Source organism: Protomyctophum bolini (assembly GCF_963924005.1).
Source record: "Protomyctophum bolini genome assembly, chromosome: 6".
In the NCBI taxonomy this organism is placed as follows: domain Eukaryota; kingdom Metazoa; phylum Chordata; class Actinopteri; order Myctophiformes; family Myctophidae; genus Protomyctophum; species Protomyctophum bolini.
Genome location: NC_137867.1, coordinates 49680372 through 49752460, shown reverse-complemented (window position 1 = coordinate 49752460; position 72089 = coordinate 49680372). Strand labels below are relative to the sequence as shown.

Here is a 72089-nt window from a genome sequence, read left to right as displayed (position 1 = left end):
AGGTTGATGATGTCCATGGGTGGTCCAGCACTATGGAATGCATAAAAAGTATTTAAAATATTGCTTTGATGCTTATATTAATCTTAGGAAGTATTAAGCTGTTTTTTATTAGCATATGCATTCCATAGGGCTAGACCATATGGACATGACATAATCAATTTGCAACAGGAGCAGTTCCTATTGAGTGAAAGATTTATTTATGAAAGAAATAAAATATTTATGGTGTTTAAGATTTTCGTTATAGAGGGTTAAGTATAATGTCTTAAGGCATATGTGTCTTTAACCAGAGATCCTTTAAAGAATATTTAAAAGTGCAATATCAAAATGTATTTTACCCATCCGCTTCTAGAAAGCAATTTAAAATGACAAGTAATGTCGAGTACTTTTGGAAGTCACTGAACAGCCATGTGCCATGCCTACTCAAACAGCCAAGAACCAAACTCCGCACCATGGGGGACCGGGCCTTCTGCTCAGCTGCCCCTCGGCTGTGGAACGCCCTCCCCGACCACCTGAGAGCACCACAGTCCGTGGACGTTTTTAAAAAGGGACTAAAGACTTTCCTTTTTAGTAAGGCATTTGCCCAGTCGGACTCTTAAGCTGCCCTGTTTTTAACTGTTTTATTCTTATTTTTATTTTACTTTTTTTAATCTGTAGCACTTTGAGATTTGCTTCAAATATAAAGTGCGTTATAAATAACATTTATTATTATTATTATTATTATTACCACCCATGTGAATTTTCACATAATGCATGAGGCAGCAGCATTACCCGTTAAATGAGTGCTTCCAAAAAGAAAGTAGCTCAAAGTCACTTGAGTGTATTTTTAAGTGGTGCAACCACTTCTACATCCAGCTTTGTCCACCTGTGTACCTGTGTGTGTCTTTGAGCCTGAGTATGTTACTTATTTATACCAGAAGGGGGCGCCAGAAACAGAGAGAGGGGTAGTGCTGTGTCTCTAATGAGAGAGAGAGAGAGAGAGAGAGAGGGGAGGGGGGGGGGGGGGGGGGAATTGCACCACTTGGTTCACTTGGTTTTTATGAAACAAACGCTTTGCAGATTGAAAGAGTATAATTCAAGCTTGCCCTACAGCTGCAAAGTTAGCGAGTTTAGCATTGTTCTTTAAGAGAAGGCAGAAGCAGATTGGAAATTCAATTTGGATCAATGGGCTGTCAATGGAGGGCTTGCATTGCAACTCTAGATTCACCAGTGATGCAAATTAGTCATTTGACTCAGCTGTGTGGCGTCAGTGTGTCAGTCAACACAACTAAACGGTGACTTTTTACCAACACATGAAAGGTACAAATCAAACCACACAAAACGAAATAATTAAATTCACATAACTCAAGAGCCTCAACAGTCAACTGTCAACACCACAACAATATTGCATTTTGATGTATATCAAGCCGTTTCTCCCTAAATGTTCTACAGTTCAAAAGATAGCCTACCTTTCTCAGGATTTAAATAGTTCCATTGAGTTCAAAACAACAGTTCCTGTGTCAAACCACCACGCAATAAATCCACCTCTCAAAAAAGCAGGTAAGGTTAGCACAGGGTTTAAATGGCTACAGCCAGGGGGTCCGGGTTTTGGCTGTTTGTTAAAGGTATGACATTATTTTTAACATAATTTTAACAACATTAAAAGTCTTGGCCATGGTCCTTCAAACGTGTCTAAAAAGTTTGAACTTTTTTTGAACACTCCAGTATTTCTTGCCAGGAGTTTTTGTGTGTATGTAATATGCATCCTGAGAAGGCATAGAAAAACACATTATTTTAGCCTGTAGATGTCGGTAATTCCCCCTTTCCTGTCAATCACTACTCAGCTCCGCCCCCCCCACCCCTCAAGCCCTCCATACCTCTCCGCCCCCCTCAGAGAAAGGGACTGTCCTTTTTTTTATTCCTTTACAAGTTCACAGCATCTCAGCCATAGCAACGCTGCCAGTGCCAACGCACGCAACTTCTTCTCATTTTATAACTATTTGTTTATAGTTTATATAAAATGTTATTTATAATAAGACTATCACTGCATGTATGTACTGAGGGGATGGACAACAACATGTATTCTCTGCTGCAAAAGGAGAGGAGACTGGAGCAACACGGACATTTAGAGCCTTTTATTAAGGTGCTGAGTATACAAAACGACTAACGTTTCGACCTTGCGGTCTTCATCAGAGACCGTCCGCAAGGTCGAAACGTAAAAGGCTCTAAATGTCCGTGTTGCTCCAGTCTCCTCTCCTTTTGCAACTTTGATGTCCCTGCACCTGTGAAGCACCGGATCAGCCGTTTTAGGCTCGAGGCGCGTTGGTAGACTCCCTTTGTAACATGTATTCTCTATTCAACGTCATCGTACGAGCAACAGTTGGTAAACAAATAAGGCACGTTCGGAAATACCGCACTGGAGCGCACTCGCCTATTAGTTTGCATTGCACAGTGCCAGTGGGCTCAGTGCGCTATTTCCGAACGTGCCTATGAAACTCCTGCAATATCTCACCCCACGACCACGTCGACATAAACTTGTGTAATGTCATCGTCATCGATATCATACTCAATGACTATAGCCTATCATTATTCGCCATACTTTTAACGTGGATTATATCACACGAGCGTTGGCTGCGTTGCTATTCCACTGTATCGCATTACAAGAACAATAATGAGCACATGCAATCTACAACAGCTGGTGCACGCCACGAATCAAAGATTAATAATAGTCAAACACACAGCTAATGCGGGTAGTGGCAGTGATTGACTATAAGTCCACTCAAATAGTACTGCACAACAATTTAACACAAATCATTGCAGTATAAATACTTATAGTTGGGATTGGGACACGAATGCTTGGTATTGCTCCTGGGTTCATAAAAAGTTTGGTTGCAAATCCACTCTGAACTTGTCCGAGATTTGAAAAACTTTCTGGGGTGAAATGATGTGCGCACACCAAGAGCCGCTTCTTTGACAACTTGGTTGGAACGTTACCGTCAAAAATAAAATGCATCCACCTAGAGCGTGAATCTTCATCTAGGCCAGTTGGTGGAAAGTGCAAGGACTTGTGTTGATTGACACAGCCGACAACGGAGCAGATTGCTTTTTCTCTAGAAGCCATTATTATTATTATTATACTGAAACAAAGTCGCGGTCAGAATGAGGAAGAAGAGAGGAGAGCATCAGGTGGAGGAGAGGAGAGGGGCGGGGATGAGGAGGAGGGGGGCGGGTAGTAGAATTGGTAGGCAGGGAGCAGAGGAGAGGGGGCGGGGTTTAGCGTTACATTACGTAGGCCTCCGCCGTCCAAGCCACGAGTCATATTTGCATAATTATTCACAAAAGTCCAGACAGCGGAGAATACACTGAATGTTCAAATTTGGGTTTTTTTTTGTGAAATTGATGTCAAGAAAAGCCAAAGAACACAAAATATCTACAAAAATGTGTTTTAAATGTCACAATCCCTTTAACAACCTGCATTCAACATGAATGGTGATTCTGACTTCTGAGACGCTCATCAATACTTGCAGGTTTTAGTAATCATTCAATCAAAGTGACGCGGGCAGGTCACGAGAATGCGATGTGATTGGCTGACAGGATGGATGAATGGAGTGACATGAATATTCAAGTTGGGGCCAAGGGGTGTGTTCACGGTGTTGTGACTATGTGTGTGTGTGTGTGTGTGTGTGACTGACTGTGTGTGCGTGTGTGTGTGTGTGACTGACTGTGTGTGTGTGTGTGTGTGTGTGTGTGTGTGTGTGTGTGTGTGTGTGTGTGTGTGACTGACTGTGTGCGTGTGGCCTAGAGTCCTATTTAAATAGTTTTGAGGGGAAAGAAATGCTATTTGTCCCAAAGTTACTGCAAGAGATTGCTATTGTTTTCATAAAGCATCATTATCAATATGAATACTGGAGAACTCGGGTCGCCGACTCTTCTTCATCTTTGCCGAGATTTCTTCCCCTTTCGCCGACTCTTCGTCACTTTCCGGTCCGAGTTCTGTCTGAGAACTCGGACGGAAAGTGACGAAGAGTCGGCGAAACGGGAAGAAATCTCGGCACTGGAGCGCGCATCTAGCTACTGCATGATAGACATATGAAACTAACGTTAGCTCCCATGCTAGCTAGTAGCTTCCCTCGTCAACACAACAACACCACAGATCGGGTGGAAGCTGCTGATATCACGTTGCTTGTGCCCGTGGATGGGAAATAAGATTTAAAAGGCTATGGAAGCGTGGATGAAAGGCAAAGCACAGATGTGTGCAAAGTTTTGTCGGATCTGCCTGTGCATTCCGTCTGCTGCAGTGCGTGTGTGTTCTGTCAACTTCTGTGTTACTCTTGTGAGTCTGTCACTGGCTGGCTGAATGCATAGTTAAAGAGCGTCACTCATAAGCATGCGCCCTTCCTGCGCTGGAAGATCTACAAGTTATCTACCCGCCGCATTGCACGGCATGTTGGGCTTGTACATCTGTGTTTCTCCCGCAGTTTAGTTGAATTATATCGATTCACAACTTTATTTGCCCCTTCACTTCAGCAGCACAGAGACGCCTGTATGATAGACTCACGGAGCTGCATGGCCAGACTTTTTTCACTGATCACATAACGCGGGCAACTCTCGCACAATAACTATAGCGCCGTTATGGAATGGGGAAATGTAAAGCGTTAGGTTACTGCAAATAGTAGTTACGTTATGTAACGTAATCCAGTAACCCCAGTTTGAAATGCATATCATCAGTGAGTGTTAATTTAACTTTGCTTGCTTGCAATATGTGGCAACCCTGGTTTGGGTTTGTTTTGGTTGTGTTGCTTTAGCATCGTTAGCACAGTAGCTGGCAGTAGCTAACATTCAGAAACTTGCAGCTGCTGAAAGTGCCCCGAAACGTGGAGAATATTCGGCAGAATCTGAAGAAGAGTCGTCGCGCGGCGAATCTTCTTAAGAGTCTGCCGAATATTCTCCACGGTTTGCCGACTTGTCTTGAGAAGTCGGCAAAAAGGGTAAATCCGCCGAGTGTTCTTGTTACCGATGAAGATCACCCTTGCAAAGTTCTGAGTTCTGTTCTTATTCAATGGCCTTTGTACCTCAAAGGAAAATAGGGTCTCTGACGCCCTCAAGTGGACAAAACCAGTAACAGCTCTATAACCATTTCCCCTGCTAGAGTTGAGTTGGGTTAAAATAACTATAGACCTACAATATAACAGACCACATAATGTACCGTGAAATAACTTAAAATGGATAATAATTAACCCATGAATTATAGTTAAATTAGTTCATTCCTGAAGGTTAGTTCATAGACATATAAACGCATTGTAATTTATGCTGCTTGTTTCTTGTTTCTTGTGTTTGTTGACACCAACAGAGAAAGAAGCATGTTGTTATTATTTTCTTATGAACACCAGACTCTGCACAACAAGCCATCAAAAAAAGAGAATACAGAATAAACATTTAATTCTTTAAAACTATGGATGGAGCTGAAAATATTCACCATTTCAGCAACGCCAAGGAGCACTTTGTTGTTTACAGGTGGAGAGGAACGTTGATAAGTCTGTCAGTGTAGCGAACCAGGCTGGAGAAAGAGGTTGAAGGCCGACTGATGATGTGAGGATTATTTAATGGATCAACGTGAAAACTAAAAACAAGACACAAACATATAATCAATACAGGCAGACATATCCAATAATGTGAGGCATTCATATAAACAAATAAGTTTACAAATAACCAATAAGAGTTTCATATCACACCATAATACCATATAAACAAACCAATAAAACAAGATCTCACAACAATATGACACAAACCAATAACCATAAAAATGACATTCACCTTGTTCCCTCTCCAGCTAGGTGCTAACTTGTTGATGGGTGTCCCAATACCATGATGTCACTCAACCATGTAGTTCTCCAGGAAAGTCACTAAAACCAATAAATCATAATCATATAATTAAAATCCGGCAGTTCCATTTCCATTCCATTTGTTATTTTGTTGGTCTGCACTCACTTGATCTGTTTGGTGTTCCATTTCATGCTGTTGGTTTAGGCTTGGCTTTCAAAGATCATGGTGGAGCACATGAGGAACAAACATTTTCTCCCTGACTGATGCATGCTGGGCTTTCTTTATCAGACAGTATGGCCCAATCCCAATCCACTCCCTTGCTGACTCAATGAGCCCTCACTGACTTAGCTGCGCGTTCATGTGAAGTCTGCGAGGGCTTGAGGGACGTCCCATTTGAAATCGGTAAGTCAGTGAGGGCTCAGCCCCGCCCCTTTATGTGCCCTTTGCCAAAGTCAGCGTCGATGCTGACTTTGGGCTGACTTTAGCAAAGAAATTACCCACAGTTCATAGCATTACCAGGGGAATGAGGGGGATCCTCCAAACGTCAATCATTTAAATATGCGAATTAGTTATGTATCGTGATTAGAATGTCAACAAACACAATAGTGCTTTCTCACTGTTCTTAAAAGGAGACGGAATGGAAGGATATAGGCTATAAATTTAATAACAATAATAATAATAAGGGAAACATGAAGAGAAATGACTAATGAGCAAAGTAAAAGAATATGGAAATGAAATGTATAATGAATATTATTATATATGAATATTACAACCCATATCACACAGGAAAGTGTATTTATGAAACTAATAATAATAAAACGATCAGCTTAAATACTAAAATAGACATGATAGACATGTATAAATAGGCCAAGCATGTAGGTAGGCACTGGCTGTGAATATGGAGAGTTTTTATAAAGTGTCATGGACTCATGAATGGCGGACTCATCTTCAAAGTGCTGTCCCATTTCTTTCACAACAATGTGGAGCCCTTGCAGCCTCTCACCCTCAAGCACTTACAGCTGACGTCATTAAAGTCAATGAGGGTCCAGGGCTCAGGGCTTGAGGGAGGCAATTGGGATTGGGCCTATGACTCTGGTGAGTGAGCAAACTCCTGTTTGCCCACATAGCCTTTCAAATTAAAAGCCTTTCACCCATTTAATCCCGGGGTCCGTTACAGTCAGGGACACCTATGGGTGTAGTGGTGAAATATTACACGTCACCACCAACCAGTTCATTCATTGAGCTGACTACAAGTTAAAAAAAACATTACACTAATCTACTGATGTGGTAGACAATTAGTGGACAATAAAACACTGGATAAAACTAAGATACACAATAAAACATCAGCACTCGACTGCAGTAATAAACACAGATCAAATCATTTAAGGGCAGTAGGGCAATAATAATAATAATTCCCACACATTTTTACCAATGCATTTCCAAAACATTTACAGGAATATGTAACAATAATTCAGTGCAATGATTGATTGATTGATTTTTTTTGTCATTCTTCCCAACTGTAGCAGCAGAAAAAAACGAAATTACGTTTCTCCTAGTTAAAAAGACACTAGGAGAAACGTCATTTCGTTTTTGAGTCTCTTAGTCCTATGTGCAACAATGACAGAGGGCAGTGTAGCAACAATAACCCTATCTAACCCTAACCCTAAACCAAAGACAGGCAGTGTAGCAACAATAAAGCACAGAATATAGAACGGTATAATATATTCTATTCCAAATGTTGTGCCTAATCTTTGCTACACCACCACCTATCCTAGGACATAGGATCATAGATTCTACATTTGTATAATAATAATAATATAACATAATATTAAATATTATGTCTTATCATCTTGTGTTAAACATCTTATGGTTAACAAATTTTGTTAACCATAAGATGTTTGGTTCACAAGCTGTAACAATTATACATTTCAGTTCTCAACTCTAACTTTCACTTAAGTTGCAACTGAACTAGAAATTAGTTGAATAAAAAACAGGATTCAATCTGGACACAGAATGGACATCTTCCTGAGCTGTAGCAGACTTTAAGCACCACCAAAGTGCTAATTGTTTAGGTTAGCACTGAATGAGTACGACAATTATGGCCTAAAGTTTGGCTGAATGAGTGTGACGAGTCTCACTGCATCGTCACAAATATGTGCTGCATGCTCCTATATAAAACGATTCAAATCATGCTCTGTGCTCAGGAAAATAAATAAAATAACCATGGTGGACACGTTTTGGACATTCAGCTGTCGCCGTTTTTCCGCTAGCATGGAGACAACCTGACTATCAATTCATTCTGGGCTGAGCTCTCATCTCTGGTTTGTTTGGCTCCATTCACTCTGATCGTGTCCCACTCCAATACACCTTGAACAGGAGAGAGCAGAATATTAGTTAAGAACAGATAGAACATAGTACATACTGAAATCACCCTATATTGGTCTGAAATAAAACTGTTTTTTTCCTAATGGAAATAACTGGGTCGTATTACAATCAGGGACTAGACTATTTGACATTCAATGTTCTTTTTCCTCAAATGAGTCTTGAAAAATGGGGGTCGTCTTAATCAGATTAGTTTTATATTCGGCACAATAATTCATTCCAATCTCTAGTTCTCTAGCGCGCAAGTACTAGTTCCGCCCGGGACTCGCGTACGCACCGTCCCAGCCGTCCCACCACTTTTGATGCGTATGCACCGTCCCAGCAAATTGTGCCTGATACGGCAGTGGTGCCAGATTACATGGTGTGTATATGTATAGAGCACCGAAGTCTGACGTCACTTTCAGGAGGGTGCCAGTACACAGGTTCATGTATTTTTTTAGTTGCATTATAATCCCCATAGGGGGATTTTAGATCGCTTCATATAAGAACTATGTTTGAAAAATGAACCGACCACCCCGGCCTTTTTGTCAGGGGGGTGGCTGCGTGTCGTTAATGATGTTCATTAATATTTGATACAGCCAGTTTCTGGAGAAAATGGAATTAATGTGGCCGCAAAAGCCTTGAAACTACATATGAAGGCAATGTCGCTGCTAATATACGTCACGCCCAGCTGTCAACACATTGCATTCCTGAGATTCCTCGTTGACGTAAGCTCAGCTGGTGGTGACTCGACTCGTACTAACCACGAAACATTAAATATCAATAACATAAAAATAAACGTAATTAACATTCAGTTTATGTTGTGCGACGGGCATATGCAGCCACCCGCCTACCCGGAAATGTAGTCTCTGGGTTATTTGACTCGTTTCTAATGCTTATTTTTTTTACTCTTTGGGTATATTTGTACATTTCCACCTTCAGTCGATGCTTCATATCCATATGAGTGAAAAGGCCGGGGTGATCGGTTTTTTTCCCCTATGGGGATTATAATGCAAATAAAGAATACATGAACCTGGGGACTGACGCCCTCTACCAACAGTGACGTCAGGACTTCGGTGCTCTATAACTAGCTCTCAATGATGACGTAAAAAAGATGTGGATTAAAGGACCCAATGCCAGAGTGTAATTGGTTTTCGATGGTGACATAATGAAGATATGTTTTAGTGTTGGGAGGATTAAAGGTAATGCTCCTATGTATACATGTATGTAATCTGGCACCACTGCCGTATCAGGCACAAGTAGTCATTACTGAGATTTGACAGTTTGTAGCGGTCGAAAGTACCTGCGCGCTAGTAGGCCATCTATGGCCTATGGCCTATAGTGTGCAACAAGTAAGTATGCACTCGACAGAGTGCAGTTCTAGTTGGGAAATGGTTTTGAATTAAGTGAGTGAATGCATGCTTGTCAAAGTTACTGCATTCATCACAATAACAAATATCCAATCCAAATATGCCATTCTAAGAATTTCTAACCACAAATACTGATTAATAACAACACAAAACAAGCTACAGTTATTTGGTAGCATAATTGAAACATAAACATGATCTGTTGGTGGTTGAAAACCAATACTATGGGATGTATGCAATGTATGTATTTGGTTAAAATGGGTAGGGTTTAAAAAAAAAGGCAAAAGCTTGCTCTGGTGCACTGGCCTAAAAGTGGGTCCTTAAAAACTGCTTCAACTTCTAAAATGTATGTATGTATGTGTGTATGTATTTTAAAAGGGGGGCTTTTTAGTAAAAATCCCTGCCCGCAATACCTTCATATATTTAAAAATAAGTCAAAAATAGGGTTGTGTGTGTGTGTGTGTGTGTGTGTGTGTGTGTGTGTTTGTGTGTCACACTCTGTACTGAGTGTGGGTAGAATATGCCATAGGTACTGGAATTAGTCAAAAAGTCACAGAAAAATCCCCAGGTACTCAAAAATACTCCCAAGAAATACTCAAAAATACTCAAAAATATACTCAAAATACTCCAAAGTTACTGAAACGTTTTCCACTTAGTTGGAATATATTCAAAAGTATTGACAAAGTCAGTGGTGCAATCAAATTGCTTTTATTCACCTCAATTGTGTCCAGTGAGAAAAAATGGAGGTAGTTTCCGTCAATCATTTAATAACACTGTACCTTCGAAAGGCAGCCTCTGTAGTTTAATAACACTGTACCTTGGAAAGGCAGCCTCTGTAGTTTAATAACACTGTACCTTCGACAGGCAGCCTCTGTAGTTTAATAACACTGTACCTTCGACAGGCAGCCTCTGTAGTTTAATAACACTGTACCTTCGACAGGCAGCCTCTGTAGTTTAATAACACTGTACCTTCGAAAGGCAGCCTCTGTAGTTTAATAACACTGTACCTTCGACAGGCAGCCTCTGTAGTTTAATAACACTGTACCTTCGACAGGCAGCCTCTGTAGTTTAATAACACTGTACCTTCGACAGGCAGCCTCTGTAGTTTAATAACACTGTACCTTCGAAAGGCAGCCTCTGTAGTTTAATAACACTGTACCTTCGACAGGCAGCCTCTGTAGTTTAATAACACTGTACCTTCGACAGGCAGCCTCTGTAGTTTAATAACACTGTACCTTCGACAGGCAGCCTCTGTAGTTTAATAACACTGTACCTTCGACAGGCAGCCTCTGTAGTTTAATAACACTGTACCTTCGACAGGCAGCCTCTGTAGTTTAATAACACTGTACCTTCGACAGGCAGCCTCTGTAGTTTAATAACACTGTACCTTCGACAGGCAGCCTCTGTAGTTTAATAACACTGTACCTTCGACAGGCAGCCTCTGTAGTTTAATAACACTGTACCTTCGACAGGCAGCCTCTGTAGTTTAATAACACTGTACCTTCGACAGGCAGCCTCTGTAGTTTAATAACACTGTACCTTCGACAGGCAGCCTCTGTAGTTTAATAACACTGTACCTTCGACAGGCAGCCTCTGTAGTTTAATAACACTGTACCTTCGACAGGCAGCCTCTGTAGTTTAATAACACTGTACCTTCGACAGGCAGCCTCTGTAGTTTAATAACACTGTACCTTCGACAGGCAGCCTCTGTAGACACTTTTAAAGCACAGCTCAAGACCCACTTCTACACTCTTGCTTTTAGTTGAACTTTTAAATTATTTGTTGTTATTCATGTCCTCAGTGTATTGCATTACTGCTATTATTTTCATGTCATGAAAGGTGCTATACAAATAAAGTTTTATTGCTAATATTATAGTAGTAGTAGTAGTAATTAATAACTTTATTAATCCAACGTTTCGGCAAACAGGATGCCTTCTTCATACCCTGAAGAAGGCATCCTGCTTGCAGAAACGTTGGATTAATAAAGTTTATAGCATCGTGACTATGAGCTGTGGCGGCCTCTTTCCTTTCTTAATCAAAGATGACATGATAATACCACTACACCGCAGCTGTTTGGTCTGTGAGTACCGTTAATTATGACATGATAATACCACTACACCGCAGCTGTTTGGTCTGTGAGTATCGTTAATTATGCCTCCTCTTAGTACAAGGCTCATAGGATGCATAATGCAAAACAGCTGCAGTGTAGTGGCATTATCATATAATCTGCCATGACAACTCAGAGTTAAATGAATGTACCTGAACTGGTTCTGCAGGTGGTGATGGGTCCACATGGCCTCCAGCAGCTGCTTCTCTGAGCCACACCTCTGGTTTCAGAACATCCATGGCCTTCCAGCAGCTGCTTCTCTGCGCCACACCTCTGGTTTCAGAACACCCATGGCCTCCAGCAGCTGCTTCTCTGCGCCACACCTCTGGTTTCAGAACACCCATGGCCTCCAGCAGCTGCTTCTCTGCGCCACACCTCTGCTTTCAGAACACCCATGGCCTCCAGCAGCTGCTTCTCTGCGCCACACCTCTGCTTTCAGAACACCCATGGCCTCCAGCAGCTGCTTCTCTGCGCCACACCCCTGGTTTCAGAACATCCATGGCCTCCAGCAGCTGCTTCTCTGCGCCACACCTCTGGTTTCAGAACACCCATGGCCTCAAGCAGCTGCTTCTCTGAGCCACACCTCTGCTTTCAGAACATCCATGGCCTCCAGCAGCTGCTTCTCTGCGCCACACCCCTGGTTTCAGAACATCCATGGCCTCCAGCAGCTGCTTCTCTGCGCCACACCTCTGCTTTCAGAACATCCATGGCCTCCAGCAGCTGCTTCTCTGCGCCACACCTCTGGTTTCAGAACACCCATGGCCTCCAGCAGCTGCTTCTCTGCGCCACACCTCTGGTTTCAGAACACCCATGGCCTCCAGCAGCTGCTTCTCTGCGCCACACCTCTGGTTTCAGAACACCCATGGCCTCCAGCAGCATCTGAAGAAGCACGGTGCACATACCGCTGATAAACCCATGGAGACCTGAGAGCACATTAGAGCAAAATAATGTCCTGAAAATCAATCCTGACGCTTTTCTGAAAAGAAACGTATCAGTGGTGCTCCAACTTTTTTATGTCAAGGATTCCCCCAAATTATCTGTATTTGGCCACCGACCCCCGTCTGAAAATATTGTCCACCAGAGGCAAATATTTGAGTTAAAAATGTTCGCTGTGAAAGAATATATATTCAAAGATTTGTAACCATAGTTTCATGTTCGGGTCAATGACTTATTCCCCCTCTTACAAATACTTGGGTTTTGTTTTTCATTAATTTATGAGTTTCTCTGAGGTAGTAATCAATCCATGGACGGATGTCGACATCTTTGCGTGCCGTGTGACGTCAGCCCTCCGGTCAGCCTAAATAAGAGCGAGAGAGAGAGAGAGAGAGAGAGAGAGAGAGCGTGGCGAGAGGACAGACGGCCACACAGAACACAGAACATGGACGGCGCAGATAAAGATGTGGTGGCCGCCATCCGCCACCAAGCCGCCGCCGCCGCCGCGCTGAAGACGAGGACGAGAACGACGGAGGTCGTGGCGTCCTCCTCCTCTGCAGCGGCCCCGCCCCCCCCAGCCCCTCCCCCGGAGGAGGAGGAGGAGGAGGAGGAGGAGGGCCTCGTCATGAGAACCAAGATGGAGGACGTCCTGAAGCGCCGCTTCTTCTACGACCAGGCGTTCGCCAACTACGGCGGCGCGGCCGGCCTGTACGACCTGGGCCCCGCCGGCCTGGCGCTGAAGCGCAACCTGCTGGCCGCCTGGCGGCAGCACCTGGTCCTGGCGGAGCGCGGCGTGCCCGTCCTGGAGCTGGAGTGCCCGGCGCTGACGCCCGAGGCCGTGCTGCGGGCCTCGGGCCACGCCCACGCCCTGGTCCGCCCCGCCGTGGCGGAGGCGCGCGGCGGCCGCTGGTTCCGGGCCGACGCCCTGCTCCGGGAGCACCTGGTCGGGAAGCTCCTCGCCTCCTCGTCCGACCGCAGGTGTCTCAACCCGGCGGCGGAGCGCAGGCGGGCCGAGGCGGAGGCGCTGGTGGCCCGGATGGACCGGGAGGTCCTGGACGAGGCCACGCTGGCCCGGCTGCTGCAGGAGTACGGCGTCAGGTCCCCCGTGGAGGGGAACGACCTCGCGGCGCCTGTCGTGCCCGTCGGCCTGATGTTCGGGACGTCCTTCGGGCCTTCAGGAGGGGGCGTGGTCGACCCGCCGCGGGGCTACCTGAGGCCCGAGGCCGCCCAGGGGACCTTCCTCAACTTCAAGCGCCTCCTGCTGGTCAACCAGGGGAAGCTCCCGTTCGCCGCGGCGCAGATCGGCAGCGCCTTCCGCAACCGGATCTCTCCCGACTCCTCCTCCTCCTCCGAGGCGGGGTCCCTCGTCCACGCCCGGGAGTTCACCGTGGCCGAGATCCAGCACTTCTCCGACCCGTCCGACCCGGCGGTCCACCCCGGGTTCCACACGGTGGCGCACCTGAGCGTCACGCTGTGGCCGGCCGGGGGGGCGGGGGCGGGGCCCCGTGTGGCCCGGCTGGGCGACGCCGTGGCGGGGGGCGTGGTCAGCGGCTCCGTCCTGGGATACTTCCTGGGCCGGGTCCACCTGTACCTCACCCAGGGGGCGGGGCTGGACCCGGCCCGGCTGCGGTACCGCCAGCGGCCCGCGGGCCGCCGGCACCACTACGCCCTGCGGGACTGCTGGGACGCCGAGGCGCGGACGTCCCACGGCTGGCTGGAGGTGGCGGGCGTGGCGGACCGCGGCTGCGCCGACCTGCAGCGCCACGTGGCCGCCACCAGGGTGCCGCTGGTGGCCGAGAAGCCCGTGGTGGTGGGCGTGGTCACGCTGGAGCCCAACAGGGCGGCCGGCGGGTGGAAGGCCTTCACGGCGGCCGACGCCCGGCTGGCCGGCCGCCACCTGGCTGCGCAGTCCGGCGGCGACGGGAGCGCGGCGGCTGAGACGGAGCGTCTGCTGGCGGAGAGCGGCGAGGTGGCGTTCCAGACGGAGGACGGGAGGCTCCTGCGGATCACACGGGACATGGTGTCCGTGCGGCGCTCCCAGAGGACGCTGAGCGTGGAGGCGGTGGTGCCGGAGGTGGTGGGGGCGTCGTTCGCCGTGGGCCGCATCATGTACGCCACGCTGGAGCACGCCTTCCGCCTGCGCGGCGAGGCCGGCGGCGGGGGGGACGACCAGCGCTCGTACTTCCGCTTCCCCGTGGCCGTGGCGCCGTACAAGTGCGTGGTCCTGCCGCTGAGCAAGCGGGAGGAGTTTGCGCCGTTCGTCAGCGAGCTGTCCGACGCTCTGACCCGAGGCGGCGTCTCGCACACGGTGGACGACTGCTCCTCGGGGTCCATCGGGCGGCGCTACGCCCGCATGGACGAGATCGGCGTGGCCTTCGGCGTCACCGTGGACTTCGACACGGTGAAGCGGACGCCCGTCACGGCCACGCTCCGGGAGCGGGACTCGGCGGCGACGGTCCGGGCCGAGCTGGCCAAGCTGCCCGCCATCATCGGGGAGCTGGTCAGCGGCGCCCTGACGTGGGCCGACGTCTGTCGGAACCACGCCGTGGCCCAGACGCAGCTCCGGGAGAACGGGAAGTCCTTCCGCTCCGCGCTCCAGGAGGAACTCCGGGACAAGGTCAAGGCGTTTCATTCTGCGGGGCAGGAGGAGGAGGAGGAGGAGGGGCGGGGGAGGCCGCCCACGCCCTCCAAGGCAGACGTGGAGCGGCTGAGGCGTCGGCAGCTGGAGGGACAGGTCCACGCCCTGGCCGAGGAGAACGCCAGGCTGGTCAGCGCCGTCGTCATGGCCGCCGAGAGGGAGGCGCTCGTCTTGCTTCTCTTGAAGGAGAGGGAAGCCGACACGCAGATCCACCCCGAGGCCGATACGCCGGTCGCCCCCGAGGCCGATACGCAGGCCAGCCCTGAGGCCGATACGCAGGCCAGCCCCGAGGCCGATACGCCGATCCACCCCGAGGCCGATACGCAGGCCAGCCCCGAGGCCGATACGCCGATCCACCCCGAGGCCGATACGCAGGCCAGCCCCGAGGCTGAGCGGGTGGACGTCGAGGCCGAGCGATCCTCTTCCAAAAGACGCGTGGAAGAAGAAGAAGATCCGAGGCTGAGGCGGTTAGAGGACGAGGTCGGCGCTCTGAAGGAGGAGATCGCCACCAAGGAGCTCCTGTGGGACGGCGAGAGGAGAGCCTTGGAGGAACTCCTCAGGAGACCCAAAGGAAAGGGCCGGGTGAGGACTCTGCTGGGGAACGTGTTCTCCTTCTGGAAGAGACGGCCCGTCGCTTCCTCTCTGAAGATGAAGACGATAGACAAGCTCCTAGGGGTCTGGAGGGACAGGGTGAAGAAGACCCCGGGGTCTGGAGGGACAGGGTGAAGAAGACTAGCTCCCCGGGGTCTGGAGGGACAGGATGAAGAAAACCCCGGGGTCTGGAGGGACAGGATGAAGAAGACCCCGGGGTCTGGAGGGACAGGATGAAGAAGACCCCGGGGTCTGGAGGGACAGGATGAAGAAGACCCCGGGGTCTGGAGGGACAGGATGAAGAAGACCCCGGGGTCTGGAGGGACAGGATGAAGATGACCCCGGGGTCTGGAGGGACAGGGTGAAGATGACCCCGGGGTCTGGAGGGACAGGGTGAAGAAGACCCCGGGGTCTGGAGGGACAAGGTGAAGAAGACCCCGGGGTCTGGAGGGACAGGATGAAGAAGACCCCGGGGTCTGGAGGGACAAGGTGAAGAAGACCCCGGGGTCTGGAGGGACAGGATGAAGAAGACCCCGGGGTCTGGAGGGACAGGATGAAGAAGACCCCGGGGTCTGGAGGGACAGGGTGAAGATGACCCCGGGGTCTGGAGGGACAGGGTGAAGAAGACCCCGGGGTCTGGAGGGACAACGCGCCCGGTGGAGCCCCGCCGTCCCACAACGCCCAATGACAACAAAGGAAGGAGCCAGGAACATCCAATCGGGTGCACAAGCTGCCCTGCATGCATCTGGCCTATGACAGGCCTCTATGGTCATGACATGTACACATCACTATAGCCAATTACATCGAAAACACCACGCGATCGTTATGCGATGCTTGTTATTTGCGATTGCGGGGTTATTTGCGCATTTAGAGCTCATTTACCGCCATCTTTTTTCAGCTTTTTTTTGCTGTTGGGAACTCTGTTGGAAACTCTCGAACGCTATATGTTCTATAGCCATGTGACCATAGATAGTAAAAATCACACCCGTGTGAAGTGAGGGGCGCTCTTATCATCGTATATATATACATACATGCACCGTGCATCATCTCATGTACCGGCCAATAAGAATGCCTTGTTGCCTCTGATCGGTTAGCTGAACTGCTCGTTTACATAATATATGGCGTAAACTTTCCCTTCAATGACAATGGCGTCTACATTTTAAGTTTTGACGTTTAGTTTACGTCATATTTATATAGCGAAAAGTCTGTCGTCATTTCTGCCTTCATGTCATTTGGCAAATCTTGAGACGTGTGGGAACAAAAGATGTTTAGGGGAGGGGCTATAGGGGAGGGGCTATAGGGGAGGGGCTATAGGGGAGGGGCTATAGGGGAGGGGCTATAGGGGAGGGGCTATAGGGGAGGGGCTATAGGCGAGGGGCTATAGGGGAGGGGCTATAGGGGAGGGGCTATAGGGGAGGGGCTATAGGGGAGGGGCTATAGGGGAGGGGCTATAGGGGAGGGGCTATAGGGGAGGGGCTATAGGCGAGGGGCTATAGGGGAGGGGCTATAGGGGAGGGGTTCTAGGGGAGGGGCTATAGGGGAGGGGCTATAGGCGAGGGGCTATAGGGGAGGGGCTATAGCGCCCCTCAACCCATTCTGGGCGCATTACGTCCTACTTTAGCTATTGGAAAATAGCAGATCTATACAAGCTCATAGCGCGGCAAAAAAGTAATGCCTTACATTACTTGATTACTCCCTGGAGAAAGTAACTATAGTTACACTATAGTCGTTACATTATACTTTTGCGTTTCTCCATAACATTTTGTCACATAATTTACCGCTTAACAAATCTTTATAAGGAGGACGTACAAGATCTTTCTTTATGCTCTTTACCAGGTTGTGGGCCTTTCCAAAACGGTGGTTCTCTTCACCTTGTAAAACATTTTCTATGCAAACTTCTGATCAATTATTCAATCAATCAAATCAAATATATTCAAATAAAAATAATGAGACTGAGAGAAATCAGTAGCCTATATGTTCACAGTGCTTTAGGATCCCTTTCTTTGTGATGTGGAGTTCCCTGCTCCATGCTCGTTACTAGCGCAAGCAGAGCGCGCAAGTAATAATTTCGCCCGGTCTCTTCACCGTGACAGCCGTCGCGCCATTTGATGTGTATGCAAAAAAAAGAAAACAGCAAATCTGTGCCTGGTTTGCTGGGACCAGATTACACAAATGACCATATGTCTTACGTCATCAATTAGAGCTAGTCATACGTATACTACCGTATATACATAATCAGTCAAAATAAAATAGCAAATTGTGCCTGATCTGCTGGGACCAGAGTACGTGGTGTGTATATGTATGATATTATATGTATATATACGTATGACTAGCTCTAAATTATGACGTAAGACATACGTATACATATACATATACTATATAGAGTATGTAGTTGTAAATAATAATTTCGCCCGGTCTCTTCACCGTGACAGCCAACCCGCCATTTGATGTGTATGCAAAAAAAACAGCAAATCTGTGCCTGGTTTGCTGGGACCAGATTACATAAATGACCATATGTCTTTATAGATATTTCTTTTATAGATAGAAACTTGAACCATACTTAATAATACTAGGTGTTTACATGCATAAAGTAGATAGGTAGCAAATAGTTACACCTAATAATTAGACATTTCAAACGTTCCTTCACAGAGATATTGAGATTCCACAGTTTACAGAATAATTATACTGTATAACATATTTTAATTCAGTTTATATACCTTTTTTTCCATCACATATCAATGATTTATTTTTCTTTAAAAAAACAAAAAGGGATCCAGAATATATCTACATCGATAAAACTGTAAAAAAGTAGGTAGGTAGCAAATAGTTACACCTAATGATTATACATTTCAAACGTTCCTTCACAGAGATACTGAGATTTGACAGTTTACAGCGGTCGAAAGTACTTGCGTGCTCTGCTTGCGCACTAGTTGGCCATTTATGGCCTACTAGTGTGCAACAAGAAAGTATGCACTCGACAGAGTGCAGTTCTAGTTAAATGTAGTTTTTCACGTCGGCATATTTGGTTTGTTCATCTCCGCATTAACTAACTATAGCACACATTCTACAACAAACAAACCGACCCTCCCACTGGCAGTGTTGCCACCAGGTTTTGGAAGAGAAACAAGCAGCCATGACTATGAAAACTAGCCCAAAAGAAGCCTGACTATAGGCTATTATAAAACATTATCGTTACCGACCAAAGTAGTGTGATTGCAGTAACGAAATATTCCGTTACTCGTTACACCCAACTCTGATGATGGCTACTGCTAGTTATATACTATACTATTATATAATATACTGTATACGAGATGAAATTCCTACTCCCCAGTCCCCACACAGTGACAGCACTCCATGTTTATGGCACGCACAGACACTCAGACAGACAGACAGAATATTCTGTAGGCTATAATACACTGCAGTGTTTTTATGTGTTTCCTTAAGCAATTGATTAATAATTAATTTCGATCAGGGAGGGCTTCAGTCTCCTCATTCAACCACGTCTACTATCCACGGTAAACTCTTTGCGCTATGCGTAAAATATGCCTTCTCCGTCTCCAACTGTGTTCAGCTCCTCACCCGCCTGCACACTGTTTGTGAAAATCCCCGTTTTTGCTCGGAGTAGAATGCGGTTCTTTGATACACATTAGGATTCGAATTAGCCTTAATTCACACCTGCCAAACGAAGTGCACTTTCTGACAATGCGCAGCAGGATTGGTTTTAATCGCAGCAAAGCTCTCTGGTGTGAATGTGACCTAAATGTGTTGTACCTGCCTCACTGGTCGATGCAGTTTGTTGAAGCGATATATATATATATATATATATATATATATATATATATATATATCAGTAATAAAAACTGTACTTAAGTACAATTATTTAAGTATGGATCCAAAAGTCAGAGATCTTTTTGTGCACAGCTGCATTCTGGGACCTTACCATTAGCTTTAGAAACGGGTAGATTCATTGGTACTCCTGAGGAGGACAGAGTCTGTCTAGTGTGTGATTTAAAAGAAATTGAAAATGAAATTCATCTTTTGTTTTACTGCCCATTATATGAAGAATAATTATTATTAGAATTAGAATGTATTATTTTGTAAAATGACAACCATCTGTGCTGACTTTTTCTGGTTGGAGGACTATGAAAAACTGGAATTTTGTTTAGGAAAGGTATTTTTGCTTTGGCAGACTTTTTATGCAGGGTGTGGGAAATAAGGCAGAATGTTTTGTTTGTGTAAAAGAAAAAAAAAAAAAAAAAAGGAATAACAACAAAACAAACCTGTTTCTTGTACACATTGCAATATTGAATGTAATGATATGGTGTGTCCTGTAAGTCCATGTGGGCTGGGCGCCTTTGGTGCATGACACAAAAATAAATAAATCTATCTATCTATCTATCTATTGTGAAGTATTTGTACTTTTATGGTGGTGGAAAGTCTGCTGATGCCAGCTTACTTTAATGAAGTATTTTCAAATGTCAACACATTTACTTCTACACTGCACCACATCTCTTGTACTTTTACTATAATTATTTGAAAACTTACCAATTACTTTGTAGATTTGATTATTATTATAATTATTATAATAATAATAATCATTATTATTTTTATTTATTTTTAATATATTTATTTTTATCCCACGATTTTGTAACCCATTTTTCACCCCTGTGTCAATCATCTAATGTGATCCTGGGCTCTATACACACCCTCCACCAACCTAGTCCCCATATATGGGGGACAAGGGGAGACCAACCTAGTCCCCATATATGGGGGACAAGGGGAGACCAACCTAGTCCCCATATATGGGGTACAAGGGGAGACCAACCTAGTCCCCATATATGGGGGACAAGGGGAGAGCAACGGACTTGAACTCATGCTTCCTTCATGCCTGAGTGTCCAAGTTGCTCCTTTACACCTGACAGGGGGGAGTTTCCCCTGGTTGGACGTAGCTCGTGGAAAATTATTATTATTATTACAGAACCACTTCAGACCTACTGTAATATAAATACTTTGGCCATTTGAAGACAGCCGATCTACAAGCTCACTGCTCTGCGTTTTACAATTCTATCAATTCAACGTCTGCATTATACAATTCTATCAGTCGAGCGGCTGCGTTAAGCTGTGTATAGGAGGGGCTAGCACCCCTCAAAAATAAACAGATCCTACCTGGTTGGCTGCATGTTCCCCTCCAGCTCCACATCCAGCTCCAGGACTTCTCTCTCACCGCTGGCCGGGGGCTGTTCACCGACATGGTCTCTGTCTGGGGGGGGGGGGCATTCATTATCTCATACAGACATCACCTTTGCTTTCATGTATTCATGGTTGCTATTGGTCTGTCTCTGATGATAGCTTCTTGTATTCATGTGATATGTATTGATTGATTGATTGATTGTTGTTGATTGATATGTATTAACAGTTTGCAGAATTACAGTAGATTTCAAGCACAACTCCACTTAACTGTGGACGACACCGTAAAGCATTACACTTGTTTACAACAGAGTCCACCATGTTCAATTCATCATAACATTTAGAGACGTACAATTATACACTTCTATAATGATAGCACATGCACATAATCATATCATGATATTTTAGTCGACTAAATCTACAAATAATGTCTAAAATGTATTTTGGCATTTTATATTATGCAACCAATATTGTAAAATGACTTGTACTCTTTGTCCACTATAGTCCCTTCCTAACAATTTACTCTAGTTTGTATTTGTTGACGAAATCATCAGTATATTTAGTTTAGTCTTAGTTTTAGTCATCATAGCTTAGTTTCCATTTAGTTTGTCAGTCGAACATTTTTCGTCTTTGTTTTAGTCGACGAAATCAACACTGAGGTAATATTATATAATATATATTTGATGTATTACCATGTGTTGTTCTTGCTTACTGTAAAGTCACACTGAATTAAGAGCGTCTGATAAAATGCCTAAATTGTACATTTAAAGTTATAACGTCTATGTGATATTATGTTTGGTAGTTTGGCGCCACTGTGTGGTGACAGCAACAAACGCCATGCATCAAAACCACAGTATAATGATCAAAACAAACTGGACGAATAAAATATCATCATAAACACCTAAAACAAATCAATAAACACACCTCTGTGGGTTTGTACTGATGTGGATGGATCGGGTTCCTCAAAGCAAACGAATGAAACCTCAGAACGTCCTTATTTAGACGTTTAAAACATCGGATATTAAACCTTTTTAACAACATTAAAGTTTCTGCTCGGCGCGACCTGTTCAAGGAGCGTGTGCAACCACTAAACGTGTCCACCTGACAACACACGCGCCATGACAGCAGTTCCGTATAATTCTTCTTCTTCTTCTTCTTTCCGGTTTTATGGCGGTTGGCAAACCTATCAAGGTGCATTACCGCCACCTACTGTAGGCTACTCTTGGATTTACTATTGTTCTTACTCTTAGTTCCGTATAATTATGTCATGTTCTTCTTTTTGAAGGACGGCGAGGTAACTATTTAACAACAAAATACAAATCTACTAAGATTTATACTGTGTGTCCACTGTCCACTATCATATATGGATGTAGGCCTATACCTATAATAACTATATCTCTGACAGAAACACAGTGCTTTTTATACAGTTTCACAAGATATTAATGTATTACCCAAAGTGTTAATGTAACACAGCTCTGTTTACACCTTTATTTAATTCCTATTCATTTGTTTTATCTTGATTGATTTGTTCCACTTTTGAGAGAGAGAGAGGAGAGAGAGAGAGAGAGAGAGAGAGAGAGAGAGAGAGAGAGAGAGAGAGAGATAGAGGGAGAGAGAGAGAGAGAGATAGAGATAGAGAGAGAGAGAGAGAGAGAGAGAGAGAGAGAGAGAGAGAGAGAGAGAGAGAGAGAGAGAGAGAGAGATAGAGGGAGAGAGAGAAAGAGAGAGAGAGAGAGAGAGAGAGAGAGAGACGAGAGAGAGAGGGAGAGAGAGAGATAGAGAGTTGAACTTAGGCATGGGGATATAGCCAGGGACACATTAGCCGTTGGGCCAGTGGGGCCGTGGCCCAGGGGCCCTTGGCTATCAGGGGTCCTTTGGGGAAATTGGACCATGAGGTGGTTTGATGCCCTGAAAAGGGCTTCTGGGGCCTTCATTGGCTGTTGATGTTGTTCTGAGATCAGATTCATACGAGGTTTCCACTGGACACACACTGGTCTGATGAACCCATTCTGACCTGAGATCAGATTTAAAAAAATGTCAGTCGTTCTTCGATTTTTAAAAAATAGCAGACCTACAAGCTCGCCACCGAGTGGCGCGCTACGAGCTTGTAGATCTGCTATTTTTCAATAGCTAAAGCATAACATGATGCTAACACCAACATGGGTTCCCGTTCAGAATGGGTTAAGCAACTTGTCGACTATTCAATGTTGGTACTAGTTGACTAAAGTTGATAAGAAAGCTAGAAAAAGTGCCCCTCGGGGCACAAGTCTCCACCAGGGCAGGTCAGGTTGTGGCCTCCTGGTGGCGCTATAATAAGGCAATGTGAAAAGGGTGCCATTTCTTCACACACACCACACACACACACACACACACACACACACACACACACACACACACACACACACACACAGTCCACACACACACACACACACACACACACACACACACACACACACACACACACACACACACACACACACACACACACGTTGTGAAACAGTGAGGTAACAGCTAGCTCACATGATTGAACACATGAACAGATCAGGAGCACGAGTTACCTCATTGGACGATTCACTTTAACCCATGGAGTCCTGTGAGGCCCATTCAACGAATGGCTTCTCAAACCTCCGTGGGGGGGGGGGCACTAGAGGGATAGACATCAAAGGGGGCTTCAGCCCCTGCCCTCTTACCCGTCTGTAAAACAACTGCCCTTTCCAGACCTATATACAAATGCAGCGTTTACTGATTTTTTCCCGAAGTCTCCTGAGCTTGGAACACAGCATTTTTTAATGTTGTCCTGGAGAGGGAAGTCTGGAGCACTCTGGTGGAGCTGTTGCCCCCGCGACCCGACTACGGATAAGCGGTTGAAGGATGGATGGAGATAGGATTCATTGCTAGGGGTCCTTCTGGCACGAAAGTTTGAGAACTGACTTAATGTGGCGGCCAAGTCTATGGACTTTAATGCCTCCCCATGTGGAGGCCAAGTCTATGGACTCTGAATGTCCCCCATGTGGTGGCCAAGTCTATGGACTTTAATGCCTCCCCATGTGGAGGCCAAGTCTATGGACTCTGAATGCCCCCCATGTGGAGGCCGAGTCTATGGACTCTGAATGTCCCCCAAGTGGCGGCCAAGTCTATGGACTCTGAATGCCCCCCATGTGGAGGCCAAGTCTATGGACTCTGAATGCCCCCCATGTGGAGGCCAAGTCTATGGACTCTGAATGCCCCCCATGTGGTGGCCGAGTCTATGGACTTTAATGCCCCCCATGTGGCGGCCAAGTCTATGGACTCTGAATGCCCCCCATGTGGAGGCCAAGTCTATGGACTCTAAATGCCCCCCATGTGGAGGCCAAGTCTATGGACTCTGAATGCCCCCCATGTGGAGGCCAAGTCTATGGACTTTAATGCCCCCCCATTTGGAGGCCAAGTCTATGGACTCTGAATGCCCCCCCATGTGGAGGCCAAGTCTATGGACTCTGAATGCCCCCCATGTGGAGGCCAATTCTATGGACTTTAATGCCCCCCCATTTGGAGGCCAAGTCTATGGACTCTGAATGCCCCCCATGTGGAGGCCGAGTCTATGGACTCTGAATGTCCCCCATGTGGAGGCCAAGTCTATGGACTCTGAATGCCCCCGCCCCCAAAAAAACAAAAATAAAATATTATTTTAAGTTCAAGAATCCCCAAAACTCACCATAATTAAATGGACCTCAGTTCCATATTGTGTACTCTCAACTTAAAATTCAATTATATTTTTTTTTTATTGACTTTAGATAATGCCATGTATTTATCTGTCCATCCATCTATTAATTAATTAATTCATTCATTACTTTACATAATTATGTATATATTTATTCATTTATGTATCTATTTACAGTACACAGTCATTCATTCATTATTCATTTATGTTTGTATTTATATATCTGTACATATAGAACCAGGTAGGCCGCCATGTTATTGTGTTGTTATATCTTTAAACAGAGATCCGGTTACCATGGTAACCAAGCGGCCGGCCCGGGGTTACTGTAGTTCATGGGGGCGGGGCCTGCCTGGGCTCGCTGTGACGTAAGCCAGCCAGCCAGCCAGCGCCCCTCTACACTCTCTCTCTCTCTCTCTCTCTCTCTCTCTCTCTCTCTCTCCCTTCATCACACACACACACACACACACACACACACACACTCCAAACAGAAGAAGAAGGGTTCGGTTTTAAATGCACAACATATTATTTCTACGATGACGACGACTATCAGCCAATCCAACGGATCGATGACGATAATAATGGATCAATAACAACGTCACGGATCGATCGCTCTGATCTGATCTGATCTGATCGCATCATTATTATAGTATCAGTGTAGAGAGAATAGTTTTTATATTTGTTTATGTTTTAAGTGATTTGACAGATCCGAGTGTCACAGCTGCTACCGCTGGTATAAACTACTGCTGGACCACACAACCTTCACAGCAGGTAAATAAACTGATAATTTACCCTTAATAATGAGTACAAAGTAGCCTGCTATGCTAATAATAACATTACATATGCGTGCAGTTACAGTGTTGTTGCGGGTCCATTTGGTTTAGCTGTGTTGCTAGTACAGTTAGCATCCAGTGCTGCTGGGTGCATTATTGCTTCTACTTGATTATAATTATTATTTTTACCTCCTTTTTATGATGAAATCCTGTTCAGTTCTTTGGCTATAATATATAGAAGTGCATATTTGTACGTCTCTAAATGTTTCGATGAATTGAACATGGTGGACCCTCTTGTAAACAAGTGTAATGCTTTATGGTGTCGTCCACTCACAGTTAACAGTTTTATTTGTATGGAGTTTGTGCTCGAAATGTACTGTTATGTACATAACTGTTATGTAATGCAAACTGTTAATACATATTTCAATCAATCACTCAATCAATCTATCTATTGCAGCTGGTATTAGTACTGGCATTATTGGTTCTACTTAACTAGAACTTGGAGTATAATGTGTGAAATAATGTTTAATTCAGTGGTTCCCAAACTTTAATTAAATGGTAAATGATGCATTTATATAGCAGGCGCTTTACATAGACTGTGCATTCACCCATTCACACACCTTTACATAGACTGTGCATTACATTCACCCATTCACACACCTTTACATAGACTGTGCATTACATTCACCCATTCACACACCTTTACATAGACTGTGCATTACATTCACACATCTTTACATAGACTGTGCATTACATTCACACATCTTTACATAGACTGTGCATTACATTCACCCATTCACACACCTTTACATAGACTGTGCATTACATTCACCCATTCACACACCTTTACATAGACTGTGCATTACATTCACCCATTCACACACCGATGGCGGAGGAAACCATGCAAGGCACCAACCTGCACATCGGGAGCGATCAGGGGTTCAGAGTCTTGCTCAAGGACACTTCGACACTGACTCTGGGGGAGGAGCCCACAGGGATCGAACCGGCCACTCTACCCCTGATCCACCGCCGCCCATTCATCTCAAGGACCCCCAAATTGACCCTAGTTAGCCCCGCGGACCCCCAATTGAATGGATAATGCCAGGGACCCCCAATAACAGACGATTTGTACGGCTCTAGCAGTGCTTCTCAACCGGTTTTTAATTTAAAGGGACCCCCAGTATGACATGCATTAGGCTACGGACTATCTCTGGGACCCCCAGTATGACATGCATGAGGCTATGGACTATCTCCGGGACCCCCAGTATGACATGCATGAGGCTACGGACTATCTCTGGGACCCCCAGTATGACATGCATGAGGCTATGGACTATCTCCGGGACCCCCAGTATGACATGCATGAGGCTATGGACTATCTCCGGGACCCCCAGTATGACATGCATGAGGCTATGGACTATCTCCGGGACCCCCAGTATGACATGCATGAGGCTATGGACTATCTCCGGGACCCCCAGTATGACATGCATGAGGCTATGGACTATCTCTGGGACCCCCAGTATGACATGCATTAGGCTATGGACTATCTCCGGGACCCCCAGTATGACATGCATGAGGCTATGGACTATCTCCGGGACCCCCAATTTATATTGTAAACTCAATGTAAATGTAACTCTGAGAGTGAACTAATAAGAATAATAATAATAAAACTTTATTTGTATAGCACCTTTCATGACATGAAATGCAGCTCAAAGTGCTTTACAGAAAAATGGAGAATAAAAAAAGAAAAGCAAGGCAACGATATTAAAAAACAAGCAGTAATGCAATACAGTGAGGACATGAATAACAAAAAAATAAAATGTCAATTAAAAGCAATGGTGTAGAAGTGGGTCTTGAGCTGTGCGTTAAAAATGTCTACATTCGCTGCCTGACGAAGGTACAGTGGGAGTTTGTTAAACTACAGAGGCTGCCTGTCGAAGGTACAGTGGAAGTTTTTTCCATGCCGACGGCCCGTAGAAGCAAAAAGCTGCTTCCCCGTATTTTTTAGTTGCCATTTTTTTAGGCAAAGCGAGCAGGCCAGCAGTGAAAGACCTTAGGGGGCGGTTTGGGACATATTTAGGCAGGCAGTCATGTAGGTAGGAAGGTGCGAGACCATTGAGAGCTTTATACACAAGTAAAATAATTTTAAAATCAATCCAGTGCAGTGAAGCCAAAACTGGAGTAATATGTTCTCTCATCTTAGTTCTAGTTAAAACTCTGGCTGCTGCATTTTGGACAAGTTGTAATCTGTCAGTTGTTTTCTTAGGCAGTCCTGAAAAAAGTCCATTGCAGTAATCAAGCCGAGAAAAAACAAAGGCGTGGATTAGTGTTTTTGCATCGTCCAAGGACAAATAGGCTCTGATTCGTGCAATATTTCTAAGGTGAAAAAAGGCAATCTTGGTAACATGATTAATGTGTGAATTAAAATTCAATTCAGAATCAATGATGACCCCCAGGTTCTTTACTTTACTGTTACTTTCTACAGTCAGGTTACCAAGTCTGCTTATTATTGATTCTTTCTGCTCACTAGAACCGATTATGAGAACTTCTGTCTTATCCTCATTTAGCTTGAGAAAGTTCTCACTCATCCATTCGATGCTAGACGACAGGTCAACAGCGGGTCTAAAGCACAGAGCCCATTTGGTTCCAATTTGTACACTCAGAGTTGGGACCCCCTGGAACTCCCTCAAGGACCCCTGGGCGGTCCCCGGACCCCCACTTTGGGAACCACTGTGTTTAATACGAGTTAAAAGCCAGTTATGGAGAATTAAATTTAGTACAAAATGGAGAAGTGTTTAATGAATTGGCATCAAAATGTACTTAACCCATTCTGGGCGGGAACCCCTTTTGGTGTTAGCGTTATGTTATGCTTTAGCTATTGAAACATAGCAGACCTACAAGCTCGTAGCGCGCCACTCGGTGGCGCGCTACGAGCTTGTAGGTCTGCTATTTTTGAAAAATCGAAGACACTCAGCTCAGCTCAGAATGGGTTAAAGTAGCAAAAGTACTCATTGTTTTTTTTTTGTTAAAACCATTATTGTACTCTACGAAGGTATAACTACTTAACTACATTTACTCTTACTGGTTACAAGTACACACATACTGTCTATATATGCTAATATTCTAATGTGTAATATTATGCATTCAGTTACTGTTGGAGGTCCATTTGGTTTAGTCTGTGTAGCTGCTACAGTTAGCATGCTGGTTTGATTGATTGATTGAAGTATGTATTAACAGTTTGCAGAATTACAGTACATTTCTCTCTCTCTCTCTCTCTCTCTCTCTCTCTCTCTCTCTCTACAAGCATCGTGAGCTTGTAGATCTGCTATTTGTAAAATCTGTCAATTACGACACGGCATCAAGGCCCGCCAAAATGCATTTTTAGTCGACTAAATATAAACTGTATAGATTTTGTCGACTAGAATCTTATGACATTCAGTCGACTAAAACTAGACTATAACACTAAAACATTCCCAGGTGACTAAAACCAAATATACTATTCAAAAGACTAAGACTTCAAACATAAACCACAATGTTGTACACTCTCAGAGTTAGAGCTGTAAATCTAACTAATATGTCCATTATTGTTGTACTCTCAGAGTTCCTTGCTCTTTAGCACTTCCTAACCCATTCTGAACGGGAACCCATTTTGGTGTCGGCATCATGTTATGTTTTAGCTATTGAAAAATAGCAGATCTACAAGCTCATAGCGCGCCACCGAGTGGCGCGCTACGAGCTTGTAGGTCTGCTATTTTTGAAAAATCGAAGAACGACTGCCATTTTTAGAATCTGATCTCAGGTCAGAATGGGTTAATCAGACCATTGTGTTGTCCAGTGGAAACCTCGTATGAATCTGATCTCAGGTCAGAATGGGTTAAACACAACACACATCATTGTGTGATGTGATTATGAGTGTGATGTAATTATAGCTACAGTGCAGTGATGCACTGTAAATAGGTTTTCAATGTAATATTCAGTAGTCATAGAGTCATATTATTTAGCCTTTTTTTTTTTTTTTTTTTTTTTTTACAAATTGCAGTTAAACTCCCATTTCATTTTATATGGTTATAATGTGGTTATTCTTATTCATGTAGAAAAACAGAAGAAGAAATGATTGTTGTAACTAAAGCTTTAAACCCATTCTGACCTGAGATCAGATTCTAAAAATGTTCTTCTACATCCTGACCGTTCTCTGAAAAAGCTATGTTTCTGTGTCAATCGTTCTTCGATTTTTCAAAAATAGCAGACCTACAAGTTCATATGAGCTTGTAGATCTGCTATTTTTCAATAGCTAAAGCATGACATGATTGATTAAAATATTTATTCACAGTTTGCAGAATTACAGTACATTTCAAGCAGTACAGTACATCTCAATACAAAGACTGTTAACTGTGAGTGGACGACCCAATTAAGCATTACACTTGTTCACAAGAGGGTCCACCATGTTCAATTCATCAAAACATTCAGAGACGTACAAATAGACACTTCTATATAGTCAAAGAACAGAACAGGAATTCATCATAAAGGAGGTAAAAAGGGAAAAGAAACAATACAGTGAGGAGAAAAGATTTTACGGGGCCAGTTTCGAATTGCAGCCGTCCGTATAGGTGCCCTTTGAGAGCGGTTTTGAAGGAGTCAAGGGATTCACATGTCTTAATGACTGTTGGTAGGGCGTTCCACATTATAAAAGGGCATTTCCAACTTGCATCGTTCCAAGTAGCCCAACGGGCACCGCTCTATAGTTTACTCTAAATTCATATTTTAATATATTTTGTATGTTTTTGTTTTTCAGCTATAATGTCGGACAGCCTGAGCTGGAACTCGTCTGGGTCTGATGAGGACGCGGAGCCGTTGGATTCCGCCACAGCGCCCTCTGTGGGTGTGGTGGAGTACAGCGGAGTCCTCAGCAAGGTAGACGCTGTGCTTTGATTGATTGATCGATTGACGTTTCATTTAGACCTGACACGTTTAAAAAGAATGTCTTCTAAACCCTGACCGTTTGGTGAAATACCTCACGTTTCTGTATCAGTGGTGCTCAATATTTCATGTCAAGGACCCCCCAAAACTTTATATGTAATTGGCCGCCGACCCCCTGTCTTAAGATATGTCATTCCAGGAACCTCTCAGAAGCAAAGATTTGAGTTAAAAACGTTCGCTCTGAAAGGATACACATGCAAGGATTTGAGTTAAAAACGTTCGCTCTGAAAGGATACACATGCAAAGATTTGAGTTAAAAACGTTCGCTCTGAAAGGATACACATGCAAAGATTTGAGTTAAAAACGTTCGCTCTGAAAGGATACACATGCAAAGATTTGAGTTAAAAACGTTCGCTCTGAAAGGATACACATGCAAAGATTTGAGTTAAAAACGTTCACTCTGAAAGGATACACATGCAAAGATTTGAGTTAAAAACGTTCGCTCTGAAAGGACATACATGCAAAGATTTGAGTTAAAAACGTTCGCTCTGAAAGGATACACATGCAAAGATTTGAGTTAAAAACGTTCGCTCTGAAAGGATATACATGCAAAGATTTGAGTTAAAAACGTTCGCTCTGAAAGGATACACATGCAAAGATTTGAGTTAAAAACGTTCGCTCTGAAAGGATATATATGCAAAGATTTGAGTTTAAAACGTTCGCTCTGAAAGGATACACATGCAAAGATTTGAGTTAAAAATGTTCGCCCTGAAAGGATATACATGCAAAGATTTGAGTTAAAAACGTTCGCTCTGAAAGGATACACATGCAAAGATTTGAGTTAAAAACGTTCGCTCTGAAAGGATATATATGCAAAGATTTGAGTTTAAAACGTTCGCTCTGAAAGGATACACATGCAAAGATTTGAGTTAAAAACGTTCGCTCTGAAAGGATACACATGCAAAGATTTGAGTTAAAAACGTTCGCTCTGAAAGGATACACATGCAAAGATTTGAGTTAAAAACGTTCGCTCTGAAAGGATACACATGCAAAGATTTGAGTTAAAAACGTTCACTCTGAAAGGATACACATGCAAAGATTTGAGTTAAAAACGTTCGCTCTGAAAGGACATACATGCAAAGATTTGAGTTAAAAACGTTCGCTCTGAAAGGATACACATGCAAAGATTTGAGTTAAAAACGTTCGCTCTGAAAGGATATACATGCAAAGATTTGAGTTAAAAACGTTCGCTCTGAAAGGATACACATGCAAAGATTTGAGTTAAAAACGTTCGCTCTGAAAGGATATATATGCAAAGATTTGAGTTTAAAACGTTCGCTCTGAAAGGATACACATGCAAAGATTTGAGTTAAAAACGTTCGCCCTGAAAGGATATACATGCAAAGATTTGAGTTAAAAACGTTCGCTCTGAAAGGATACACATGCAAAGATTTGAGTTAAAAACGTTCGCTCTGAAAGGATATATATGCAAAGATTTGAGTTTAAAACGTTCGCTCTGAAAGGATACACATGCAAAGATTTGAGTTAAAAACGTTCGCTCTGAAAGGATACACATGCAAAGATTTGAGTTAAAAACGTTCGCTCTGAAAGGATACACATGCAAAGATTTGCGCCACATTTTCACGATTACTCCAAAAAAGAAATGGCAGACCTACAAGCTTGTAGCTACGAGCTTGTAGATCTGCTATTTTTCAATAGCTAAATTATGGCTAAATGTCATCAAACGGTGGTTCCGTGGCTCAAATGGGTCTGAGAGGCTAAATGTCATCAAACGGTGGTTCCGTGGCTCAGATGGGTCTGAGAGGCTAAATGTCATCAAACGGTGGTTCCGTGGCTCAAATGGGTCTGAGAGGCTAAATGTCATCAAACGGTGGTTCCGTGGCTCAAATGGGTCTGAGAGGCTAAATGTCATCAAACGGTGGTTCCGTGGCTCAAATGGGTCTGAGAGGCTAAATGTCATCAAACGGTGGTTCCGTGGCTCAAATGGGTCTGAGAGGCTAAATGTCATCAAACGGTGGTTCCGTGGCTCAAATGGGTCTGAGAGGCTAAATGTCATCAAATGGTGGTCCGTGGCTCAAATGGGTCTGAGAGGCTAAATGTCATCAAACGGTGGTTCCGTGGCTCAAATGGGTCTGAGAGGCTAAATGTCATCAAACGGTGGTTCCGTGGCTCAGATGCTGAATAAATAAAGAATGGACCTTGATGTTGAAAAGCACTGAGTGACTAAGAGAGGGACTAGCATGCAGAGTCAGACATACCTCCGGTCACTCCTTCTCATACTGTTTGTATTGTTACTTAAAGGTCCGCTGACATGCCCCGAAATTAATATGGGTGGTACAGCACATCACGTGGTCTGACTGAAAACAGTTTGAAACAGTTTGAAACGGGGCTACGGCGCTAGCAACAAGTGGCTATAGGTCAGGCTAGCGTTTTTGACAGTACATTTAGCGTCATATTGGCTATAAATGTAATTGAAAAAAAATATTTTTTCGCCAGAAATGCTTAGTTTGAATGCAATTGAGGTTGGCGTGGGGTTTTTTAGGGGAACTGCAGCACAAGCGCAAATTTTGGACTGGAGTCCCATGTTCCCCCGGTCGCCAACACCCCTGTCTGCCCGCTCTGAGACCTCTCAGCCCCGCAGCGCGACAGTCGCGACTACGGACGGTCTGCTGTTGTCTGGCCGCTGTGAGAGCAGCAAGACTACTGTTCTTTTCCCCTCTCAGCCGCAGGCTGACATGTACACCCTCGCTCTCACTCTGTAATACCGTAGTTAGTTACCACAACATTGTTCAAGTGAACTATAGTGTGTTTATGTTTGTATTCATTGTAATAATAAATATCGCTATGCCGAGGCATAGTCTTGCGGACGAGATCATGAGCCTCTATGGGGGACTGGGCATGTGTGTACACACACAGCATAGCAACTTATGCTACTATTTTGGTGTCACATTTAGCTTGAATACTGGGTGAAAGTCTCATTCAAAAAATTAATTTTTCGCAACATTGTTCAGGTGAACTGTGTGTTTATGCTTGTTCATTGTAATAATCAATATCGCTATGATTATTTTATTTATCGCCGCGTCGCTCCGCATTGACAACATACAGTCTAGCCCGTCTCAGATGCAGGCTGCACACACACGGACGGACGGACGTATAGTCTCTGGTCAGGTCCCCGCATTGAACTGGGCATGTGTGTACGCACACACACACACACGCAATGGCACGGAATCTGCCTCGGGCGTCTGTAGCTCAGTTCAATGCGGGGACCTGACCAGAGACTATACGTCCGTCCGTCAGTGTGTGTGCAGCCTGCATCTGAGACGGGCTAGACTGTATGTTGTCATGCGGAGCGACGCGGCGATAAATAAAATAATCATAGCGATATTGATTATTACAATGAACAAGCATAAACACACAGTTCACCTGAACAATGTTGCGAAAAATTAATTTTTTGAATGAGACTTTCACCCAGTATTCAAGCTAAATGTGACACCAAAATAGTAGCATAAGTTGCTATGCTACCACGGCCACCAAGCCCGGCGAGCCCGCATAGAAGTCGTTGGGGAAAGCTTTCGCCACTCTGACGTCAGAATCATGATAGCATTGTTTGATAGCAGTTATTAGCTCCCGAGGGGCGTGTCAGTTCTCCTTTAAGTTAGAGTTGTCCACAATGTTAAGAATGTGATTTGAGATAGCGTGCTGTTCGGTCCACTGCTCCTCAAACAGCGGAACCTTTTCTGTGGCTCGCCAGGAAATATAGCGCACCTTTTATTTTAATTTTTGTTTCCTCATTTTCTCTTTCATTATTATTATTATTTCAAATGGTTTTTCTACATCTTTCACATTGAGTTAAAAAACAAATTTAAACGTTTTTTCAAAGTAATTATATATAGATATAGAAGTAGAGGCCTATAGTGAAAATAGCAGATTTACAAGCTCACAACAACACGTCACATCACTTGTAGGTCGGCTATTACAGATGTGGACTACAGATGTTGCATTTATAGATACGAATATTGTGTATTATTGACTGATGTGATCCTATAGTTTACTGAGACACTACACTCTCTCTCTGCATTCTATGATCCTATAGTTTACTGTCTCTCTGCATTCTATGATCCTATAGTTTACTGTCCCTCTGCATTCTATGATCCTGTAGTTTACTGTCTCTCTGCATTCTATGATCCTATAGTTTACTGTCTCTCTGCATTCTATGATCCTATAGTTTACTGTCTCTCTGCATTCTATGATCCTATAGTTTACTGTCCCTCTGCATTCTATGATCCTGTAGTTTACTGTCTCTCTGCATTCTATGATCCTATAGTTTACTGTCTCTCTGCATTCTATGATCCTATAGTTTACTGTCTCTCTGCATTCTATGATCCTATAGTTTACTGTCTCTCTGCATTCTATGATCCTATAGTTTACTGTCTCTCTGCATTCTATGATCCTATAGTTTACTGTCTCTCTGCATTCTATGATCCTATAGTTTACTGTCTCTCTGCATTCTATGATCCTATAGTTTACTGTCTCTCTGCATTATATGATCCTATAGTTTACTGTCTCTGCATTCTATGATCCTATAGTTTACTGTCTCTCTGCATTCTATGATCCTATAGTTTACTGTCTCTCTGCATTCTATGATCCTATAGTTTACTGTCTCTCTGCATTCTATGATCCTATAGTTTACTGTCTCTCTGCATTCTATGATCCTGTAGTTTACTGTCTCTCTGCATTCTATGATCCTATAGTTTACTGTCTCTCTGCATCCTATGATCCTATAGTTTACTGTCTCTCTGCATTCTGTGATCCTATAGTTTACTGTCTCTCTGCATCCTATGATCCTATAGTTTACTGTCTCTCTGCATTCTACGATCCTATAGTTTACTGTCTCTCTGCATTCTATGATCCTATAGTTTACTGTCCCTCTGCATTCTATGATCCTATAGTTTACTGTCCCTCTGCATTCTATGATCCTATAGTTTACTGTCCCTCTGCATTCTATGATCCTATAGTTTACTGTCTCTCTGCATTCTATGATCCTATAGTTTACTGTCCCTCTGCATTCTATGATCCTATAGTTTAGTCTCTCTGCATTCTATGATCCTATAGTTTACTGTCTCTCTGCATTCTATGATCCTATAGTTTACTGTCTCTCTGCATTCTATGATCCTATAGTTTACTGTCTCTCTGCATTCTATGATCCTATAGTTTACTGTCTCTCTGCATTCTATGATCCTATAGTTTACTGTCTCTCTGCATTCTATGATCCTATAGTTTACTGTCTCTCTGCATTCTATGATCCTATAGTTTACTGTCTCTCTGCATTCTATGATCCTATAGTTTACTGTCTCTCTGCATTCTATGATCCTATAGTTTACTGTCTCTCTGCATTCTATGATCCTATAGTTTACTGTCTCTCTGCATTCTAGGCATGTCATGTGTTTATTTTGCTTACTGTAAATCACTCTGGATAAAGAGTGTCTGATAAAAGGCCTACAATCGTAGCCTGGATGAGCGACTATTTCACATGTGTTGCTGTATGTGCCAACTGTGGTTGTGTTAAGAAACAAGGTGTGTGTGTGTGTGTGTGTGTGTGTGTGTACGGTGTGCAGACAGATTAGTGCAGCATATGCTGTCTGTCGCTCACTGTGTTAAGCCCCCCCCCTCCCCCCAGAAGCAGATATAATGAGTTAAAAAATAGAATAATAATATATTCAAAGATGTGCGCCGCACTTTCACGACTTTTCTAAAATAGCAGATCTACAACCTCGCAGCGCGGCACTCGGTGCAGCGCTGCCAGCTTGTGTAGATCTGCTATTTCTTTTCCCCAACAGCTGAAGTTTAAAACGAGGGTTAGAGAGAGTGCGTTAAACGCTGTGGGGCGACACAGACGCGCTCCAGGTCTTTCTGCTGCTCCAGGTCCGCTCCAGGTCTTTCTGCTGCTCCTGGTCCGCTCCAGGTCTTTCTGCTGCTCCTGGTCCGCTCCAGGTCTTTCTGCTGCTCCAGGTCCGCTCCAGGTCTTTCTGCTCCTGGGCCGCTCCAGGTCTTTCTGCTCATGGTCCGCTCCAGGTCTTTCTGCTGCTCCTGGTCCGCTCCAGGTCTTTCTGCTCAGGGTCCGCTCCAGGTCTTTCTGCTCATGGTCCGCTCCAGGTCTTTCTGCTGCTCCTGGTCCGCTCCAGGTCTTTCTGCTCATGGTCCGCTCCAGGTCTTTCTGCTCATGGTCCGCTCCAGGTCTTTCTGCTGCTTACGGTCCGCTCCAGGTCTTTCTGCTAACGGTCCGGTCCAGGTCTTTCTGCTCATGGTCCGCTCCAGGTCTTTCTGCTGCTTACGGTCCGCTCCAGGTCTTTCTGCTAACGGTCCGGTCCAGGTCTTTCTGCTCATGGTCCGCTCCAGGTCTTTCTGCTGCTCCTGGTCCGCTCCAGGTCTTTCTGCTCAGGGTCCGCTCCAGGTCTTTCTGCTCATGGTCCGCTCCAGGTCTTTCTGCTCATGGTCCGCTCCAGGTCTTTCTGCTGCTTACGGTCCGCTCCAGGTCTTTCTGCTAACGGTCCGGTCCAGGTCTTTCTGCTCATGGTCCGCTCCAGGTCTTTCTGCTGCTTACGGTCCGCTCCAGGTCTTTCTGCTAACGGTCCGGTCCAGGTCTTTCTGGGTTAACTGAATAACTCTGGGCGAGCGGATTAAGCGTCCGATACAGAACACTGGATTACAGAGAGCTGTTTGTTGTTGTTGTTACGACACAAGACGGAGGAGGAGGAGGCTGTTCATTTGGTCCACTAGAAGATTTTAGTCGACCGTATTTTTATACATTTTTATCCCACGATTTTGTAACCCATCAATTAATCTAATGTAATCTTGGGCTCTTACACTCCCTCTGACAACCAACACTGGCCGGAAACGAGCAACACTTCACCACAAAGTTCAGCCACTTGTTGCAACAACCGCTTATATTTTTTTGTCCCAGCACGCACGCACGGACACACACACACACACGCACACACACACACACACACACACGAGCATGCACACACACACACACACACACACACACACACACGTCGCAACAGGACTGTCTGCCACGTTTCCTGGCTGTGACAGCATGGTCGTCAGTTTGGTCGTAATCCTCAGCAGAGCGAACTTGGTTTCAGAGTCGAACTTTCCAGGAATTGAAAAGCTGTAGTTTTCGATTAGTTTGGAACCCCCTCCGATGATGTCACTGGTGCTACTCCCCCCCCCCCCCCCCCCCCCCCAAGTGTAAATAACTAAATCAACTGTATAGATTTTACAGTCGACTAAGAGCCCTTAATCAGTCGCCTAAAACTAGACTAACACAAACATTTCAGGTGAATTATGCCTAAAACAAAATGACGTTTTATTGCGTTTGTGTGTTTATGTTTGTGTGTCATTCTAAATTAAATGGGCGGCGGTGGCTCAGGGGTAGAGTGCCTGGATGGGAACCACAAGGTTGCCAGTTCGAACCCGGGCTCCCCCAGAGTTACTGTCGAAGTGTCCTTGAGCAAGACTCTGAACCCCTAATTGCTCCCGATGTGCTAGTTGGTGCCTTGCATGGTTTCCGCTGCCATCGGTGTATGAATGGGTGAATGTAATGCACAATCTATGTAAAGCGCCTTGGATAAAGGCGCTATATAAATGCAAAAAAAAAAAGGTCTGTGTGTGTGTGTGTGTGTGTGTGTGTGTGTGTGACGTGTGTGTGTGTGACATTCATCCATGCATGCAGCAGGTCACCAAGACCTCTGCTGCAATCTGTGTTCACACACACACACACACACACACACACACAGATTATGTAAAATTGGACAGTCCCAGCATGAGAGGCGTGTCGTTGCATTTGTGTTCTGCTTTCATTCTTTGGGTTTCATTCAAATGCGGTGTGTGTGTGTGTGTGTGTGTGTGTGTGTGTGTGTGTGGAGAAGGAACATGCAAAGGTCTACTACTGTAGGAGGGGTTACGTTAGAGTTCTGGCAGCGGTTACTCGGGCCGATACCGCCCTCAATTACTCAGAACCTCATTCCATGTATCTCCATCCCCAATGTGAGCTTGTAGATCTGCTGTTTTTGAAAAATCGTGAAAATGTGGCACAAATCTTTGAATATATATATTCTTTCAGAGCGAATGTTTTTCACTCAAATCTTTCCCTGGAACAACATATTTTCAGATGGGGGTCGGCGGCCAATTTCATATATTTTTGGGGGTCCTTGACGTGAAAATGTTTGCGAACGACTGATGTAGAAACATGAGGGTTTTTCAGAAGACTGTCAGGATTTAGAAGACATTTTGTAGAATCGTCCTCGGGTCTAAATGTTACGTAGACGGCACTAGAATTGCATTTGTATCATAGTCTATAGTCATAGCACATAACGTATGTATAGTATAGTATATTATGTATCATGATATAGATATTCCACTGTTACGTTCTTAGCTTACGCATGTTTCATGATAACTACCTTTTATGTATGTGACGTGTTGACATGTTTTTTGTCGTTGCTTAATGTAAATCGCTCTGGATTAACCCATTCTGGGCGGGAACCCCTTTTGGTGTCAGCATCATGTTATGCTTTAGCTATTGAAAAATAACAGATCTACAAGCTCGTAGCGCGCCACCGAGCGGCGCGCTACGAGCTTGTAGGTCTGCTATTTTTTGAAAAATCGAAGAACGACTGACATAGAGAAACATAGCTTTTTCAGAAAACTGTCAGGATGTAGAAGACATTTTTAGAATCTGATCTCAGGTCAGAATGGGTTAATGTAAATCGCTCTGGATTAAGAGCGTCTGGTAAACGCCTACATTGTAAATGTTATTAATAATGTTAATAATGTTCTGGTTCTTCCAGTGGACCAACTACATCCACGGCTGGCAGGACCGATGGGTGGTTCTGAAGAACAACACTCTGAGTTACTACAAGTCCCAGGATGAGACGGAGTTCGGATGTCGAGGCTCTCTGTGTCTGAGCAAGGCTGTTATCACTGTGAGTGCACGCACGCACGCACGCACTTTTAAACACATCATCAGCCATGTTTTCTGTCTGTAGTTACGCACTTTGTCTTTGTAGGGCAGAATTATATAAAAAAATATATATTCGATTAGATATTCGGACCAATTTTTACGTGCGCGCACACACTCACATGCACACTCACACGTGCACGCACGCACGCACACGCACACACTCAGAGTATGTAAAGAATGTTGCAGCCTCCTTTAAAAAAAAAAAAGAATGATGGAGCACTCCTCCTGGGAGACGTGGACTGTCTGGTACGTCATATTTCGAGAGAGAGAGAGAGAGAGAGAGACTCTATGCCAATCATTTCCTAAACTGTAAACACTGTAAATGTAAGTGCTTTTAACCCATTTTTGGGGCGGGAACCCCTTTTGGTGTTAGCGTTACGTTATGCTTTAGCTATTTAAAAATAGCAGATCTACAAGCTCATAGCGCGCCACGAGCTTGTAGGTCTGCTATTTTTGAAAAATCGAAGGACTGACATAGAAACAGCTTTTTCAGAAAACTGTCAGGATGTAGTAAAGAAGACCTTTTTTAGAATCTGATCTCAGGTCAGAATGGGTTAAAGCCCCCTTTCATGACGACCCCCCCCCCCCCCCCACCCTACCAGGAAGTAATTACCCATTAATTTACCTCATAGACATTTCAAAACGTATTTATTTAAAGACCTTTTAAGCGTCGTACGAAGCCAACTCTTGTCGTGACAAATCATGACAACACACACAATATTTTGGACCAAACGCATAATTACAAAGAAGAAAACGGCATGTTACAAAAAAACGTTACAACTCTTATTTAGTTTTTCTTCTTTGTAATTAATTATTATACACAGGCACACATAACGTGTTAAAGGGTAAGACCACTTTTTTAGAGGTTCGGGTTGTTTTCCTACCTTATTATTATGGGCAAACTATTCCATTCCATGAGTTATTCCGCTCCGTTGTGTTGTTTATTGGCAATTTAAGAAATACAAAATAGGGTCCATTGACTTCCATTGTCGCGGGGAAACAGCTCTCAAAGTCACTCTTTTAGCTCATAAACCAACGCAACAAAAGCTGATTCTGACAGTTCATGACATCAGGAAAACTCAAGCGGTTTTATTTTTAATAAAAAATGACAACTTCTGTCTTGTTTTGACTAATTTGAGTAGAAAGAAGATCCGGTAGGTATGCCTACGCCGACCGAATCACTGCTGTTGAAAAACGACCTGATTGAACCAAAACTGTACACCACTTCCTTATTGGGAACGACGGGGAAGTTAAACAAATGGATTTGTTCTCGTCCGATTGTCACTAAAAACACACACAATGGACGTGTTTGAGGGAGACACTTTATGAGACACTTTAGAAGAAGTGTGTAAAGTGTCTGTGTCTGGGATTACTTTATACATCTATCTTAAAAGACGAAAATAAAACCGCTTGAGTTTTCCTGATGTCATAAACTGTCAGAATCAGCTTTTGTTGCGTTGGTTTATGTGCTAAAAGAGTTGTACACAGTACACTAACACACCGACCATTCCATTTAAAATGACACACACACACACACACACACACACACACATGCAATAACATGTCATTTCGTTTTAGGCATATTCGTCTGAAATGTTCAGTTTTAGGCGACTAAATACCATAATACTACCTTAGTTATACAGTTGATTTAGTTGACAAAAACTTATTTTGTCTCTGTCTGTGTGTCTCTCTCTCTCTCTCTCTCTCTCTCTCTCTCTCTCTCAGATCCATGAGTTTGATGAGTGCCGTCTGGACATCACAGTGAACGACAGCGTCTGGTACCTGAGAGCCGCGGACCCCCAACACCGCAGCACCTGGATCCAATCAGTGGAGCTACACCGGGTAATGAGCACACCTTTAATTAACGCACCTGGATCCAATCAGTGGAGCTACACCGGGTAATGAACACCCCTTTAATTAACGCACCTGGATCCAATCAGTGGAGCTACACCGGGTAATGAACACACCTTTAATTAACGCACCTGGATCCAATCAGTGGAGCTACACCGGGTAATGAACACACCTTTAATTAACGCACCTGGATCCAATCAGTGGAGCTACACCGGGTAATGAACACACCTTTAATGAACGCACCTGGATCCAATCAGTGGAGCTACACCGGGTAATGAACACACCTTTAATTAACGCACCTGGATCCAATCAGTGGAGCTACACCGGGTAATGAACACACCTTTAATTAACGCACCTGGATCCAATCAGTGGAGCTACACCGGGTAATGAACACACCTTTAATTAACGCACCTGGATCCAATCAGTGGAGCTACACCGGGTAATGAACACACCTTTAATTAACGCACCTGGATCCAATCAGTGGAGCTACACCGGGTAATGAACACACCTTTAATTAACGCACCTGGATCCAATCAGTGGAGCTACACCGGGTAATGAACACACCTTTAATTAACGCACCTGGATCCAATCAGTGGAGCTACACCGGGTAATGAACACACCTTTAATTAACGCACCTGGATCCGATCAATCATCTGCGGCCCGTGTAGCGCCCCCTTGTGGCCCCTGAAAATTATTTTGGGGGGTCCCAGATATAAATGGCTTTAAATGGGGGTCAGTAGCCTCTGCATGTCAAACTGGGGGTCCTTTTCAAATGGGGTCTTTTGCCCTGAACATTAATTTCAGGGCAAGGCCTCGACCTCGCGCGTGCCGACTCGGCCCCCAGCCTGGTACCGTGTAGTCAAAATATGGCCCTTGAGGAAAATTAATTGGGGAACCCTGTTCTAGAAGCACCAAGGACCCCTGGGGGTCCACCTAGAGGACCCCTGGCGGGTCCCCGGACCCCACTTTGAGAAGCACCCTGATCGACAGTGCCTGAGGTTAACTGTATGTGTATTGATTGTGTGCATGTTGTGTTTCCACCAATCAGAGCATCCGGGAGGGCAGGAGAGAAAGGGGAGGAGTCCAGGTGTCCGTGCTGGCCCCGCCTCCACTGGTAAGGTTTTTTTTTTCTTTCTCTCAGCCAATCGTGAGTCAGGAGAGCATAAGACATAGATTAGTGCATGACTCCTATATCGTTGTAGATTAGAACACCATATCTTGTGTGTGTGTGTGTGTGTGTGTGTGTGTGTGCTCCTGCCGTGGTACCATTTGTTTGTGCAATACAGGAAGTGCGCGCGCACACACACACACACACACACACACACCGTGGTGAGGGAACATTTGACATTAATTTGTGATCATGTGCACAAACGTGCAGACCTATTGCCTACATATGCATGCCTGCGCGCACACGCACACACACACACACACACACACGCACACACACACGCACACGCACACGCACACACGCACACGCACACGCACACACACACACTCACACGCACACGCACACGCACACGCACACGCACATTCACACACACACACACACACACACACACACACACACACACACACACACACACACAGAGAGACTTTGCATCATATTTTATTGGCATTTAGACTTTATCCCCCGTCTAGACGCATAACGACACCTAATGATTACATCATCACAGAGCGACCCCACCTTTTAGAGAAGGGAGAAGAGTCTGGGACGTGTGGAGCGTTGTCCAGGGTGTTTTAGAGAAGGGAGAAGAGTCTGGGACGTGTGGAGCGTTGTCCAGGGTGTTTTAGAGAAGGGAGAAGAGTCTGGGACGTGTGGAGCGTTGTCCAGGGTGTTTTAGAGAAGGGAGGAGAGTCTGGGACGTGTGGAGCGTTGTCCAGGGTGTTTTAGAGAAGGGAGGAGAGTCTGGGACGCGTGGAGCGTTGTCCAGGGTGTTTTAGGGAAGGGAGAAGAGTCTGGGACGTGTGGAGCGTTGTCCAGGGTGTTTTAGAGAAGGGAGAAGAGTCTGGGACGTGTGGAGCATTGTCCAGGGTGTTTTAGAGAAGGGAGAAGAGTCTGGGACGTGTGGAGCGTTGTCCAGGGTGTTTTAGAGAAGGGAGAAGAGTCTGGGACGTGTGGAGCGTTGTCCAGGGTGTTTTAGAGAAGGGAGAAGAGTCTGGGACGCGTGGAGCATTGTCCAGGGTGTTTTAGAGAAGGGAGAAGAGTCTGGGACGTGTGGAGCGTTGTCCAGGGTGTTTTAGAGAAGGGAGAAGAGTCTGGGACGTGTGGAGCGTTGTCCAAGGTGTTGGTGAGAAGGGAGAAGAGTCTGGGACGTGTGGAGCGTTGTCCAGGGTGTTTTAGAGAAGGGAGGAGAGTCTGGGACGCGTGGAGCGTTGTCCAGGGTGTTTTAGAGAAGGGAGAAGAGTCTGGGACGTGTGGAGCGTTGTCCAGGGTGTTTTAGAGAAGGGAGAAGAGTCTGGGACGTGTGGAGCGTTGTCCAGGGTGTTTTAGAGAAGGGAGAAGAGTCTGGGACGTGTGGAGCGTTGTCCAGGGTGTTTTAGAGAAGGGAGAAGAGTCTGGGACGTGTGGAGCGTTGTCCAAGGTGTTGGTGAGAAGGGAGAAGAGTCTGGGACGTGTGGAGCGTTGTCCAGGGTGTTTTAGAGAAGGGAGAAGAGTCTGGGACGTGTGGAGCGTTGTCCAGGGTGTTTTAGAGAAGGGAGAAGAGTCTGGGACGTGTGGAGCGTTGTCCAGGGTGTTTTAGAGAAGGGAGAAGAGTCTGGGACGTGTGGAGCGTTGTCCAGGGTGTTTTAGGGAAGGGAGAAGAGTCTGGGACGTGTGGAGCGTTGTCCAGGGTGTTTTAGAGAAGGGAGAAGAGTCTGGGACGTGTGGAGCGTTGTCCAGGGTGTTTTAGAGAAGGGAGAAGAGTCTGGGACGTGTGGAGCGTTGTCCAAGGTGTTGGTGAGAAGGGAGAAGAGTCTGGGACGTGTGGAGCGTTGTCCAGGGTGTTTTAGAGAAGGGAGAAGAGTCTGGGACGTGTGGAGCGTTGTCCAGGGTGTTGTAGAGAAGGGAGAAGAGTCTGGGACGTGTGGAGCGTTGTCCAGGGTGTTTTAGAGAAGGGAGAAGAGTCTGGGACGTGTGGAGCATTGTCCAGGGTGTTTTAGAGAAGGGAGAAGAGTCTGGGACGTGTGGAGCATTGTCCAGGGTGTTTTAGAGAAGGGAGAAGAGTCTGGGACGTGTGGAGCGTTGTCCAGGGTGTTTTAGAGAAGGGAGAAGAGTCTGGGACGTGTGAAGCGTTGTCCAGGGTGTTTTAGAGAAGGGAGAAGAGTCTGGGACGTGTGGAGCGTTGTCCAGGGTGTTTTAGAGAAGGGAGAAGAGTCTGGGACGTGTGGAGCGTTGTCCAGGGTGTTGTAGAGAAGGGAGAAGAGTCTGGGACGTGTGGAGCGTTGTCCAGGGTGTTTTAGAGAAGGGAGAAGAGTCTGGGACGTGTGGAGCGTTGTCCAGGGTGTTTTAGAGAAGGGAGAAGAGTCTGGGACGTGTGGAGCGTTGTCCAGGGTGTTGTAGAGAAGGGAGAAGAGTCTGGGACGTGTGGAGCGTTGTCCAGGGTGTTTTAGAGAAGGGAGAAGAGTCTGGGACGTGTGGAGCGTTGTCCAGGGTGTTTTAGAGAAGGGAGAAGAGTCTGGGACGTGTGGAGCGTTGTCCAGGGTGTTTTAGAGAAGGGAGAAGAGTCTGGGACGTGTGGAGCGTTGTCCAGGGTGTTTTAGAGAAGGGAGAAGAGTCTGGGACGTGTGGAGCGTTGTCCAGGGTGTTCTAGAGAAGGGAGAAGAGTCTGGGACGTGTGGAGCGTTGTCCAGGGTGTTTTAGAGAAGGGAGAAGAGTCTGGGACTTGTGGAGCGTTGTCCAGGGTGTTTTAGAGAAGGGAGAAGAGTCTGGGACGTGTGGAGCGTTGTCCAGGGTGTTTTAGAGAAGGGAGAAGAGTCTGGGACGTGTGGAGCGTTGTCCAGGGTGTTTTAGAGAAGGGAGGAGAGTCTGGGACGTGTGGAGCGTTGTCCAGGGTGTTGTAGAGAAGGGAGGAGAGTCTGGGACGTGTGGAGCGTTGTCCAGGGTGTTGTAGAGAAGGGAGAAGAGTCTGGGACGTGTGGAGCGTTGTCCAGGGTGTTTTAGAGAAGGGAGAAGAGTCTGGGACGTGTGGAGTGTTGTCCAGGGTGTTTTAGAGAAGGGAGAAACATGAGGGTTTTTCAAGAAAACTGTCAGGATTTAGAAGACATTTAGTAGAATCGTCCTCGGGTCAAAACATAACACTGGTTTGTGCTGTTCGGTTAGCTACATAACCCCAACGCTACACAGTTGGTTAACTACAGTTTAATATGAGTCTATCTGTCCCTGATGAGGGGGATTCACACACACACACACACACACACACACACACACACACACACACACACACACACCACACCCTTGTTTCGCTCTGCCAAAATACGTGCTATTCATTTCTGGGTTGGTCTGTGAGTCCAGGGGAATCCCTCAAACCCCCCCCTTCCCTCTCCCCTCCCCCTCCTCCTCTCAACTCCAGTGTGTGTGTGTGTGTGTGTGCGCAGTGAGTCATGTCCTCCCTCCTCCACAGTGAGTCACAGGGTAAATCTCTGTCTCCCCTGACCCCAGATTGAACTGTCCACAGTACGGTAGAACAGATGTTACAAATTTGTAAAAAAAAAAAAATGAAAATCTGTTGATGACCCCTGAACGACCCCTGGACAACGTGCATCCGTGGAATGAGCAACACACAACGCAGCCCCCCTCCCTCCCTCCCCCTCCCTCCTCCCCCCTCCTCCCTCCCTCCCCCCCCCCCTCCCCCCTCCTCCCCTCCCCCGAAAAGGAAAAAAATGCCAGAGATATTATGCCAAGATCTCCCGTCAACATTCCTCTGTCTATATTCACTCTGGCTCTGAGCTTCAACTCTGTCCATGTTTTATATAGCTATTGAAAAATAGCAGATCTACAAGCTCATAGCGCGGCACTCTATGAACTTGTAGGTCTGCTATTTTATGAAATAAATCGTGAAAAATGTGGCGCAAATCTTTGAATATTATATTCTTTCAGAGTTTCAGTTTTTTGACTCAAATCTTTGCGTCTGGAGCAGGGGTGTCCCAAAGTGCGGCCCGCGGGCCAAATGCGGCCCACAGCTTCATACCTCAATTGTATTATGAACGGCCCGTGATTTTGTAACCCATTTTTCAATTATCTAATGTGATCCTGGGCTCTACACACCCTCCGCCAACCTAGTCCCCATATATGGGGGACAAGGGGAGACCAACCTAGTCCCCATATATGGGGGACAAGGGGAGACCAACCTAGTCCCCATATATGGGGGACAAGGGGAGACCAACCTAGTCCCCATATATGGGGGACAAGGGGAGACCAACCTAGTCTCCATATATGGGGGACAAGGGGAGACCAACCTAGTCCCCATATATGGGGGACAAGGGGAGAGCAACGGACTTGAACTCATGCTTCCTTCATGCCTGAGTGTCCAAGTTGCTCCTTTACACCTGACAGGGGGGAGTTTCCCTGGTTGGACGTAGCGCGTGGAAGGAACACGTTATTCCAACCAGTTCCTTTCCCCTCCATCAGGCGCCCCGGCTGGCCAGGGGGAGGCATTCAAGTTTTTTAACCTGGGCATTTCCCAGAATATAATTTTCAAGTGTTCCTTGTTCCTTCTTCCTTGTATTATTATTTTTACGTTGCTCCTCTGGTTACATTTGGTAATGTGACATATGGCTGAAAAAAGGCTGAGAGACACTTTTTGTTCATAGCACACACCCGATTAAAGACCATTGATTTTAAATATTGATGATGATATGATGAGTTCAATAGAATCGTTTAAATGCAATGCACATGTATGTGACTTTGTTATGGACTAGTCCGACGCTACATTATGTCAGGAGATATAGTAAGGTTGGCCCTTTGGTGTTTTAATATTTTCTAATATGGACCCCTTTGAAAAAAGTTTGGACACCCCTGGTCTGGAGGGTTCTCCTGGAACAACATATTTTCAGATGGGGGTCGGCGGCATATTGCATAACATTTTGGGGTCCTGGACATGACATATTGAGAACCACTGATATAGAAACACTGATGAAGACATTTTAAAAATACTTTTTTTTAATTTCGACAACAGGCCTAAATGGCCTAAAGCTGCTATAAGGAATGATATGTCAAAATTCGAATTACCGGTACTTTTTTTTCTTCAGACAGCCAGCAATTGGATAAAACCTTGAATCTGCATTCAAAGCTGTTCCTAGAAGCTTTGTCATTGGTCAATTTGCCTGTTTTTGATTGATTGATTGAAATCTTTATTAACAGTTTGCAGAATTACAGTACATTTCAAGCACAAACTCAATACAAAGACTGTTAACTGTGAGTGGACGACCCAATTAAGCCTTACACTTGTTTACAACAGGGTCCACATTGTTCAATTCATCAAAACATTTAGAGACAAACAAATAGACACTTCTATGTAGTTAAAGAACAGAACAGGAATTCATCATATAGGAAGCGAAAAGGGAAAAAAAAAATATATACAGTGAGGGGAACAGGGGGATAAAAGAAAAGAAAACGAAAGACAGAGTGTAGGGCGCCTGCACACAACACCATGCGTTGATGCCATGTGTGCATATGTGCAGGCACCCAACACCACGTCCATACAAAAACATAGTACAATCCATAGTACAAAGACAGAGTGTAGGGCGCCTGCACACAACACCATGCGTTGATGCCATGTGTGCATATGTGCAGGCACCCAACACCACGTCCATACAAAAACATAGTACAATCCATAGTACAAAGACAGAGTGTAGGGCGCCTGCACACAACACCATGCGTTGATGCCATGTGTGCATATGTGCAGGCACCCAACACCACGTCCATACAAAAACATAGTACAATCCAGATACAAATTCACCTTTTACAGAGGCCAGTTTCGAATTGCAGCCATCCGTAGGTGCCCTTTGAGAGCAGTTTTGAAGGAGCCAAGGGATTCACATGTCTTAATGACTGTTGGTAGGGCGTTCCACATTTTGGTCGCATAGGAGCGAAAAGAATTTAGTCCCTTGTTTGTGCCGAATCTGGGTTGTACATGTACTTCCTGATTGGTTATAGTCATCGCGACCAATGACCAATGACAAAGCTTCTAGGAACATCTTTGAATGCAGATTCAAGGTTTAACCCAAAGCTGGCTGTGTCTGAATACCATAAAAAACAAGCCCAGATTGATTAAATCAATTAATTACCAGCTGCATTAGTATTATCTGTGGGTCTGCTGCTGACGTTATGCCACTTTTTAGCTGCACTCCGCTGTTATGCTCAAAATAGTGACCCTAAAGAATTCTGAGGCAACATGGCTGGGAGACGAGGCAGCCAATCAGAAGAACTGCTCTACTATTCATGCTGTGCAGACGATGGGATGTTATGGGTTGTTGTTGTTGCCAGTGGTGGCAACTGTCGTGACAGAAATAAGCTAAGCAGCCTCCAAAAACCAAACCAGGCAAGCAACTGTGAATGGATCCACGTTAGGCTGGAAATATGCAGGCTCGGCAACCAGTGGCAGAAAATGATCTCCAGTCTGTACTACCCTGTCGGACTTATGGCAAGCTAATATTGACCAGCTTGCAGCTAAGCTAAAAAAGCTAAAAAAACAAAGTTCATTAGAATTTTTACAAATGTGCTTATAGCAACTTTAATCCATTTAGGTCTGACATTTTTAAAATGTATTTTTTTTAAATGTATTTTTTTCTGGAAGCATCTCATGTTTCTGCAGTGGTGCTCGACCCCCTAACTGAAAATATGTTGTTCTAGGGACCCCCGCCCTCCCCCAGTGGTGCTCGACCCCCTAACTGAAAATATGTTGTTCTAGGGACCCCCGCCCTCCCCCAGTGGTGCTCGACCCCCTAACTGAAAATATGTTGTTCTAGGGACCCCCCCCCCCGCCCTCCCCCAGTGGTGCTCGACCCCCTAACTGAAAACATGTTGTTCTAGGGACCCCCCCCGCCCTCCCCCAGAAGCAAAGATTTGAGTTAAAAACGTTCGCTCTGAAAGAATATATTTATATTCAAAGATGTGCGCCACATTTTCACGATTTTTCAAAAATAGCAGATCTACAAGCTCATAGCGCGGCACCGAGTGCCGCGCTATGAGCTTGTAGATCTGCTATTTTTTCAATAGCCAAAGCACAACATAATGCTAACACCAAAAGGGGTTCCCGCCCAAAATAGGTGACTGCATTGTGAAAACATAATAATAATAATAATAATAAAAATAAAACTTTATTTGTATAGCACCTTTCAGGACATGAAATGCAGCTCAAAGTGCTTTACAGAGAAATGGAGAAAAAAGAAAAGCAAGGCAACGACATTAAAAAAACAAGCAGTAATGCAATACAGTGAGGACATGAATAACAAAAACTAAAAGATCAATTAAAAGCAATGTTGTAGAAGTGGGTCTTGAGCTGTGCTTTAAAAATGTCTACAGAGGCTGCCTGTCGAAGGTACAGTGGGAGTTTGTTCCATGCCGTCGGCCCCTAGAAGCAAAAAGCTGCTTCCCCGTATTTTTTAGTTGCCATTTTTTTAGGCAAAGCGAGCAGGCCAGCAGTGGAAGACCTTAGGGGGCGGTTTGGGACATATTTAGGCAGGCAGTCATGTAGGTAGGAAGGTTTGGGACATATTTAGGCAGGCAGTCATGTAGGTAGGAAGGTTTGGGACATATTTAGGCAGGCAGTCATGTAGGTAGGAAGGTGCGAGACCATTGAGAGCTTTATACACGAGAAAATATGGCACTGTCTGACTTACATAATAGTCTGAAAATAGTTCCACCTCCCAATGATAGAACCACAGAAATATCAATTAATTGTCAACTGTTTAAGTTTAATTGAATGATTTCTTAAGTGTGATTTTTAAATGAATTGTTATCATCCCTGAATTGGAGCTGACCTCTGACCCTGACAGGAAGATGAGTGGGGTCACCTCAGGTCACTGACCCTCAGCCATCTGAAGCTCTGTACTGTGGGGCGTTGCTGCCACCTTGTGGCTCAAAATGGTCCTTCAACATGTCCTCCAATGGATTCTACACTCATTTTGCTTCACTTTTTATTCCGTTTATAAATGTGCGTTAGTTTTTCTCACTCCACGCGCGGTTTGGTCTGTATTGAACAGGTGGAAACATTTGGTTTGTGTTTTTAGATTTAACTTTTTTTAACCCATTTAGACCTGACGTCGAAATGTAAATCCTGACAGTTTCTGAAATACCCGTTTCTATGTCAGTGGTTCTCAAACTATTTCATGTCAAGGACCCCCATCAGGATTATCTGTATTTGGCTGCGGACCCCCATCTGAAAATATGTAGTTCCAGGGACACCCCCCCCCCCCCCCCCCACTCCCCCAGAAGCAAAGATTTGAGTTAAAAACGTTCGCTCTGAAAGAATATATGTTCAAAAATTTGCACCACATTTTCACTATTTTTCAAAAAAATAGCAGATCTACAAGCTGTGTGTGTGTGTGTGTGTGTGTGTGTGTGCGTGCGCTATGTTGGTGCAGCCAAGTAAAAAAGGGTATCTGTTTCCCTGACCGTTTCTGGAAAACCATGACTTTTGTCTTCTTCATATTGACTTTCAGGGCCCAGGTCTGACAGAAGTGTTGCAGATGATCTAGGAGCTGCTGTAGTCCTTCTTTACAGTCGGACAGCAGCACCAGATCATCTGCAAACAGCAAGCATTTAATCTCTTTGTTCCCGAGGGAAAGGCCAGGTGCCTCATTTCATTTATATAAATACATGTTGAACAGGGTTGGACTTGGATTGTTGCCCTGCATTATTACTCTACTTTGAAGGAAGAAATCTGTTCTTTTGTTGCCATAATATAAATTCAATTAATAATAAATTATTAATAATATCTCTCTGTGTCTCTCTCTCTCTCTCTCCAGACAGAGTCAGGCTACGGCTCAGAGTCCAGTCTGAGGCGACATGGGTCCACTATGTCTCTGACCTCTGGAGCCTCTGCTACGTCCACCTGCTCTAAGGTACACACACACACACACACACACACACACACACACACACACACACGTGAGAAGTTAGCATGTTGTTAACATGTTCTCCATGGTTCCTCAGACCCACAGCCTGCGTGAGAAGCTAGCAGAGATGGAGACCTTCAGGGACATCCTGTGCCGTCAGGTCGACACGCTGCAGAAATACTTTGACAGCTGCTCTGACGCCGAGACGAGGGACGAGCTGCAGAGAGACCGGAGTAAGAGACGCACGCACACACACACGCATGCAACGCACACACGCACACACACATGCAACGCACGCACACACACACACACGCACGCATGCAACGCACGCATGCACGCACCCACGCAACGCACCCACGCACGCAACGCACGCACGCACCCACGCAACGCACGCACGCACGCACGCACGCAACGCACGCACGCACCCACGCAACGCACACACGCACGCAACGCACGCACGCACCCACGCAACGCAACGCACGCACGCACGCACGCACGCACGCACGCACGCACGCACGCACCCACGCAACGCACGCACGCACGCACGCACGCACGCACACACACACGCACGCAACGCAACGCACCCACGCACCGCACACACGCACGCAACGCACGCACGCACGCACACACGCACGCAACGCAACGCACCCACGCACCGCACACACGCACGCACGCACGCACACACACACGCACGCAACGCAACGCACCCACGCACCGCACGCACGCACGCACGCACGCACGCACGCACCCACGCAACGCACGCACGCACGCACGCACGCAACGCACACACACGCACGCACGCACGCACGCACACACACGCACGCACGCAACGCAACGCACCCACGCACCGCACACACGCACGCAACGCAACGCACCCACGCACCGCACACACGCACGCAACGCAACGCACCCACGCAACGCACACACGCACGCAACGCAACGCACCCACGCAACGCACACACGCACGCACGCTTTTGATTGATTGATTGAAATATTTATTAACAGTTTGCAGAATTACAGTACATTTCAAGCACAAACTCAATACAGAGACTGTTAACTGTGAGTGGACGACCCAATTAAGCATTACACTTGTTCACAACAGGGTCCACCTTGTTCAATTCATCAAAACATTTAGAGACGTACAAATAGACACTTCTATGTAGTTAAAGAACAGAACAGGAATTCATCATATAGGAAGCAAAAAGGGAAAAAATACATATACAGTGAGGGGAAAAGGGGGGTAAAAGAAAAGGAAAGACAGAGTGCAGGGCGCCTGCACACAACACCATGCGTTGATGCCATGTGTGCATATGTGCAGGCACCCATCACTACGTCCATACAAAAACACAGTACAATACAGATAAAAATTCAGCTTTTACAGAGGCCAGTTTCGAATTGCAGCCATCCGTAGGTGCCCTTTGAGAGCAGTTTTGAAGGAGTCAAGGGATTCACGCACGCACGCACGCATGCACGCACGCACGCACGCATGCATGCAAACATTTGGTTCCATATTCCTACAAACCTTTATGCACTGTCAAAGTTACAGACCTGTTAAGCGTCCATTTGGTTCCTATTAGAGCTGTCAACGAATGTTTCCTTATTTGAATAAAATAATGGACGGTTTGACGACTAGTTTAAGAGTTAACTGCCTCTAGTGATGCTCATCCTACTTATTTCCGTCGAAAAGATGCTTGTAAACAAACTGCTTTAACCCATTCTGACCTGAGATCAGATTCTAAGAATTATTTGTCTAAACCCACGCACATGGATGATAAAAAACTAAAACAAATCAACGATATATATATTTTGGGTGTGCACTAGGGCTGACCTTCGATTCCGTATTTGATGATCGATTCATCGAGGCGCGAGATGCGCGCGATGAGAGCTGTGACTCTTTGGCTTAAACAACGATATAGCGTAGAGAAAGGCATGCTTGGATTGGTCTCATTTATTTTAAACAATAAGCAACAACTGTTGCAGGCTTGCAGCCTTCATGAAAGCAGTGACGCACAAATAATTAGGCTTAATAAAACATCCGACCGTAACAAGTCAACTGCCTGAAACAGGCATTACCTCTCCATCAAATAAAAATATATATAATCCAAACTCCTCTGTCAATTGTAAACGAACGGTAACATGAATGAACTCTTCAAGCCTGACACTTGTCAGAAATAAAATCAACCACGGTTGATTTGATTGATCATAAAGTTAATGTGACTGTGAGTGTGCGTATGGGAAAATATATATAAACTTCACAGATTATAGATCACTTGGAATTATAACAATCTGTTGAGTATTGCCTGAATAATGCCACTAGTGAAATCCCATTTTTTATCGACATGCGATGCCGATGGAGAAATCCCACATAGTTAAATTTACCTCATAGTCATGCTGCATGAGCTGTTGGTCGATGAAGAATTATAATCCAAGGTTTGTCAATCATATCATGGTTTATGGTTGAAAGTAAACCATAATAAGTAAACTCTAAGAAGAGGTCTGCAGACTGCAGTGCAGAGTGCATGCAGCTCCGCTTGCTAATTGAGTTGACATTTGCGCAACTTCACTGCATTACAGTAATTAGTTATTTGCCAGCACCTGCTCCAATATAGGCCTAAATCAAACTTTATTTATATAGCACATTTAAAACAATAAAAGCTGACCAAAGTGCTGTAGGCCTACAGGCTGAAACAAGTGGAGCATCGCATCACCATCGGCGCACAAAAAAAAGCATAATTAAAAGACAAAACACAGGCAAATAGTATAGGCTACATAATTACAATAATACGATCAGGTGCAATTAAATGCCAAAGAGAAAAGGTGTTTTGGTCTGTAGGAGCAAAAAAAATCAATTATTCGGTGCACTGAGCGCACTCACCATGTGAATCCAAGCAGCGCAATGGCTCATCGATAAAAGGCATTCGCATTATTCAGGCAATAGTCAACAGATTGTTATAATTCCAAGTGATCTATAATCTGTGAAGTTTATATTTTCATTTTCGTGTAAGTAATGTTTTTATATGACTTATCAAACATGGTAGCCTATATTTAATGTCCACTGAGCTGTGGTGCATGCGCTTGCCTTCCTTGTTAACACGGGGAAAGAGGAGGCGTTGCGAGGTGCTGCGAGGCGCAAGCATGGCTCGCGGACCAAATGGGGCCGTCTCGCGGACCAAAAGCGTCCGCTTTTTTTTTAATGACTATTCGATTGAAAAATTTAAAATCGATTCCCGTGCGTATCGATTGAACGTCGATTAATCAATTTTTTTGGGTCAGCCCTAGTGTGCACGTCCCTGGGCTTATGTTATGCTTTAGCTATTGAAAAATATCAGATCTATAAGCTTGTAGATCTGCTATTTTTGAAAAATCGTGAAAATGTTTCCGCAAATCTTTGGATATAATATATTCTTTCGGAACGAACGTTTTTAAACTCAAATATAATAGTGTAGAATTGTACAGACAATAAAAACTAGTGAATTAGGAGAAGATTTTTCTTTTTATTATTATTTTTTTTATCCCACGATTGTGTAACCCATTTTTCACCACTGTGTCAATCATCTAATGTGATCCTGGGCTCTACACACCCTCCACCAACCCAGTCCCCATATATGGGGGACAAGGGGAGAGCAACCTAGTCCCCATATATGGGGGACAAGGAGAGACCAACCTAGTCCCCATATATGGGGGACAAGGGGAGACCAACCTAGTCCCCATATATGGGGGACAAGGGGAGAGCAACCTAGTCCCCATATATGGGGGACAAGGGGAGACCAACCTAGTCCCCATACATGGGGGACAAGGGGAGACCAACCTAGTCCCCATATATGGGGGACAAGGGGAGAGCAACGGACTTGAACTCATGCTTCCTTCATGCCTGAGTGTCCAAGTTGCTCCTTTACACCTGACAGGGGGGAGTTTCCCTGGTTGGACGTAGCGCGTGGAAGGAACACGTTATTCCAACCAGTTCCTTTCCCTTCCATCAGGCGCCCCGGCTGGCCAGGGGGAGGCAGTATAGAGACCAGTTCCTTTCCCCTCCATCAGGCGCCCCGGCTGGCCAGGGGGAGGCAGTATAGAGACCAGTTCCTTTCCCCTCCATCAGGCGCCCCGGCTGGCCAGGGGGAGGCAGTATAGAGACCAGTTCCTTTCCCCTCCATCAGGCGCCCCGGAGAAGATGTAGCAGTTTAATAATAATGTTGACCCTCACCCCCCCCCCCCCCTCGTCTGTTGAGCCGTGGTGGAATATCTGACACTCGAATGACCGACAATGAGGAGGCCTATTGTTCTCTCTCTCTCTCTCTCTCTCTCTCTCTAATGAAAGCATGTCATTGTTGTTTGTAGCGTACGGCGTTGATGGCTACAGTGAATATTGTTACATTGTATCGACGGCTACAGTAATAACTGTTTACAGTGTGGAATCTGTATCATTGTGTTATTGTTTACAGTGTGGAATCTGTATCATTGTGTTATTGTTTTTCCGTCTACAGTATCACTCTATGCTTGATGTATTCGCTGCTTTGATGAGCAACACCTCTCTCTGTCTCTCTCTCTGTGTCTCTCTGTCTCTCTCTCTCTCTCTGTCTCTCTCTCTGTGTCTCTCTCTCTGTGTCTCTCTGTCTCTCTCTCTCTCTCTGTCTCTCTCTCTCTCTCTGTCTCTCTCTGTGTGTCTCTCTCTCTGTGTCTCTCTGTCTCTGTCTCTCTCTCTCTCTCTCCCTCTCTCTCTCTCTCTCTCTCTCTCTGTGTCTCTCTCTCTCTCTCTCTCTCTCTCTCTCTCTCTCTCTCTCTCTCTCTCTCTCTCTCTCTCTCTGTGTCTCTCTCTCTCTCTCTCTCTCTCTCTCTCTCCAGTCGTGGAGGATGACGAGGATGACTTTCCGAGCCCTCGTCCCGACGGAGGAGACTTTCTGAACGCCAACAATGGAAGCAAAGACAAAAGTGAGTAAAAAATAAAAATACCACTTTTTTATTTTCATAGTTTTTTTTAGTTTTTGTTTGTTTTTACCGTCTATGCAAAGACAGGAAGGAGTATAGGAGAGAAGCTGGGCTGGGCAGCTTCTCTCTGGGCAGACACACAGACAGACAGACAGACAGATGGACGGACAAAGCAACTAACTCCACCACCTCTCCATCGCACCGGAGGCAGTAATAGTATTGCTTTGTTTTAAAAATATGCGGTTTTCTTAATTTCCCCGAAAAATGTATATTTTTCATTTCCTGAAAAATTATGAGGTTTCCTCCCAAAAGCAGAGATATCAAGGTCCATTTTTTATTCACCGTCTGATGACATTTAGCCTCTCAGACCCATCTGAGCCACAGAACCACCGTAGTGATGACATTTAGCCTCTCAGACCCATCTGAGCCACGGAACCACCGTCTGATGACATTTAGCCTCTCAGACCCATCTGAGCCACAGAACCACCGTAGTGATGACATTTAGCCTCTCAGACCCATCTGAGCCACAGAACCACCGTAGTGATGACATTTAGCCTCTCAGACCCATCTGAGCCACAGAACCACCGTCTGATGACATTTAGCCTCTCAGACCCATCTGAGCCACGGAACCACCGTCTGATGACATTTAGCCTCTCAGACCCATCTGAGCCACAGAACCACCGTCTGATGACATTTAGCCTCTCAGACCCATCTGAGCCACAGAACCACCGTCTGATGACATTTAGCCTCTCAGACCCATCTGAGCCACGGACCACCGTCTGATGACATTTAGCCTCTCAGACCCATCTGAGCCACGGACCACCATCTGATGACATTTAGCCTCTCAGACCCATCTGAGCCACGGACCACCGTCTGATGACATTTAGCCTCTCAGACCCATCTGAGCCACGGAACCACCGTCTGATGACATTTAGCCTCTCAGACCAATCTGAGCCACGGAACCACCGTCTGATGACATTTAGCCTCTCAGACCCATTTGAGCCACGGAACCACCGTCTGATGACATTTAGCCTCTCAGACCCATCTGAGCCACAGAACCACCATCTGATGACATTTAGCCTCTCAGACCCATCTGAGCCACGGAACCACCGTCTGATGACATTTAGCCTCTCAGACCCATCTGAGCCACGGAACCACCGTCTGATGACATTTAGCCTCTCAGACCCATCTGAGCCACAGAACCACCGTCTGATGACATTTAGCCTCTCAGACCCATCTGAGCCACAGAACCACCGTCTGATGACATTTAGCCTCTCAGACCCATCTGAGCCACGGAACCACCGTAGTTATGATGTGTGTATTGTGTGTGTTCAGCGCTCCAGTGTGTGTATTGTGTGTGTTCAGCGCTCCAGTGTGTGATGGTGTGTATTGTGTGTGTTCAGTGCTCCAGTGTGTGATGGTGTGTATTGTGTGTGTTCAGCGCTCCAGTGTGTGATGATGTGTGTATTGTGTGTGTGTGTGTGTGTGTGTGTGTGTGTGTGTTCAGCGCTCCAGTGTGTGAGCGCGAGGGGCGTGGTCCATGGCGTCGACTTCAAAGGCGAGGCCATCACGTTCAAAGCCACGACGGCAGGAATCCTGGCCACGCTTTCCTACTGCATCGAGCTGATGCTGAAGAGAGAGGACAGCTGGCAGAAGAGGCTGGATAAGGTGCACGCACGCACTCACACACACACTCACGCACGCACGCACGCAGCCACGCACGCATGCACACGCATGCATGCACGCACGCACACACGCATGCACGCAGCCACGCACGCATGCACGCACGCAGTGGGGCACCACATGATGTTCTGTGTAGATTAACATCATGGCTCCTCCCATTTCTTAGTCCACTTCCTCCCCATGTGATTCTGTGTTTATTCCTACTAACAACAACAACACAGACTTACTGTGTGTGTGTGTGTGTGTGTGTGTGTGTGTGTGTGTGTGTGTGTGTGTGTGTGTGTGTGTGTAGGAGGTGGACAAGCGTAGGAGGACAGAGGAAAGCCTCAAGTCGTCCATCAACGAGCTGAAGAAGAAAGTTCACTATGGAGGACCTGATTATGAGGTAGGATCACCTTATCTTAACCCTCACTGTGAGGTACCTTATCTTAACCCTCACTGTGAGGTAGGATCACCTTATCTTAACCCTCACTGTGAGGTAGGATCACCTTATCTTAACCCTCACTGTGAGGTAGGATCACCTTATCTTAACCCTCACTGTGAGGTAGGATCACCTTATCTTAACCCTCACTGTGAGGTAGGATCACCTTACCTTATCTTAACCCTCACTGTGAGGTAGGATCACCTTATCTTAACCCTCACTGTGAGGTAGGATCACCTTATCTTAACCCTCACTGTGAGGTAGGATCACCTTATCTTAACCCTCACTGTGAGGTAGGATCACCTTATCTTAACCCTCACTGTGAGGTAGGATCACCTTATCTTAACCCTCACTTTTGAGGACCTGAATATGAGGTTCACAGAAAGTCTTGCATCATATCGTCAGACATAAACCTTGTGTGTGTGTGTGTGTGTGTGTGTGTGTGTGTGTGTGTGTGTGTGTGTGGTGCGTGTGACTATGTGTGTGGTGTGTGTGTGTGTGTGTGTGTGTGTGTGGTGTGTGTGACTATGTGTGTGGTGTGTGTGTGTGTGTGTGTGTGGTGTGTGTGTGTGTGTGTGTGTGTAGGAGGGTCCCAACAGCCTCATCAACGAGGATGAGTTCTTCGACGCTGTGGAGGCTGCTCTGGACCGACAGGACAAGATAGAGGAACAGGTGGGTTTTAATGGGCAGACAGCGCCCTCTGGTGGAGAACTATGAATGACGTCTTTGTGCATGTCTCTGAATACATTGAGTTCTGCCTCTACACACCCCCCTCAGAGCATACAGGTGTGCATAAGACTTTGTTGCCTGTTATTCCAGTCTCAGACAGATATATATATATATATATATATATATATATATATATATATATATTTTATATGTTTCCCTCCAGTCTCACACAGAGAAGACACAGATATATGTTTTATAAAGTATATTTTATATGTTTCCCTCCAGTCTCACACAGAGAAGACACAGATATATGTTTTATAATGTATATATTTTATATGTTTCCCTCCAGTCTCACACAGAGAAGACGAGGACACAGATATATGTTTTATAATGTATATATTTTATATGTTTCCCTCCAGTCTCACACAGAGAAGACGAGGACACAGAGAGGCGGTGCGGTCGCGCCGTCCGGAGAGATGATGTCGTCCTCCTCAGAAACGCACAGATTCTCCGACAAGGTTCGTCTTCAAGTCGCTGGGCGACATTTAGGGCGCGTTCAGAGAAGCGGCGCAAACTGAGCGATGCAAACTAGTAGGTCACTGAGTGTGCTTTCCTGAACACGCCCTTAAATACGCGTGTAAGCCCTTCCTAAACCCTGGAGGGACCACCGGTGGTCCCCGGACCACCTGGAACCCCCTCGAGGGACCACCGGTGGTCCCCGGACCACCTGGAACCCCCTCGAGGGACCGCCGGTGGTCCCCGGACCACCTGGAACCCCCTCGAGGGACCACCGGTGGTCCCCGGACCACCTGGAACCCCCTCGAGGGACCGCCGGTGGTCCCCGGACCACTGATGGTGGGAGTGGCTTATCACGCTTTTGATGACATCAGCTCTCGTAGTTGCCCCTCCCCTCTCACTTCCTGTCACATGGTCTGTCGCATGATCTCATCCCACGATAACACTGTTCCCATTGGTTACCTTTCCTCCAATCATCTGTCTCTGCCTCATCTCCATACTGTGTGTGTGTGTGTGTGTGTGTGTGTGTGTGTGTGTGTGTGTGTGTGTGTGCGTGTGCGTGTGTGTGTGTGTTCATGTGTTCATGTGTGTGTGTGTGCGCGTGTGTGTGTGTTCATGTGTGTGTGCGTGTGTGTGTGTGTGCGTGTGTGTGTGTGTTCGTGTGTGTTCATGTGTGTGTGTGTTGTGTGCGCGTGCGCGCGTGTGTGCGTGTGTGTGTGTGTGTGTGTTTGTGCGTGTGCGTGTGCGCGTGTGTGTGTGTGTGTGTCATCCTCTCTGTAGACGCTCCCTGCCCCCCCTCCTCCTCCTCCTCCTAAAGATGTCCACAGATTCAGTTCAGAGGTAACTGAGCCCGACGCCGTTTAGTCCAGGGAGATTCTCCAGGTCCCATTCTGACCTGAGATCAGATTCATACGAGGTTTCCACTGGACACACACTGGTCTGATTAGCCCATTCTGACCTGAGATCAGATTCTAAAAATGTCGGTCGTTCTTCGATTTTTCAAAAATAGCAGACCTACAGCTATGAGCTTGTAGATCTGCTACATGGCCTACAGAAAAAATAAAAACCTTAAAGATTATCTAGTACACAGCAAGCTAAAATAAATCAACACACCAGCACGCCAGGGACCAGAATACTTCAAACCCAAACAATTAGTAAAAAAATAGAACCACAAAACGCGTTTTAGAGATTAAACAACAAATAACAGCCAGAACCAGAAACTGCATTTATTTAATCACATGTGAAAAATGTGGTTTACAATATGTCGGAGAGACAGGTAAAACAATAGGTACTAGGCTGGGACGACACAGATACAATATTAACAATGCCAAAAAGACAACCACAAGATTGGTGCAACATTTCATGGCTCACGGCATTGAAGCCCTAAAATGCGCTGGACTTCAACACAATCCCAACTGGACAGTTTTAGGACAAAGACGTTTTAATGAAAAACAGTGGATTAAGAACCTCAACACGGATTTTCCTGGAGGCTTAAACATGCCTAAAATCAGATCTTGAACACAACAAAACTTAAACTCAGGATTAAACTGGAGAAATCTAAAAATGATTGGATCAGACTTGCTTCGGATACATGGCGAATGCATTTATTCCTTGCATTGTGCCACTACGCCTTATATTAGGACAGAGTGAGTTATATCCCTAGCCCGACAGGTGAAATAAACACTGGTATCTGTTTATTTAGGCTTCTAAATGCTACCATTTTTCTGAAAAACCCCATGTTTCTGTCAGTGAGTGGTGCTCAACCTTTTTCACGTCAAGGACCCCCAGAATTATCTCTATTGGGCCACGGACCCCCCATCTCAAAATATGATGTTCCAGGAACCCCCCCCACCCCCCACCCAGAAGCAAATATTTTAGTTAAAAATGTTTGCTCTGAAATATATATTCAAAGTTTTGTGCCACATTTTCACGATTTTTCAAAAATAGCAGACCTGCAAGCTCGGTGCGCGCCACTCGGTGCCGCGCTACGAGCTTGTAGATCTGCTATTTTTCAACAGCTAAAGTATAACATAATGCTTTAAAACTCCAAAATGGGTCAATGTATGAAAATTCCATTTGTCTTGACTCCGCCCCCCGCTCTCCCTCTGTGCTGCGCTGTGATAGGTGGAGGAGTTGGTGCAGAGTCACATGACCTACTCCCTGCAGGATGTGGGCGGAGACGCCAACTGGCAGCTGGTGGTGGAGGAGGGAGAGATGAAGGTAAACGTCCACCAGAGGGCGCTAAAACACCTCCACCCCCCCCCCCCCCCCAACAATTTCCGAATGTCATTCGGAAATGCAAATTTCCGAATGACATTTTTATTCAAAGGACAACAATGACTATAACGGTAAATAAAGATGTCCGCTGTCTTCCAGGTGTACCGCAGAGAGCTGGTGGAGAACGACATCGTTCTGGACCCTCTGAAGGCCACGCACAGCGTGAAGGGCGTCACGGGACACGAGGTCTGCGAATACTTCTGGAACACCGAGTACCGCAACGACTGGGAGAGTAAGTTATTAATACAGCAACGACTGGGAGAGTAAGTTATTAATACAGCAACGACTGGGAGAGTAAGTTATTAACACCGCAACGACTGGGAGAGTAAGTTATTAATACAGCAACGACTGGGAGATTAAGTTATTAATACAGCAACGACTGGGAGAGTAAGTTATTAACACCACAACGACTGGGAGAGTAAGTTATTAACACCACAACGACTGGGAGAGTAAGTTATTAACACAGCAACGACTGGGAGAGTAAGTTATTAATACAGCAACGACTGGGAGAGTAAGTTATTAACACCACAACGACTGGGAGAGTAAGTTATTAACACAGCAACGACTGGGAGATTAAGTTATTAACACCACAACGACTGGGAGAGTAAGTTATTAATACAGCAACGACTGGGAGAGTAAGTTATTAACACCGCAACGACTGGGAGAGTAAGTTATTAACACCGCAACGACTGGGAGAGTAAGTTATTAATACAGCAACGACTGGGAGAGTAAGTTATTAATACAGCAACGACTGGGAGAGTAAGTTATTAACACCGCAACGACTGGGAGAGTAAGTTATTAATACAGCAACGACTGGGAGAGTAAGTTATTAATATAGCAACGACTGGGAGAGTAAGTTATTAACACCACAACGACTGGGAGAGTAAGTTATTAACACCACAACGACTGGGAGATTAAGTTATTAACACCACAACGACTGGGAGAGTAAGTTATTAACACCACAACGACTGGGAGAGTAAGTTATTAACACCACAACGACTGGGAGAGTAAGTTATTAACACCACAACGACTGGGAGAGTAAGTTATTAACACCACAACGACTGGGAGATTAAGTTATTAACACCGCAATGACTGGGAGAGTAAGTTATTAATACCGCAACGACTGGGAGAGTAAGTTATTAATACCGCAACGACTGGGAGAGTAAGTTATTAATACCGCAACGACTGGGAGAGTAAGTTATTAATACAGCAACGACTGGGAGAGTAAGTTATTAACACCGCAACGACTGGGAGAGTAAGTTATTAACACCGCAACGACTGGGAGAGTAAGTTATTAATACAGCAACGACTGGGAGAGTAAGTTATTAACACCGCAACGACTGGGAGATTAAGTTATTAATACCACAACGACTGGGAGATTAAGTTATTAACACCACAACGACTGGGAGAGTAAGTTATTAACACCACAACGACTGGGAGATTAAGTTATTAACACCGCAACGACTGGGAGAGTAAGTTATTAATATAGCAACGACTGGGAGATTAAGTTATTAACACCACAACGACTGGGAGAGTAAGTTATTAACACCGCAACGACTGGGAGATTAAGTTATTAACACCACAACGACTGGGAGATTAAGTTATTAACACCACAACGACTGGGAGATTAAGTTATTAACACCACAACGACTGGGAGATTAAGTTATTAACACCACAACGACTGGGAGATTAAGTTATTAATACTTCTGGAACACAGAGTACCGCAACGACTGGGAGAGTAAGTTATTGATGAAAAATAAGTTGACTTTACATTTGCTAGCTTACATTGCAATCATTTTTTATTTATACGATAATATTATGTGATCCAAAAAGCGTTCATATTTTGCGGGCGAGAGACGGATGAGGAGCAGAAATGCAGCGCCAGCATATCGATCCGTTCATCACCACGGAGAGCGCCCTGGATGAGGAGATACGAGTCATTCTTTCCGCCGCGCTAGGACGTCGTCCAGCGACGTCTTAAGGCTCAGCTCGGTTTGAATCCTTAAGACGCCCCGAGGCGTTTTACGTACAGAATGTGTTTTGACGTGCTGTTGTTTCTCGTCCTCTTCCAGCCACCATTGAGAACTTCAACGTGGTGGAGACGTTGTCGGAAGACTCTGTGATCGTCTATCAGACACACAAGGTGAGAAATGAAAAACCTTCCCTGTTTTGTTTTTATCCAGCTTTGGATGAGCTAGCATTACGGTCCTTGTTTGTGGTCGCTGCCACAACCCGTTCGTCAGAGTTGTGTTGTTTTTAAATCGGGGCACAGTTCTCCCCCAAAGACAGCCACGTGTGTTTGATACGTTGATTGTAGATCTGCCTTTGTTTTGTGATTGTTTTTTTTTTTTTAAACACGGTAACGGTCATAATGTGATAATCTCTAAAAAAAAACAATGGGTCATATCTGTTACAGGCCTGTGTGTTTTGTCGCATTGCAGAGGGTGCTTATTGTAAGTGTGTGTGTGTGTGTGTGTGTGTGTGTGTGTGTGTGTGTGTGTGTGTGTGTGTGTGTGCGTGTGCGTGTGCGTGCGTGCGCAAATAAATATAAGCGGTTGTTGCAACAAGTGGCTGAACTTTGTGGTGAAGTGTTTTTTTCCAGAATACTTTATTATTATTATTATATATTTAGTCATTTTGAAAAACCAAATAGCAGGTTGTCAGAGGGAGTGTAAGAGCCCAAGATTACATTAGATTAATTGATGGGTTACAGAATCGTGGGATAAAAATATAAAAATAAAAACTTAATTATTTCAGTCTTTTAGTCGACCAAATTAACTGTGTGTGTGTGTGTGTGTGTGTGTGTTCTAGAGGGTGTGGCCGGCCTCCCAGAGGGACGTCCTCTACCTGTCCTCCATGAGGAAGATGGTGTCGGATAACGAGAGCGACCCAGACACCTGGCTGGTCTGTAACTTCTCTGTGGACCACGACAAGGCCCAGGTGACCGCACACACACACGCACGGACACACGCACCAACACACACACGCACGAACGCACCAACACACGCACGCACCAACACACGCACCAACAACAGTGTTGTTTTCGTCGGCTAAAACTAAGGGCCGATTCATACTCCTATTTTACCTCTGTTTCGGTAATCTGAGTTCCCAGAAGTTTTATTTTTCGCCACTAGGCGGGCGAGAAATACTTCTGTGAAAAAAGGAACGTATCCCTGTGAGGGAAGTACGTTGCGCTCAGAATCTGAGCGGACACTCCCCTTTCCGGTCTGAAGCACTGTGCATACCATGAAAATAGTCCGAAGGGAATCCAATTCCAAATTGAATTGTAGTAGGCCACCACCGCTCAAGGAGCAATTGTTTCCCTTCCGTCTTATTTAGATGTAGCGCCCCCTCCATGTGGAACCCGCCCCCGTCTTTTGATTCGCATTTCATTTGAAACGCAACGCACTGGGCCACGCCCCTGCTGCACAGGATCTGAGGCCAATTTTCCTTGACTACTGTTTCGGCGCTGTAGTGCCGAAATTATTTCGGCTCGTCAGAAATTTTCAGTAGCACCGAAGAGCCGACTTTAGGACGGTACCCCCCCCACCCCCCCCGAACCTCAAATGACGTCACATTGTAGGCTCTACAGAGCCAAATGACGTCACATTGTAGGCTCTACAGAGCCAAATGACGTCACATTGTAGGCTCTACAGAGCCAAATGACGTCACATTGTAGGCTCTACAGAGCCAAATGACGTCACATTGTAGGCTCTACAGAGCCAAATGACGTCACATTGTAGACTCTACAGAGCCAAATGACGTCACATTGTAGGCTCTACAGAGCCCAATGACGTCACATTGTAGGCTCTACAGAGCCCAATGACGTCACATTGTAGACTCTACAGAGCCAAATGACGTCACATTGTAGACTCTACAGAGCCCAATGACGTCACATTGTAGGCTCTACAGAGCCGAACCGACTTTTATTCGGCTCTAAAATACGAGTATGAATCGGCCCTAAGACGAAAAATGTTCGTCGACTACCTATTTTCACTGACAAAAACCTACTGGAAACTAAATGAAAACTAAGCTACGATGACTAAAACTAAGACTAAATATACTGACAATTTCGTCGACAAATAAAAAAACTAGACTAAAATGTGGACTAGTGGACAAGAGATCCAGTATAAGTCATTTTGTGTAAAAACACTCATTACGAGTTTACAACGGCATCAAGATCCGCCAAAATACATTTTAGTCGACTAAATCAACTGACTAAATCTAGACTAACACTAAGACATTCCAGGTGACTAAAATGTGACTAAAACTAAATGAAGTTTCAGTCCAAAGACTATGACTAAACTAAATTTGCTGCCAAAAACAACACTGACGAACACACACACACACACACACACACACACCGCGCTGGACTGTCCATCTATGTCCACTAAACCAGTGTTTCTTCAGCGATGCTTGCGGAACTCGACTTCGTCTCGTTCCTGACCGCATCCCTGTCGTGGCAATAATCACGTTAACCCACAACCCTCTGGTGTAATATTAGCTTAATTAAGTCTACGGACCCCACATTGAATGGCATTTCTATCTCTGGGACCCCCGATTTATATAAATCTGTCTCTAACCAACACTGTCTCTAACCAACACGTGTCTCTTTTAGTCTTACACTGTGACACAACCATCGTTAATTCATTACACTGTGACACAACCATCGTTAATTCATTACACTGTGACACAACCGTCGTTAATTCATTACACTGTGACACAACCATCGTTAATTCATTACACTGTGACACAACCGTCGTTAATTCATTACACTGTGACACAACCATCGTTAATTCATTACACTGTGACACAACCGTCGTTAATTCATTACACTGTGACACAACCATCGTTAATTCATTACACTGTGACACAACCGTCGTTAATTCATTACACTGTGACACAACCGTCGTTAATTCATTACACTGTGACACAACCGTCGTTAATTCATTACACTGTGACACAACCGTCGTTAATTCATTACACTGTGACACAACCGTCGTTAATTCATTACACTGTGACACAACCGTCGTTAATTCATTACACTGTGACACAACCGTCGTTAATTCATTACACTGTGACACAACCGTCGTTAATTCATTACACTGTGACACAACCGTCGTTAATTCATTACACTGTGACACAACCGTCGTTAATTCATTACACTGTGACACAACCATCGTTAATTCATTACACTGTGACACAACCATCGTTAATTTATTACACTGTGACACAACCGTCGTTAATTCATTACACTGTGACACAACCGTCGTTAATTCATTACACTGTGACACAACCATCGTTAATTCATTACACTGTGACACAACCGTCGTTAATTCATTACACTGTGACACAACCGTCGTTAATTAATTACACTGTGACACAACCATCGTTAATTCATTACACTGTGACACAACCGTCGTTAATTCATTACACTGTGACACAACCATCGTTAATTTATTACACTGTGACACAACCGTCGTTAATTAATTACACTGTGACACAACCATCGTTAATTCATTACACTGTGACACAACCGTCGTTAATTCATTACACTGTGACACAACCATCGTTAATTTATTACACTGTGACACAACCATCGTTAATTCATTACACTGTGACACAACCGTCGTTAATTCATTACACTGTGACACAACCGTCGTTAATTAATTACACTGTGACACAACCATCGTTAATTCATTACACTGTGACACAACCGTCGTTAATTCATTACACTGTGACACAACCGTTTCAACCATTTATGACAGCTAATTATTTGTCATTCAAAATTAACTCATTGCCACTCATCTCGTGTGTGTGTGTGTGTGTGTGTGTGTGTGTGTGTGTGTGTGCGTGCGCAGCCTTCCAGCAGGTGTGTTCGTGCCAAAATCAACATCGGCCTGATCTGCCAGACTCTGGTCAGTCCACCAGAGGGCGACAAAGCTCTGAGCAGAGACAACATCCTGTGTAAAATCACCTACGTGGCCAACGGTATGTCTGTAAATGTAGTCCATTCATGAGTCCTATGTCTGTAAATGTAGTCCATTCATGAGTCCTATGTCTGTAAATGTAGTCCATTCATGAGTCCTATGTCTGTAAATGTAGTCCATTCATGGGTCCTATGTCTGTAAATGTAGTCCATTCATGAGTCCTATGTCTGTAAATGTAGTCCATTCATGAGTCCTATGTCTGTAAATGTAGTCCATTCATGAGTCCTATGTCTGTAAATGTAGTCCATTCATGAGTCCTATGTCTGTAAATGTAGTCCATTCATGAGTCCTATGTCTGTAAATGTAGTCCATTCATGTGAACCCAGGGGGCTGGGCTCCAGGGCTCTGTGTAATTTTGTGTGTGTGTGTGTGTGTGTGTGTGTGTGTGTGTGTGTGTGTGTGTTCCAGTTAACCCCGGGGGCTGGGCTCCAGCGTCGGTCCTCCGAGCCGTCGCGAAGAGAGAATATCCAAAGTTCCTGAAGCGTTTCACGTCCTACGTTCAGGACAAGACCTCCGGGAAACCCATCCTCTTCTGAGGCGGGAGCGTTATGGTAATATATTTAACTTTAAATGTCTGAGACGCTGCACAGGTGTGTGAGGTTTCATGGTAATTTATGGTAATATATTTAACTAACTGTTCTGAGGTTTTCATGTTAATTTATTTAACTTTAGGGACACTTTTGCACGGCAAAGGAAAGGAAAGGTACTATGTTTACCCAGGGTAACTGGACTAATAAGGAAAGGTACTATGTTTACCCAGGGTAACTGGACTAAGGAAAGGAAAGGTACCATGTTTACCCAGGGTAACTGGACTAAGGAAAGGAAAGGTACTATGTTTACCCAGGGTAACTGGACTAAGGAAAGGAAAGGTACCTTTACCCAGGGTAACTGGACTAAGGAAAGGAAAGGTACTATGTTTACCCAGGGTAACTGGACTAAGGAAAGGAAAGGTACTATGTTTACCCAGGGTAACTGGACTAAGGAAAGGAAAGGTACTATGTTTACCCAGGGTAACTGGACTAAGGAAAGGAAAGGTACTATGTTTACCCAGGGTAACTGGACTAAGGAAAGGAAAGGTACTATGTTTACCCAGGGTAACTGGACTAAGGAAAGGAAAGGTACTATATTTACCCAGGGTAACTGGACTGAGCTCAAGAACTTGTTTACAGCCAGGCCCTGCTCATAGAACATTTCATGGTAGAGGTTCAATGCCTTGCTCAAAGGGCACTTCAGCGGTGGTCATTTTAACGTGCCGGTCCGGGGATACGAACTAGCGACCTTCCGATATCAAGACCGCTCCGCAAACCGCTCCGCCACCGCTGCCCCGGCAACAAGTCTCCAGAGAAAACGGTCCCGTTGCGTTCTCATTATTTAGTCATGAAGTGACTGTTGTAAAGCTTGTAGATCAGCTATTTCTGCTGTTTTTGAACATTTTGAAAACATGTTTCAACATGAAAACGATTTTTTATGATCATCAAATTCCCAGTTACATTTACCACCAATATTTATTATAATGTTTCTCTAATAACGGTGAATAATTCCTCTTTATATTTATTATGTTTCTCTAATAACGGTGAATAATTCCTCTTTATATTCCCTAATTATGCTAAATTGTTCCTAACGTCTTTCCAGGTGCTGAGCCGGTGGAGCAGCCCTCCAGCTCCCCCTGGTGGCCAGACGACTCAACGTCAACGACGACTAAACTATTCGAACGACTGTCGGCCGTTTATGACTATTAATAGCTAATTGATTAATAGTCGATAAATGCCGTTAATGACTGTTAAGCTACCGTGCGGTAGCAGGAGCGTGTCTTTAGCTTGCACATTGGCGCCCCCCTGTGGCCAGAATCAGATGAGCCATACGCGTCCTGGTTTTTTTCAATAATAATGATGAAGATGATGATGATGAGGAAAGTGGTTACGCTGCCCCCTGTTGGTTGCACTCACAACAACAACAACAACAGTATTATAATGGATACATGCAATAATTAACCCATTTATAGGCTTGACGCTTAACCCATTCTGACCTGAGATCAGATTCTAAAAATGTCTTCTACATCCTGACAGTTTTCTGAAAAAGCTGTGTTTCTATGTCAGTCGTGCTTCGATTTTTCAAAAATAGCAGACCTACAAGCTCGTAGGTATGAGCTTGTAGATCTGCTATTTTTCAATAGCTAAAGCATAACATAATGCTAACACCAAAAGGGGTTCCCGCCCAGAATGTGTTAATCAAGTATAAAGATTTAGCATTTCCATTAATTTCCTTTTATCACAATCATTTAACTTATTTAATTTCAATTTGGTTCTGTGGCTTTTCATATGAAAATAATAATAATAAATAATTCATGCAGCTCTTTGCATGAATTATATAATATTATTGTATTAATATATAATTATTAGAGAATTAGGGAATCAAAATGTCATTTTAACTACAGCAGTTGAAGTTGTAATCTACTCGCTGTCTAAGAATTGTTTTTTCTTATACCTCGAATCTCATAACCTGAGGCCAATTCTACAAATGCTTTTCTGACACTTAAAAAAAAATAGCAGACGTATAAGCAACGATGCTGCTCCCTGGAACAACATATTTTCAGATGGGGGTCGGTGGCCAAATACATATAATTCTGGGGATCGTTGACATGGAATATGGAGAACCACTGACATAGAAACACGAGGGTTTTTCAGAGAACTGCCAGGGTTTAGAAGGCATTTGTAGAATCGTCCTCAAATCTAAAACGACAGAGAGATGCTTTCCCCTGGTTTAATGTCTGTTGGTCACACTAGCATTCTACGTTGTCCTAGTTCTACGTTGTCCTAGTTCCACACAGACTAGTCCAGAGGTACTCTAATAATGCATTTGCAGAGTGCCGAAGTCCTGACGTCACTCGCTGTCAGACTTCGGTGCTCTATTTGCGTCATTATGAATCTTTATATACACTTTGTATTCACTATTTGAACCAACAGGGGGCAGCGTTTATCAAGTCCTGCACTATATAGGTCCTTGAATATGCTAACATTTCATGTCTTGTCTTTAAAGCTACAGGAAAAAAAAAAAAAGTCTTTATTTGGAAGAGAAAGAAAAATATAGTTTTCTGACAGATCTATATTAATACTATGAATATTTGTATGTTGCTGTATGATTATTATTATTAATATTATTGTTAAATCGTCTTCTTAGCTCATAGGCTAAACGGACAAATCTTTTAAAGGGTTTGCCCAAAAAAAACACATCTTCGATTTGGCTTTTTGAAGCTACATTTGTTGTTGTCGTTAAGCTTGGTTTTCACGTAGCTGTGTGCCAGCCAGCGTCACGCGCCAAAACCACAGCGGATCTACAAGCGCACGACGCGACACGTCGCCTGCTTGTAGATCTGCCATTTTACAAATCATTTCACGAATCAGGCATTTAGCATCGATTTAGCTTCCTGTAATCAATCGTCACATGTGATTCTTTCTTGAAGGCTGCTAATTTCTTCTTTTTTTTGACTGAGTCACTTTTTTTTCAGCTCAACGTTTTGTTCATATTGTAAAGATAGAAAAAAAATAGAAAAACTACAAAAAGAACCTGGTAAGTCTCCCGGAGGGTGTTTGGAGGCCCAAACCAACCCTATGACAAAAGACTTGACCTTTTTTTTTTGTTTCGTTAGTTTGACCTCGTCCCTCTGGTGATGACGTCACACGGCGCCATGGTGATGTCATGGCGCGTGGTCGACGCTGAGGGAGGGGCGGGGCTTAGGAAGGGGCGGGGCCAGCCCACCTGCGTCTCAACGTTGGTATATCTCTGTTCATTAAGAGGGGCGGGGCTTAGGAAGGGGCGGGGCCAGCCCACCTGCGTCTCAACGTTGGTATATCTCTGTTCATTAAGAGCCGTCGTTTAGCGGATTTAGCTCCAATCGTGGCCGATACGCGACGCGGCGTAAAACGGCGACATTTATCTGCGCGTGTTTTGTTTATAGTGTGTACCCTACCCGACCACTAGGGGTCCTCCTAGCCCACCAAGTCCGTTACAACAGAAAGCACCACTAGGGGTCTCCCCCCCCCCACGCGTCCGTTCTCCAGAGTCGCTTTGACGCCCTGCAACGTTTTAAACCGATCCGCCTTCGCTGTGCTCGAACGCCCTGGCTGTCCTCTGTCGAACATCAGTGTGGCGGACATTTTCTGGTTCCACTATTCGAAACTCCATTCATTTATTCCTCCCTCCCCCCATAGACATTTCCGAAAATCAATCAGTTATTTTAAGCCTGGAACCAAGAAGCCATCCGGGGTCCCGGTGAATCGGGACCGTAAGACATTTGATTCTGTTAAAACCTCT

The 72089-nt window shown here is 45.1% G+C and overlaps 1 protein-coding gene and 1 long non-coding RNA gene across 2 annotated transcripts; one reads left to right on the top strand and one right to left on the bottom strand.

The window, feature by feature from the left end:
• Window positions 1-5408: 5408 nt before the first annotated feature.
• Window positions 5409-6058, bottom strand: LOC308317094. Its single transcript, XR_013964223.1, has 3 exons — window positions 5965-6058; window positions 5791-5879; window positions 5409-5596 (listed from the first exon to the last, which is right to left on the bottom strand). It is a non-coding gene; the product is annotated as an uncharacterized lncRNA (long non-coding RNA).
• A 19114-nt stretch (window positions 6059-25172) lies between these two features.
• Window positions 25173-71511, top strand: LOC308317412 (ceramide transfer protein-like). Its single transcript, XM_080766392.1, has 20 exons — window positions 25173-25451; window positions 30243-30361; window positions 39238-39372; window positions 41136-41252; window positions 42310-42375; window positions 51210-51305; window positions 51397-51532; window positions 56139-56225; window positions 57730-57890; window positions 58198-58290; window positions 58912-58998; window positions 59415-59513; window positions 60292-60351; window positions 61636-61731; window positions 61888-62020; window positions 63861-63931; window positions 64600-64728; window positions 67650-67779; window positions 68187-68329; window positions 69411-71511. The coding sequence occupies exons 2-19, from the start codon at window positions 30248-30250 to the stop codon at window positions 68312-68314; spliced, it is 1938 nt and encodes a 645-aa protein (XP_080622518.1). The 5' UTR covers window positions 25173-25451; window positions 30243-30247; the 3' UTR covers window positions 68315-68329; window positions 69411-71511.
• The last annotated feature ends 578 nt before the right edge of the window (window positions 71512-72089 follow it).

Bases quoted from the DNA above. Each gene is read 5' to 3' on its own strand.
- LOC308317412 (XM_080766392.1), top strand. From the start codon at position 30,248: ATGTCGGACAGCCTGAGCTGGAACTCGTCTGGGTCTGATGAGGACGCG. The intron at 39,373-41,135 runs GTGAGTGCACGC...TCTCTCTCTCAG, and splicing joins TGAGCAAGGCTGTTATCACT to ATCCATGAGTTTGATGAGTG. The intron at 67,780-68,186 runs GTATGTCTGTAA...TGTGTGTTCCAG, and splicing joins AATCACCTACGTGGCCAACG to TTAACCCCGGGGGCTGGGCT.